General features: G+C 36.4%; 3 protein-coding genes across 3 annotated transcripts in view; 1 reads left to right on the top strand and 2 right to left on the bottom strand.

Annotated features, from left to right (window-relative positions):
* LOC114358028 (uncharacterized) overlaps positions 1 to 4,923 on the top strand; it is a 6,035-nt gene extending 1,112 nt beyond the window's left edge. The window contains exons 2-6 of the mRNA XM_028311888.1: positions 380 to 542; positions 1,536 to 1,698; positions 2,175 to 2,289; positions 3,774 to 3,987; positions 4,728 to 4,923. Coding sequence (XP_028167689.1) covers positions 380 to 542; positions 1,536 to 1,698; positions 2,175 to 2,289; positions 3,774 to 3,987; positions 4,728 to 4,876 — 804 coding nt within the window. The 3' untranslated portion in view covers positions 4,877 to 4,923. The remainder of the gene's footprint in view (positions 1 to 379; positions 543 to 1,535; positions 1,699 to 2,174; positions 2,290 to 3,773; positions 3,988 to 4,727) is intronic.
* A 38,934-nt stretch (positions 4,924 to 43,857) lies between these two features.
* Positions 43,858 to 51,760, bottom strand: LOC114358029 (uncharacterized). The gene is made up of 7 exons (XM_028311889.1): positions 51,673 to 51,760; positions 48,112 to 48,284; positions 47,194 to 47,347; positions 46,647 to 46,767; positions 46,212 to 46,334; positions 44,895 to 45,108; positions 43,858 to 44,021 (listed from the first exon to the last, which is right to left on the bottom strand). The coding sequence occupies exons 2-7, from the start codon at positions 48,275 to 48,277 to the stop codon at positions 43,867 to 43,869; spliced, it is 933 nt and encodes a 310-aa protein (XP_028167690.1). The 5' UTR covers positions 48,278 to 48,284; positions 51,673 to 51,760; the 3' UTR covers positions 43,858 to 43,866.
* Positions 51,761 to 54,833: 3,073 nt separating this feature from the next.
* Positions 54,834 to 67,103, bottom strand: LOC114358030 (retinol-binding protein pinta-like). The gene is made up of 7 exons (XM_028311890.1): positions 67,045 to 67,103; positions 61,958 to 62,136; positions 59,041 to 59,194; positions 57,192 to 57,312; positions 56,395 to 56,529; positions 55,712 to 55,925; positions 54,834 to 55,221 (listed from the first exon to the last, which is right to left on the bottom strand). The coding sequence occupies exons 2-7, from the start codon at positions 62,124 to 62,126 to the stop codon at positions 55,067 to 55,069; spliced, it is 948 nt and encodes a 315-aa protein (XP_028167691.1). The 5' UTR covers positions 62,127 to 62,136; positions 67,045 to 67,103; the 3' UTR covers positions 54,834 to 55,066.
* Between the last annotated feature and the right edge of the window lie 4,986 nt (positions 67,104 to 72,089).

Genomic DNA, 72,089 nt, shown 5'->3' with positions numbered 1-72,089 from the left:
AACGTTTTTCGTAAAATTGAATAATCATTTTTATTGAGAAAAAAATTGAATCGGCTTTCGTTATGCATGTAAGCTGAGAGGCAAGAGAATCGAGTTGAAATAATCGTATAGCTTCAAGTAAAATCGATGTTCCTCTTATTGAAACTATCGAATGGCGTATACCGATAGTCGATAGTATGACTATAATGATCTCGCAAGTGAGCCGTCATTTTCCGCAATTTTTGACCGACTTCATCTATGTTAACTCCGGCTACCCCGTATGGATACCGAAAAGAATGACTTTTTGCCTACTTTGATTTTCTTATTGACTTTTCACCGATTTTACCTATTTTTCAAAACATTCCTTGCTTTGATTTTCAACTTTAATTCCCTCTTACAGATGCATAGCTCAGACAGCCAGCATCCCTTTTTTCCATACACCGAAGAAGAAAAGCAAGAAATAAGGAAGGAGCTTGGTCTGAAAGAGACAGGCATACAAGAAGACATCGACGCCATTTTGGAGTGGTTCAGAAAACAACCACATCTGGTTGATGCTGGAATTAGTAAGTGGATTTTTTTAAGTCAGTATTTTAATACGTGTCGCCTATGTGACTTTGTGATGCATTTGCAAGTTGTATGCAACTGGTATACAAGTGTACCCGTTACTGGCATGTGTATCACTATAAATACCTTTTAATTGCCACAGAACAACTCATCACAAAAAAGCATGAGTAAATACGTCACACTTTATATTACGTCACTTGATAAAGATAAAATGCGTCCCTAATCACGTTTAGGGCAAACTTTTACTGTTAGAAACATAGGCTGAGTTGCACCACCTAACTTTATCGGTAACTATAACGATGCATTCACGATGCGATAAAAGCACCGGTTGCTTTTTGTATGGAGATTGACAGATTTTTGACGTTTGTTAAAGTTAAAAAGTTTAAAAAGGCCAGTTTTTTGATCCATAGTAAAACTAACGAATTGTTTTGAATGTCTGAGCATTGTTCTGGCTCTCGCACTAGCTTAGCACCTGATTACATACCACCTTCTTGTTAAACATTTAAGTGAAAGCACAATTACCTGCAGGCGTCAGAGAGCATCTTGTCTGACAAATGTATGCCTTTACATACACGGGTCGACAGGCATTAAGCTTGCTATCATAGCTTTGGGACAAAACGTGTTTACGTTAATTGAAGGCAATGTTAACTGGAACACGTATTTGAAGCAATTAGAAATCCTAAGTTTCAATGAGTAAGACCTTACAAAACTTGTATATGTATCTGACAGATAAGTACAAGTATAGCTTAAACGGGACTTTATTAGCAACTTAAGACACAGACCTCAAGATTCAATAATTGGCTGGTAGTTTCCTGCCTGCATCCAGCGCCTTCCTGTTACCTTTATAAGGTCGTCGGTCCACCTTATGGGTGGACGTTCCCACGCTGCTTTCAATCAGCAAACATACATTTTATGATAAAGCTTAAATCAGAACTCAAGCATCGCTTCATAACTAATGATACGGAACATATTTCATTGTTTTTTTTCCACAGATCGAGCTGTAATTGAAAGAACATTGATCACAGCTAAAGGGTCTCTAGATAAGACCAAACAGAGACTAGATGCTTTATACAAATACAGAGGATTGGCTCCAGAACTGATTCAAAACAGAGAAAAAGATCTGTCGGATCAACATGGAGAACTGTGGTCTTTTTAGTAAGTTTTTTGTATGAGTTACATTTTTGTTTTAGTAAAAGCAACTTTATTTGTGTTATCAAAGAATCAAGTAACATTTTCGTCATTTTCTTCATTTCATGCCAAAAGTTGAGCTTTAGATCTCCGCAAGATACAAGCATTTGAGTGCATGAACTTAGTTTTTTAAAGGGTGCCCTTTTGCTCAACAGTGGCATCCGCAGAATATCTGTGGTCTCGACACGCTCTCTGCCGTCATGGCTTAAACCGAGCAGATGCTATTTTGGTACTTGTACCCTGTTGTTTAGTTTAGTTGTTATTTTATTTCGTACTTGGATTGAATATATACTTTTTATTCTTATCCTTTAATTTTTGCTTAGTTTGGAAGTAGATGTCCAAGTTGTAAAAGATTAAATTCTTACTTTACCCATTCCAAAATAAAATAGGTCATTGGTAATATCCTAAAACCCACATCAAGTGTTATTTTATCTGAATTCCAGTCGCCAAGCTGCCATGCCAAAGCTGTATAAAGGTCAAAGGGTATCCATATTAAAGATTGTAGATCCAGACCCGAATAATTTCTTCATTGACATCCTGTTTAGAAATACTTTTATGGTAAGTGATGACAGATGACTAAGCAGGCAATATAATATTATGTAGGTATGTGCCGTTAAAACGAAGTCTGCAAGAGTAGCAACAATAGGCTGGGTTGCACCATCTTACTTTAACTTTCAAACTCCATACAAAAACACCGGTCATGGTTATAGTTACGGTTAAAGTAAGGTGCAACTCAGCCTAAGGATCAAACTGACGTTTTCCATCTGAACATTCCTATGTTCTTCCTATGTCCTATCTTTCATAAACAAAAATCATTTGTGATTTAGATGTAGGTACGTGGGTAGCTAAACTAGCCATCAAATCTATCATCTATGCAAAGTTATTACTAGTTTATGTGTCCCATCTGGGAATCAAAGCCAATTTATCTGGATTTATACATAATAGTCAAACTCTTTAACAGCTATGCCAGGCGTACCCCCAGTATTTGTAGCTCAAATTCTGTTGAATCATCAAAGAGCTTTGTAATCAAACTGCACTCGTTAATAACTAGTGTCCGACCGAATATGGATTTTCAGCCGAAAACGGAAACGAAAACGAAGCTTCGGCTGCAGTCTCATTTTCGGCCGAAAACGAAAACGAAAACGAAAATGACCTTCAACTCTCAAATTTCAATCTGTAATTATGTAAAAACTTTGAAAACCGTTAATGTTTTGACCAAAAACATAATGACGTTTGACAGTTGATTTTGATAAGGATTGAGTAAAGAAAACCGGCATTAAAACACAAAAAAAATAATTATGNTATTGGACACGTATATTTTTATTTGTCAATCTAACAAATAATTACATAGTTATGGTGCGTTGAAGTTGCGCACGACGTCACAACGTGCGGCATTTTTAAGCAAGCGTTGACGTCACGGGCCTCTTCTTATGAACTTTGGGGCGCTTTATCTCTTTAAATTTTCATTAGTTTGAAAAAGTGAAAAATACGTGTAGAGTATTTTTTGATAAGTTAACTGACGGACTAATTAAAACTCTTGCTTTTTGACCCAGGCAACATCCCCATTAGCGCCCGTATTCACAAACATTACTATGAGGTCTCACAGTGCGCGTGGACCCACAGGGTGACACACGATGACACGAACTAAACACAGAGCTTTATTCAATTACATCTGCGTACGATTTGCTGCTTCACTTAAGCAAGCATCATTTGTGAATACGGGCGTGTCGGGCGTAAGAAACTTAATTTATTGTTGCAGAGCTCATAGTTACGGATCTATGTATGTTAATATTTTCTTCTTCTTTTGATCTATAATTTAATTTTATAGGCTTTTTTTTGTAAACTCTTTCTGAAAAAGTGAAATATTTACAATACTTAATTCACACAGTTTAAATGTAACTAGTAGGTATAGACGTTAATGATCCCTATCTTAATACAGCTCCTATTATTAAATGTATTTTTTTCGTGAAGATACCATGACCATTGTTAAAGACACAATAAAGTTATTTATTATATTATTAATTAGGTACCTTGTATTCTAGGAAGGTCTTGGTCTCCGTGTATCAGCAATCCACGTTCTCAACTGCCCAAGATACGGCCAAACGGTACTAAACGTCATGAAACAGTTCTTCAAGCCAAAGATCCTGGATCGCACCATATTCCACGGTAGCTTAGATGAGTTGTATGAGTATATTCCAAAGAGGCATCTACCAAAGGATTATGGAGGGGAAGAACCGTCTTTGGATGAATTAAAAGGTTTGAAAATGAATTTTCATCATAATAAATTGTCATTCGTTTTTTAGTCGCCAGAACCTTGCTGCCCCATCGGCCCTCAGTTCTGCGTACGATGTGCCCTGCCCATTGTCACTTCAGCTTGCTAATCCGTCGGGCTATGTTAGCGACTTTGGTTCGTTTACGGATCTCCTCATTTCTGATTCGATCGTATTTAAATCGATTTAGGTATATAATATTATTGAGATGGAAATGTCTTCCGAAATTAGTTCCTATGGAAATAAACAGTCACACACCGGATCTAATAGCCAAAATTAACATAAAAAACTTATAAATACTCGACACAAGTGAATGACCTTTTAGTAATAAATAAATAATAAACAAATTAGCTATGCACGAGTTAATAATGTTTTTTATAGAATTAAAAACAAATTTTACTTCTATTTTAAAAGGCCACGATGTGACCTCAAAGTATGCAAATTGTGGTTTCGCGAGATTTTAAAAAACTTAATTGTATGCTAAGTTTTATTCGTTTTAGTGCAGTAATCATGCAATTTGGTTGTTTTTTTGTCAAGCTCATTAAGTTTCTTGAGATTACCATAAGTTGATTTATTGATTGACCAAAATTATAATGTTGAATTCATTGATCAATATATGCATTTATATGGCAAGATATCGAGTTAAAATAAAGCTTTTTGTCGTTACGCTTTAAATTCTCATAAAATACAACTATTTTATTTTAAGTTTGTGTATTTTTGTTCCAGAAAAATACGAAAAAGAGTGCAGATCGGAGAAGGCGAAGAAATTCTTGATAGATAGTAGCAAGATGGTTTCTAATGAATCGAAAAGGTCCGGCACGTACATTTATGACGAATGTTTGACTGGCTCATTCAAGAAATTAGATTTTGATTAATATTTATGTCTTTATGACACACGCCCGTATTCACAAACGATGCTTGCTTAAGTGAAGTAGCAAATCGAACGCACAGTGTTGAATAGAGCTCTGTGATTGGTTTGTGTGTCACCCTGTGCGTCCACGCGCACTGTGAGACCTCATAGAAATGTTTGTGAATACGGGCGTCAATCTGATATGCTTCAGTTTGTATCAAGTTGTGAGCTTTGTGTCAATAGGAACTTAAGATTGGTTTAAGTGTATTTATTTGAAAAGTTTCAAAACAAACAGTGATTAGTATCGTAAGTTAGACTCTCGCATATTGCTGTATTCTTTTATTAAAAACATTTGTAAGAAGTGATTACTAATTTTAAAAACTGTCCACCTATTTTATAAATTAGGTTTTTAAAGAAGTAAATGTCAACTTTTAGGCTGGGTTGCACCATCTTACTTTAACTTTGTCAAACATAAAAAATCTCTCCATACAAAAAGCATCGGTTATCGTAATAGTTACCGTCAAAGTAAGGTGGTGCAACCCAGCCTTAGAGATCAACTCATCTCACTCATCCCACCAAGTCGAGCAAAAAAGCGGCACGGCCGTACCATCCTTTTCTCGAAGCAATTCAGGCCATTTTCGACCGCCTGTAACTTCGTTGTGGATAAAACTAGAAGGCTGAATTTTCATTAGCTATGCAGGCATTGTAAAGACACGGTATATTTCAAATTTCATTCAATTTGAACCAGTAGTTTAAGAATTATAACGGGTCAAAGTTTCTTAATTTTGTCACTCACTGACTGACTGACTGACTGACTCACCGATCAACAAAATTCTAAGGCACTTCTAGCAGACCTAGAAGCTTCAAATGGCAATGCCAGATTTTGTATGGAAGGTGGCGTCTTTGTTTTTTCGCGCGGCCATCGACCAAACTTTGTTTTTTGATTACAAAATAGTGTAATAAACCAAACTTACTATGGCATGTATACCTCTAAACTCAGTCTGAACTGAGTTACGAGCATTAGAAGTTTAATGTTTTTCATACTAGATTTGCTTTTTGCGCGCAAGTTTTGTAAGAAATTGCAACAAAATATTGCGCTATTTTTTTATTGCGCTGATTCTGCTGCATACTGATGTCTGGAGCCTTTAATGGATGGTATTGTTTGTTTACACATACAATGTCATTATTTTGTTGCAATTTCTTACAAAACTTGCGCGCAAACAGCAAATCTAGTATGAAAATCATCAAACTTCTGATGCTCGTAACTCAGTTCAGACTGAGTTTAGAGGTATACATATCATAGTAAGTTTGGTTTATTACACTATTTTGTAATCAAAAAACAAGGTTTGGTCGATGGCCGCGCGAAAAAAAAAAGACGCCAATTTCCGGCATTGTCTTTTGGAATATAAGTAGTGTTTGGTGTATGAATCAAGGTAAAACTAAAATATTTGGGGGCACGGTAGTGCAACCGCCAAGTCGAGTAAAATGTTTCAATTTCGGTCCAGTTTTCTAGATACATAACTGCTGTCTACAAAATACAAAAAGAAATGAGATCCCATCAAAAACAATACTTGTCAAAAAAACCAAGTCTCGCAATTCAGTTGTTCTACGGTAAAAAGTTGTGAGATCCATGTGATACCAAGTCCAGGCCAGGAAATCTTTAACGTTTTACATAAATATATTGACTTGGCCATCGCATGAAAACACGTGTAAATTAAATTATTTAGTGCGACGGCCAAGTCAATAATTTATGTAAAACGTTAAAGATTTCCTGGCCTAGACTTGGTATTACATGGATCTCACAACTTTTTACCGTAGAACAACTGAGTTGCGAGACTTGGTTTTTTTGACAAGTATTGTTTTTGATGGGATTTAACATTTTATGAACACGTTTGATGTAATAGAGTTCATAACTCGTTCTGTGTTAACGTATTCTGATTGTATAAAACATTTAAAATTCAGTAACATATTGCTTCTCAGCAAATTAAGAAGAAAATGTATTCGAAGGCAGTGAAAGAAAACAGACTAAGTAAGGTTTTGCAATAAATAATGTTTATTTTTCGCCTCGACGTTGATGTAGAGACACTCGGTGAGACGAAGTGCCCTTGTAGTCACGGAACATTGGGGACATTTTCAAGAAAATGATATTCAGAACCGAGAAATTGGAGATAAAGGTGAAATACGAATTAATCCGGCATTAATTTAATCTTTTGGAATAATTTAACGTTATTTTAGGAAATCTTAATTAAAGACTTGTCAGAGTTTGCCACGAGGCATTAACTTCTACAGCTTTAGTTTGTGATTGAAAACTTTTTATTTAAGTTTCGGGTTTGATGCGCGAACACAAAATTAAATAATATTGTTTGTACATAAGCCTGGATTTTTCCTAAAAACAATATTCATGTAGGTAATATTATTCGCGTTGTCTCGTCCCCAAAGTAGGTAAAAGGTCCCCAAAGTTTTCAAGCTATATTTAGCTAAGAATTAGGTAGTATTGATACCCATAACCTCTTTTAACTTTTTATTTAACAAGCTTTTACTAAAGAAAAATAGATTTGGAAACAGTTTCTATTTAGTTGGTGGTAATAATATTACATTTTAGTAGCTTTGAAGTCAATAAATTGTCTTAAAGTCAAAGAGCTAGGTTGTATTGATACCAATAACATCTTTTTCTTTAACAAGTTTTTGCTAAAGAAAGATAGATTAGGAATTAGTTTCTATTTAGTTGGTTGTAATATTACATTTTAGTAGCTTTGAAGTCAATAAATTTTGTCAGTGAATTAAGTTCCTATTGCCTCACAAAATCTTTGGTAAAATCGCGTTTTTGACAGATCAGACAAAAATATGTGGATCACCGCCCGTATTCACAATGATGCTTACTTAAATGAAGCAACAAATGGAACGCACAATGTTGAATAGGGCTCTGTGATTGGTTCGTGTGTCACCCTGTGCTTCCACGTGCACTGTGAGACCTCATAGTATGTAATGTTTGTAAATACAGGCGTTACTTATTAGGTGGCGCGAATACCAAATTCACATCGCAGATCAATCTATCCAGCCAACTGGTCATCCTATTATAGACTGGTACTATGCATGAGATCACGTTACATATTGTCACAATTAACATGGTTATTGAAGCTTATATTCCTAGATTAGATAATCTAGGTGCAGATTGGATAATATACTATCTACTATGTTGTTTCCATGCCTGCATGATGAAAAGTTAATTGAAGACGAAAGTTATTAAGGGTAAATCACAAAGGAACTGGCATCGTACCTTCAAATTACTTTCAATTGCTAGAACAGTTTGAGTTAGGCCACTAGCATAGAATTATAGTCAAAACTGCATTGAGTTAGGGTAAGCTCTACCAAGATGGCCGACTCGTTATTAGGTATTAACTAAAGGTAAAGATCAGCGAAAAATAAAGGAAAGTATGTAGTATGTAAGTTCTTACTGAACTTTCGCATTGAGTATTTGATTCATAATAAACGATGCCGCTTTGACTTTATGTATTCGTAGGCATCTAAGCTGAGGCATACATTTTTTCTCCAGGGACCTTTTTCTTTGGTAATCAAAAAGGCGTCATCTCAAAGTATTTTTATGAAAAATTATTACCCGTGGGTTCTGCCTAAGTTGTAGTCTTTTTTTTTTAAATTAACACATATCCTGACCTACAAATATGATTTGATTACAAAAAATATCAAAATAAAATCAACTAGACAACATTAAAACGACTTCATCGTAAATCAAACAATATTTACGCCATAATAAAATCATATTTCAATACAATACACACGCAACAATAATTCTAGCACTGTACACTTGATTGAATGCATAGACTTGATCAATCAATGGGCACAATTATGTATAGACTGGGCACAATAGGAGCAGATTAGACCTTTTGTTCGGTAATGCTCTATGCTCGATTTACAGCTCTATGGGACTCGGGTAGGCAGAGAAATTAAGTTTAGCATCGATCATAATAGTGGTTGGTTATTTGAACTATTACTTGATGGGGTTATCTCAGAAACACAGTCCGTCATTTAGGGGTCAAATTGATATATTCAGTTAGGCCGCTTTCCGGACTATTATCACCTCTCGTTCCCACCACTGCTACTCTTGTGTAGCCAGGATTTACAGTTTGACTGCCATAAAAACCCAACCAGTGAAGGTCAAGTTTGACCCGGGGAAAGCTAAACTGTCATTGGACCCGCAACGAAATTAATCAGAAGAACATAGGAGTTCGAAATTAAGGTTCGACTTCCCTTTATTGCAAAGCGGACGACAGGTGACAAAGGTTTGATCTATACTTCTACACTAATTATAAATGCGAAAGTAACTCTGTCTGTCTGTTTGTCTGTATATCTGTCTGTCTTGCTTTCACGCCTAAACCACTCAACCGATTTTGATGAAATTTGGCATAGAGATAGCTTGAGTCCCGGGAAAGGACATAGGATAGTTTTTATCTCGGTTTTGAAATAGGGACGCGCGCGATAAAGTTTTTCTGTGACAGACAAAATTCCACGCGGGCGAAGCCGCGAGCGGAAAGCTACTAAGAAAAGATATGTACCACGGACAATAAATATAGACAGTTAGGCCGCTTGTAGACGTCCGTTTTTTTGACCGGACAACGGCCCGATTTTTTCACCGGATTTAGCGGTGGCGTATGGTTTATAATAAATAAATAAATAAATAAAAAATGTATTAAATGTAATAAACGTGTGCACATGCATCGGACATAGGTCCGGCGAGAAAATTGACAGCAAACAAAGGATATCCGTTTCTTGACGGCGGTCCGTTGTCCTGTAAAAAAATCAATGTCTACAAACGGCCTTACAATTTTATCTCCTTAAAATATTATCCTGTTACTAGTTAGCTAAAGAGAAAAAAAAATGGATTTTTCATTCCTTCATTTCATATTGTCAAATTGATTGACTATGATCAAAGAATACCTAACACATCATGTTATAGAAACATCCAACCTTATCTAATGGAAAACTTGACTATAGTAAGTAACAACAACGATGTTGTGTGTGTACTGTTATAATACAAGAGCTGTACAAGCTCTTTTGTTCCTGCATGCTTTTCATCAAATAAGACGCTCGTCAGTACATCTACCTATTATACACTGAGGTTTCTATGGTGTTGTGATAGGTGTTATTTTCCAACAAAATGTTTATAGTCTGATGTGCTGTCGACTGTACACTGTACAGTCAGCGTCAAATAGTTAGGTGTTTCGAACTATTTGACGCTGACTGTACGATACTGTATGACGTATTCCACTTTGAGCATCCGTTCAAATATCACCTGCACAAATAGCACCTAGTCTATTCCACTTAGAGCAACTATCGATAATTTGGGCAGGTGTTATAAGTGGAATTGAATTTATTTTTACAACATATTCCTTAGAGCACCTAGTACACAGCAGCCTAGTGCTGGCTGCTAATTTTGTTGGACAGGATGTTGAATAGAACAGGTGCTATTCGTGCAGGTGCTATTTTGGCGGGTGGTCAAAGTGGAATACCTACTGTACATGGTCTGGTAGTTAATTGAATTTTATTGCAAATGCGAGTATTCATGATTACACTAATTGCAAAGATGCAAATATTTTTAACAGGAGGAAGGTTGCTAAAGTTATTAGCAAATACACTTTGCTCTTTACTTTATGGAATCTATGGATTATTCAGCATTTCAAAACCTATTACTTAAAGCGAAAGGAGACAGTTACGTTGAAAAATCGTCTTTATTTCAACCTACATAAGATGCAAGTGTTTAGCTTGCCTGCCGTCTGTACCTACAATTTCAATCTGCTTTCGTGGCTTCGAATAAAATAAATATACATAATATCTGAGAGTAAAGGTATCCTTCGCTGTAGAGCGCTTCCAAACGGATGCTTTTAATGCCATTCTGAATATCGCATGCTAGGAATTTTCCATACTGCACGAAACTTTTCGAATATCGGACGGTTTTAAAGCAGTCCTTCGTGGACGTAGCTAAAGGATATTGGAGAGATCGGACCTATGGAGAGATGACGTGATTTTTAGCTGGCGGCCATGTTTTTTTGGTATACTAGTGTTGTAGCTGGGTTAAATAAGTAATAATAATAATTCGGCCTCATCATCATTTACCATCAAGTGAGATACTGGGCAAGAGCTTCCTCGTTGTGGATAAAAAAAATTATAGACATTCCAATCTCAAAAAGTCAATAGACTCTAGTTCCTTAGGACACTTTGATTTATTATGGTGTGTTTTGGTATTAAAACAGACGTGATTATCGCCCAAAGATAACTATCATTATAATGTTATGCTTGTTATTGATTTATGAAGATATAAGCTAGAACCTTCAGTAGCATGAGCCTTTATTGCAAGTCTAAATCCTAACATAAAATTTAGGGTCAACAAATCCCCAATTATGCCGTTAAAAAAACAATAAACCATTTCGTTCCGACATTAAAATTATGAGAATCCTTTGAAACAAAATGGCGGGCATTTCGATCCGCTAATCGAGATTTAAAACATCAGAAAAGCTAATGGTTTTCCGATATTTTAAATTGCCTACATATTAATCCAATGGTTTGTTAACTCCATCACAAAATTGTCACAAATAGATGTTAAGAAATAAAGTGTTTACTTACTTTATATTGAAGTTACGTTAATGGTATGAAGTAATGACAATTTTTTTTGTAGATTATCTTTGTGACTGTTAAAAGTAACACGATGCTAAAATTCTACGAAAATAAGTCTAATTTATTAAAAATATTCACATAGAACATCCTCCTTTTTTGAAATTGGTTAAAAACAAACATCCATAAGAGCGTCCAGAGTTACACTGTTATTTCATAATGTATCATGGGGTTTCTGATGTACAAAAAGAAGTATACCTAAGTAAGTAACGAGAAAGAAAAAAGCTATTTATGTAACTTGTAACCTGAAAACATATCCTGACAGATTAGCAAGCTGAAGTGGCAATGGAAAGGGCACATAGTACGCAGGACTGACGGCCAATGGGGCAGCAAGGTTCTGGAGTGGAGCCGCGTACCGGAAAACGCAGCGTAAATGTCCACCCACGAGGTGGACCGGCGAAAACGTAAAAGTAGCAGGAAGGCGCTGGACGCAGGCCCCTACCAACCGGGCAGCATGGAAAGCATTGTTCAGCAGTGGATGTCCTATGGCTGAGATGATGATCATGAAACTGAAAACATAGTCTATATTCTTCAAAGTTTTGTCTTTGTGGCTTTACACCATTGTGCGCTAGTCCTTACCCTGCTTCGTCTTCTCAACCATTTGCAAACAATACCAAAATCGTATTACTTCACGTCGGAATACTCAAATAATAGAAGCTATTGTACGAAGAAACTCTCTCAAAATGGAAACGTTCATTTTGACTTCTCACAAGTAGTTTTTAAGTTATTCTGCACCTTGAATTTTGAATCCAGTTTCGTGCCTTGAAATAATAATTGTTAGGGAAATCTTGGAGATCATTGTTGGTGGGCATTTGCTCCTTTGTTTATACAAAATGCAATAAAATAATTGCGAGTGAAATCACTAAAAGTCATTGTTCACTTTTAATAGATTGCAAAATTATAACGAACTTTCTGAAGAGTTTACTTTACAGCTAACTTATGAAATTAAAAGAAAACAAAGATTTACGGATAGAGTTATATTACTAAAAAGTTCCTACAAAGAACTAAAAAAATCACAATAATCCTCATGATCCTTTAAAAATGGACTTACCTACTTAAAACATACACCTTGAACTTTGAAAAAATGGATGACTGAAAATGTTTGTAAAGATGTCCTCCATCATTCCACTTTGATAAAGACAAACAATAAGTATAAAAATGTCTGGCAGATAACGGCTCTAACTTTATTTGACAGCTAATCTTAAACCTGAAGTCGACCTTATAAAATCTTCTAAAATATGTACATGCCACTGTCTTTCTCTTTTATTCATACTTTGTGCGCCCTGAAACTTGAATGTATAAAAAAATATTTGTCGTTCTGACGCGAAAGGCATTTTAAAAACAGCTGCTTTGTATGTTTATTGTCGCACATTTTATGCTGTTATTCGGTCTTGTTGCCGAAATGCAAAATGTATTTTTAATGTATTGTCTAAAGCCTTATACTATTAAACTCAGAAATAGTGCGTTGGTTAAAATTTTTGGTCAAGTTTTAAATTAACACACCCATAAAATCAAAAGAGAATAAAAAAGACGGTCAGTTTGTTGAAAAATACAGTTTTAAAAGATTTTGTAATATTGCAAAATGTATTTAATCGCATGACAGTACTTTCGCGCTGAAAAATTTTTTTACCGAAATAATAATTACGGAAAAATAGGCTAGCTGTATGTTTCGGTTACAAAATTGGTACCTATAATTTACAATTTGTTATACTGGTCAGTGTCGTCCACATAAATTGTGGACACAGAAAATAGGTCTTGGGCAGCGATAAATTGGTGTTGAATAAGGAAAACCTCACTTGAAAATTGTTATTCAGCTGCCTGGGGTCTCTGAGGTATGGACAGCGCCAATAGAGACTGGCAAGTTTTGTAACACATAACGTTGAATAATATTGTGAACTGTCTATGTATTTTTTTAAAATAAAATAAATATCTAATGATAATAGGTAAAATTATCTCTGATTGCAAAGTGAAGTAATGATAAGGATACTGAGATGGGCAGTTCAATAGATCAGGATTGTCACTTCTTCCATAATGTAAATTTTTACGCGGCTACGGCGAAACAAAAATAAATTAGGAAGGGTTTTATTCAGAAGTCTGTATATTATGTATGTGTGTATTTATGTTTGTATTTTCGTCCTATGTTCCATCTCCATAACATAGTGCCTAAACGGCTTATTTTGATGGAAAAGATGTCAATCTATTCGTTACTAGCTTCTGGCTTCGCCCGCGTGGAATTTTGTCTGTCACAGAAAAACTTTATCACGCGCGTCCCTGTTTCAAAAACCGGGATAAAAACTCTTATCCTATGTCCTTTCCCGGGACTCAAACTATCTCTATGCCAAATTTCATCAAGATCGGTTCAGTGGTTTAGGCGTGAGAGCGAGACAGACAGACAGACAGAGTTACTTTCGCATTTATATTAGTAAGTATCCAGATAACGTAGGCTACTTGTATTTTAATATGGATTTTTTTCCGTAATCGAATTACAGTCTAAAACTTTTCATCATTATGCATTAACAAAATTGGCAGTTTCTATTGGCGCAAGCTATAGGCCTAAAGAGCGCCTGGAATATTTATTCGACTGTATCAACCCTTTGTCATTAGGCCTACTCCTTTAACTCTGAAAACGGGGGCCGTTTATTTGGCCGGCATTGTAAACTGTGAAGGGAGTTACTTGTTTAGGTATTTCTCGTCTATTTAAGTAACTTTTCTTTATTTCTATGCTGATAAAAGCTATTTTTGAATAGGTACAATAAAATATTTAGACTCGTCTGATCGTTTAAATTATAATTTTGTTGGTCTAACATCGAATAAAGTCGACTGGGAAAAATGCTATTTCAACTGATGCTTTTGATGCTTTGATGATTTTGGCTCCTTTTGTCGAAGTCGGGTAAAAAGTGAAACGATTTTAATGCACATTTCTGCAATTACTTCACCACTTTACAAATGTGGTGAAAATAAAGCAGAGATGTATATTGAAATCGGTTCCGGTATCATGATTTCACGAGCGAAGTGTTAGCTATACTCGTACCTATATCGTTTAGTTTACATAATATTTGGCGCGAATACAGACATATCTCTCAATCAGGCAAATGACCCGTGAACTGATTTAGTTGACGCGAGTATCTGCGCTAGTTTGGCATCTGTCAGAGCTTTGGTTATTGTAGTCTATACATTGTCAAATAACATTGTTTTAACGCATTCATTATACGCTTTTGTGCTTGTGTCGATTAATAAGTTTGACGAGTTTACCAATGTCTATACATCAGTGGACAGAGCAGTCGCTCGGCGAGCGAATGATCGTGGGTTCGATTTCCAAATGAGGCAGTTGACTTTTTCAAGTTTTAAATGAGTTTGGGATATCTTTCTTTTAAACACCGACGTTGCTCATGCATAATCATAATACGGACTGCATTCACTTTGAGTAGATCGCAGATCGCAAATCGCAGAACGCATCCTATAACCTATTATGAACACGTACAAGTTTACCTTTATATGCATTAAACGGCATATCATTAAAATTATCGTTTTAGTAAAACAGTAGTTTTAAAATTAACTATACTTCCGTCATGACCGGTTCCTGGCGTCACGTCTGGATATCAGAATTATATCCAGCGGTGCTAACGTGGGAAAATTGCAGGTTGCCGGCATAATGCACGTAGATCAGCCAGCCTATTTTGTTATGGCTAGTAACGGTGACTGGGAGATTTTTTTGGAGGCGTAGCTGAAGATTTTGAATAACTTCTTTCATCTCCTGTAATCACTAAACAACTGTATCATTATTATTCCATGTTTCTTAAACGTACAACCAAGTGTCTGTAAAGAAGAAGATGGCCTTTTCCAAACAGCTAATTTAGAAATCATTCAAAACTTAAAAATCATCATCATCGAGGCCCATGTTTAGTAGTGTAGTAGCTGTGGCTCAAATGATGGTCATAAAAAATTTCAAACGTAACCGAAATTTTTGACATTAGATCCAATAGTTATTTTGTTACAATATTTTAAGATTATTATCTTAGCTAAGCAGAATAACTAAATGATAATTTAAACTTATAAATCGTAAATACCCATTTTTTTTGCGAAATCATTATTTTTACAGACCTCAAAAGTTAACAAAGACCTGTTTGCTTTTGTTGGGCCACAACACCGTCTCCACGGTGAAATTGGAAGGCAAACGCAATTTGCCCGGCGAGACGACGTTTTTCAAACATAAAAATGTTATGAGATTTAAAAGTTTGACGCGAACGGCGTTAACTGAGTGCTGTAGTTAGGATATAACTGGGAAGTTACTCATTTAGCACCTATGGATGAACTGGATGAAAGATTTTATAACTGTCGTTTTTTATTAAACCAAAGGACGCCGCTGCTGGACAAAGGCGTCCAAAGATTGCCACAATGACCAGTCCTGCGCTCTTCATTGGATCGTCGATTCACCGAGTACCTGCGAGGCCTGCGTACATTACGTTTTCCGTACAGAAGTTTCCATTCGGGAACTTTTTTGCCACAATGGTCATAAATTCTACGGGCTAACTATTGAACGGTTTTTTTTAAACTCTATGATAAATACAGGCTGTGCCATAAACTCTGAACACACGTGTTACGCGCACCGCGTAAAATTTATTTAATTTATCTTTTTTAAACAGTTCAAAAGATACCGTGATGAGAGTGTTCTATCAATACGGGTAAATAAAAGTATGAAGTACCTACTAAGCAAATTCATCGAAATCCATAATTACCTTTAGTTTCCATGAATCAATGCTAATTTACCTATAAAAGCAAACCAAATTAAATGTTAAAAGGTCAAGCAGGTAATTCCATAGGGATCCGCGTAAATTATAATAATAATTTCTCATTACATTTATGTTTTTAGCTATAAAAATAATTGCAGAATATTTAACTATACTTTTGATGTCAAATGTTGTCTGGTATCATACCATTTGTTCCTAAACCGTATATTAGGTTAATTTTCTGGATAAAATCTACTTCCAAGTAAGTATTTTCACTTGATTGCTCAGTTAAACACCAGTTTATTCAAACTTTCGTCATTATACTTTTCAGTCTGTCTGGCTTTCAGAGCTAACTTGAATATTCAACACATTGTTTCCAGAACATTCTGCTGTACACCTTACATTTTGAATGGTAAGGTTCAAATTCGAGTAAGTAAAATATTTGACCGTTGAACTAAAGCGAACTAATTTATCAAAATGCTTCACTCTGTTTGCTGGTTGTTTAAACTTAAAGTTGGTCATTATAAAAGTTAAATCTGGAAGCTTGAATTAAAGTGATTGTCAAAAAGGGGTTATTAAAGGTCTCTATACACAAAGAGTCTCAGAAATTTAATTACCTATACTTAAATTAATAATGGTGCTATGTTAAATGTAACAATGTAGTCCCAAATCACAATCTAAGTAAGTCCTAGGCGCAGACCACCGATTTTTCGTTGGCCGATAGTTTAGTCGGGCAGTTAATCAGTACCTATGGACATGTATGGAAGTGCGCACATTACACCAATTTTGTATCAGCCGATTCTTCATACAAATTAGAATCGGGTTCAACGATAAGCTAACTAAAAGTCGGTGGTCTGCGCTTAAACTAAAGCTTGTTTCTAATTTATTTGGACTAAATAAAAGTAAAGACCAAAATACATTTCAGTCTGAATATTTTTTCAACAATGGCTTGACTACTTACTTACAGCAACTGATTTTACGCAGTTCTTTTAAGTCCTTCTAAAATATTCTTATTAGTTCCATCGCCTGTACTTAGCATAGCCAGAACCTATTCAAATAAAGCAAAGAAAATACAGAGACAAACCTTACCCGGTGCAGTCGTGACGGCGAGGCGGATGGAGATGGTTGCCGTAAGTAATTGAATCTACCTTTATTTCTACAGCCACTGCAACATAGTGGGAATGGAACAGACAGGACAGTCTATATTTTATTACTCCACTACATACCTATTACCATTCGAAAAAGAAAAAGGAAGATACGATCCAATTGCCTTTATCGTCTCTTACAGTCTGACTATAGAACTGTGAAACCATTTACTGGTGTAACCTCACTTACGACGGAAGAACAAGAAAATTCGTTTCTTTCTTTCTTTAAAACAAATTCTACCACGAGTGACTTAGTACTGCTTCGAACCAGCCTATTCTTTTTTTTCTTCAAATGAAATGCATTACGCATATCTGCTGCAATGTGGGCTATACCAGTAGGGTATGTGGTTAGGTTGAAAGAATATTTTCTTTATTTAGTAGTACTCGTGCAAAACTTCACATTGGCCACTTATGATGAGACGATGAAGGTTGAGAGAGATTGTACTCCAACACCTAAGCAGTTCTCTCCAATGTCAAGTGAAAGGTCCTAGGGATGATGCCTCAAGAGTACGCCTCTTTGTGATTGGATTTTTTTGCGTCGGGAAATGCTTTGCCGATGACCGATGGGGGCAGTTTATCTGGGACTCTCCCCACTAAAACCCGACGGTGTCCTCCGGGGACATTGAAATGAAGCCGCGAGTTATTGTCCTAATATTGGACATTCGTCCGCGGCTCCGTCTCAGGCTACGGCTCGCTCCTGGCAAGCCCCTCCGGCTTCAAGAGGATCGGAGGTTCCTCTGGTCGTCCGCTAACGGCGCACTGGACACTGCGTCTGTGATTGGATCTATGCCCACTCCTGTCCTAGTTTTATATGTTCAAAATGACCTGGCTTATTTATTCCAGCTATTATTGCGTTTCTTGGGAGTGTCGCGATGTGCTCAGAGTTATGAAATTTAATAAAAAGCAGTACTTACGTGCAATCTCACCGCAACTTTGTGTTGGTTGCGGTTCCGACACCGAGGGGAATCGAACTTTCAACTCCAATACACGATATTGGATGATATTTAAGTTGTGTTGGGAAACTGCGTCTAATGAAACTAGACGGGTTATAAGATTTAGGCTTGCTACTTTAGAGAAACATTTATGTTAAGGAAGATTTATAATTATATAAGACAAAAGGAGAGTCCCTAGGTTCACTATTCCCATAACACACTCAGCACTCATGAAACGGCATTTTTCACACATGGCCCCTAGACTGTACAACAAAATACTTGCAACAAGTAAAGACATCACACAACTTGTTTCTGTAACGTTTAAAAAACTTATTATAAAATGGATGGAACAATATACGTACGACACTTTAGAAAAGTTAATCCAGACAATTACTAGTTTCTCTTAGCACACTTATTCAGTTACACACAAAATCACACTCACACTATCACACACACATTTTTGTTTTGTTTTTCTATTTAAATTATTTTTTAAATTAAAAGATAAAATTTAATCTAAACACTAAATTTTAGTCTTATGTTTTTTTGAGGAGGAGCCTGACTCTCGTTACACAGGTTAACCTTATACGAGAGCGGCACATATCTTGTAATTGTAAAGTGTTTATTTAATAAAAGTATTTTCATTTTCATTTTCAATTGTGCTTTTTCGTTATGATGCTTCAGAACGAAATCGGTTTCATACTTAAAGGCCTTTTAGCCATCTCCGAGTAAAGTTCCAATTAATTACTTCCTGATTACCACTTAGCAAGTAAAATAAGAAATATTTTAGCGTTATTTATATCGAATTTAATTAAATTCGATAAAAATACCCTACTTGACACTTCACTCGGAGATGGTGAACGATGCCCTAAGTATGGTCAAGTTTAAACTAAAGTATTGTATCGTATTATCGGCTTCATGTATCTTCCGTTCAGTGTGCCTACCATGAGTTTATGTTAGGTGAGCTCGCTAGCGAATACGTCAAAAAAATCTATGAAGATTTTATTTCTTGAAAGTAGCCGCTAGGGGCGCTGCACAATATGTCATACATTTAAATGTCATTTTTTTACGCAGTCGCTAGCGAGCACACCTAACGTAAACTCATGGTAGGCACACTGATGCGCCACGACATTGCACGTCAGACAAATATAAATCCACCTTTACGTAGGATGATGATGTCACACACGTGACTCTCTCTTCGAAAAAATTACACAGGTTAAAAGAAATAAAAGTGTAGGTGCCTTCTCTGTGCATTCTTTTGTTTCTTTGATCGCAAATAAACAAAATCGTCCGTGAAAAACAGCCCAACCTCTAAATCTTTCCCCGAAAACTCCATACAATTTGTCATACAACTTTATCAACCAAACAAAGGGATAAACAAACTGCAACCAATTTATATCCTGGTTTTATTCGGATAGTCAAAGGACAATAAAGACGATCAATTACTCCAGAGACAATGGAACCCTTTGAGGAGGGGCAGAGCTAACGGTCACGCCTAGCCGATACAAAGGTCAGCCTTGCGGGTGCCATAGAGATGCGACTAAAGTTTGACTAAGGCCCCGGTTTCCATCATTATTCAGAAAGTCTTTAGGGAGGTATAGGGAGATTTCCTTATAATAGTATGACGAGCCGTACTCCATATCTAATGAGTCTTGGACCTGCTCTCTAAAATCTTTTCGAAGCATATCTTGTAGCCTTACACTTGGCTGCGTTTACATCAGAGGGCTTAGTGTGAGTTTACATCAAATGTCGTCACTAGCGAGCGCCTATGAAGATTTTAGTTCTTGAAAGTATCCGCTAGGTCGCTGTTCAATCTGTCATTTTTACGCAGTCACTAGTAAAGACACACTACGCCCTCAAAGACGTGCTTCGAAACGAGTGGAGTGAGATGGTGTAGCGAAGCAGTGAAATGACAGATGTATTCTCCAGGGCAGGCCTTTAGCATTGAGTGACTATTGAAGACCCCCTTGTCATTTGAAACAAAAAAGTAGTTTGTTAAGTGTGACAGTAAAAAAATATTCAACAGTAGATTCTGGCCGAAAAAGTCTAATAACAATGGTATTAGGTATTTCTAAATGAAAGAAATATGGCACAATTATAATATTTCGATTGCATATTGCATAAAATATTGTAACGCCACAGACTTGCGATTTACTTCCAAAGTTATTCAAACTTCTGAAAAGTAAGTATTTACCTAAGTAAACAGGTAGGTAAATTAGTACTCACATAAAATTGATAATACGAGTATTAACCACTGCAGTCCATTTTCATTTCCAAGACACTTGCCGGTTTATCTTACCATGTAGATTATTCAACTTAGTATGCAGTTCGTATACCTTTTCCCAAAAATGCACTCCGTTCCACCAAGATCTCCAAATGCGAGTTTTGCTAAGATAAAATTCCAAATGCATGCTAGCAAGCCCCGCATTCCATGATGAGCTATCGGGAATCCATCCAGAAATGGAATCATGCAAAGCTGGAAATCGTGCATTGGCTATTTTGGAAGAAACTTTTAGTGTTGTCTCTGGAGTGTTCCCGTTTTGTGTGGTTTTGTTTGGAAAATATAGGAAACAAACAGGATTGTCTTTTGCATTTTTATATAGATTATTTATACAGATGGTAAGATTATTTTGATATTATAGTCAAGCGATTCTGAAACGTCAAGTGGCAAAAATCGGAAATAGTAATACCCAGTACTGATACTTAGCGTGGGCAGGCCTTCCACTAGGTGAACCGACGTTCTGGTGAAGGTCGCGAGCGGCGCAGGACCGGTCTTTGTGGAAATCCTTGAGGCAGGCCTTTGTCCAACGTCTTTCGGCTGAAACGAACGAACGAACTGATACTTAGTAGCGTTTTCCTTTAAATGAAAAATAGGAACTAATAACACAGTAGTGATAATAATGTCCTCTTGTCAATGTCAAACCTGCTAGGACTATCGTTTTAACTAAGAAAAAATCGTAATATTTACCCAAGATTAATAATTTTCACTTTTTTTAATACATAAGCGACGCAATTTGCCAATCACTTATACAGTCAAAAGAAAAAATATATTCAATGCCTTCTAATAGTTGTCCATTACTTAAAAGCCCAAGGCAAAACCCAATAAGTTTGGTTTATCTTTTTAGCTCGTCCAATTACTTAGGCTGGTAATCAATTAGATACCAATATTGACATTGGCCGATGGTCCACTCACTCTTGCTTAACATTTTTCTTTTTTGCTTTCATCAGTATGTGGTTTAGTGTATAAATTGTTGAGACGTTGCTAGCATTAAAACCACGAAGGCGCGCCCCACCAATTTTTGGACGGGGGAAGCGCGGGGTGCGGGGAGTTTTATCCGAGCAATCCGAGCGTCATTATTGTAGTGTGCGTGTGCACTCGTGGATAATTTAGCGTGTACCGATAACACTCAAACATTAGCGGAAGAATGGTGGGGCGCGTCTTCGTGGATGAAACGATCACATTTGGCCACTTGGCTAAGTATTTTTTTAGGTAGGTATATTATATTTAAATTAGTATGGATATAATAATATTTGGTACGATAAAGGTTAAATAGCTTTGATAAACGATTTCTAAGCTTCCCTTAAAGTGAGCTTTTATACTTAACAAACTAAAACTACCAAGAAACTTACTTAGTGGTGGATTAGGAGGAGGTAGGTATATGAGTGTATTATACTTATCGTCATGGTGGTTCAAAGTAGGGCAATATAAAGGTCATATTTTGAACAAAGTTAAATTCTTTATTTACAAAATAAATAAAAAAATTTAACGATGACCAATGCCAAAGTTAAATTCTTTATTTACAAAATAGTTGATATCTTCGGACAATCTAGTCCCAAAGTAAGCAACTAATATGCTGCTTGTGTTATAAGTGCTAGCTAACTTATTATTTTCTAAAATTAAATAATGGCAGAATAGAAAAAAAAATGTATTGCGATCAAGATAATATTCTGCTCCTTATGTTTGGATCATAGAATATTTTATTTTTTAGGTGAAAAATAATCTTTTTTTTATATGAGGGCCACATCCTGCCACATCTCATCACGTGTTCGTTTTTTTATTCTGTAACGTGGCTTTTATAACTGTCACTTACATGTAGATGTGTCGCTCTATTCCATGCTCTACTACAGAAAATTCCAGGGACACTACGTGGAATATTCTCGAATTGAGCAAGGATGTGACAACTCTAGACATGGGATAATGTCAGGCTCCCAGCTTGCTCCTGTTCAATATTTCTGACGTACCTTCATAGCTCTTGGAACCGGCTGATGAAAATTGAAAGAAATAAAGCACGCTAGAGTTCAAAAGAAGAGGCCCGTGATGTCAAGGTGTGGTTAAAAGTGTAGCACTTTGTGACGACATGCGGAACTTCAACGCACCATTACTTCGTCTTACTTGTTTGATTGACAAATAAAAATATACGTGTCCAATATTTTCTGATAATGTAATTGAAGGACTACAAGTTTTTTTAGGAACCTATTGAATAAGTACAGCAATGTTTCCATTTCTACTCGACTTTCAGGTCACAAGGTTAGATGGAAACGTCGACACAATACGGAATTCTTAATATCCATCGCCGAAAAACAAAGCCCCTCCAAAACAGAGGTTCAAAGAAACTAAGCAATACGCTTACTACGAGTATTTCATATCATACATGATTAAGGTAGGTAAGTACAGTATGTTCACCAATATAGTGTTACCAAAGTGAAATGCAGTTGGTATTATGGTAAACGTGTAGTAAAATGAGATCACACAAAATTGGTAATTGTGAAAACCGTATTGCAATCAACAATCTAACAAGGAGGATAAGTATTAAGATAAGTATAAACCGGTCGAGTTAACTGCGCACCAGGCAGCCGTGACGTCTCATCGAAGCTCTGGTACGGACGGGGCGAATGCGGGGAGGTGTGCGGCTGAGGCCTCAGCCTCGAACTTAGCGGGCAGCGGGGCGGCGGCGGCGGCGGCGCGGGAGCGGCAGGATCTTATGCGTAAAATCAAATAGACCGGTTCTCGAAAACAGCGGCGCGGCAGCGGCGAGGGAGCGGGCAACGAGCGGGCAGCGCACTCCTTCTTTAGCCCATAATAAATCGAGCGTTAGGAATAAATTTGAATCGAAATAAAATTGTCGCCGTTGTTCAGACATTTCGTTTGCGAATAAAAACAAATATCTCGATAACACAAGCCCGAACACAACACTTCGCCGCTAAAGCGCGAGCTGCCCGCTTGTTTCGAGAACGGGTCTGCGTTGCCCGCCCCGCTCCAGCGCCGCCGCCGCTCCCGCCCCGCTGCCCGCTAAGTTCGAGGCTGAGGCCTGAGTGCGAGGGAGAGTTGCATTCTAGCGAGGTGCGCAGTTAGCTCGGGTTGTATAAAGTGACTGATTAAAAGAGTGCATGGACTGCGTAGACCCCAATTACGTCTTGTAAAAGGTATTTTCTGCTATAAATACAGATGTGTCAGTTTCTTCCGTCATCCGTTCTCCATCTGTTGTCTTGAATAATTAATAAATAGTAATAGTTACATAGACCTCACAAAGGTAGCAGGAAGGCGCTGGAAGCAGGCCGCTGCCAAACTGGCGATGTGGAAATCATTAAGAGAGGCCTATGTTCAGCAATGGACGTCCTGTGGCTGAAATGATGATGATGATCTAGACACGCGGCAGCGTGTCAAGCCAAGTTCAAGCAAAGGAATAATAGTTAATGTAGAGCGGTTCTATTGTGCTTACCTTCATTGTGGCAATACAGGATTACCCTTTCATACCGAACCACTTAAAAGTCAACAAGATCGCTAATCCCCCTCGTTCTGGTCAAAGCACGAACTTTCCCGAGAATGTGGGTAGGATTATCCAGCCTGGCGCGGGTACATATGGGCCCATATTTTTGATGTAACCGCCGTATTACTCGTAATGGAATATTGTTGCTGTGTTTTTAGCAATAACTTGCTTAACAATTTGAGCTGGGAGTCGATTATGACTAGGTACTGTATTTACTTTGTGGGCAGTACATTTATTTAATGGTAGTTAGTAGTAACTTTAAACTTAAGTAAATTGCCAGTGAAAGTTGACGAGAGTGGACAGATGAGTAAATAAAATTTGAATAAAGGCCCTGGATGCCACCTGCTTGAAACATCTAGAAACCATTTGAGGAGGCTTATTTTCAGCTGTGGACAGTGCCCAGTAGCTGAAAAATACTGATGATTAATACTAACTAATTTATTGATAATGAAAAACATATTTTTTCTAAATTTTAATTCATAAAAACACTAATAACACTATTTTAGAATAGCGCAACGATTCGAAAATGTATCTTAAAACAAACAAATTGAAATAACACGACCTACATTTCAAAATGTTCGACAATTTTATCCAATGTTTACCTAATCACACTCGTCTATCTTTTTGTAATCAAGCAATTGTTTGTTCATTAAAACGCAGCGGTTCACAGCGAAATATTGGTTTGTGTGTATCAAAAATATGAAGCATTTATTATTTTGTTTACTGTTTGTGTTTATTGGCGAAAAAATATGACGCTTACAAACTCAGTTAGTGTACAGTCGACAGTACATTTGTTGGAAAATAGCATCTATTACAATAGCATAAGATGTCATAGTTTTCAGCTTGATAATAATATGCCAAAGTCACTAACATAGCCCGCAGAATCGCTAAAATCAGTGTCAGTGGGCGGGGCACATAGCTCGTAGAGCTGATGTCTGCTGGGGCAGGAAAATTCTTGAGTGGCGACCACGAGCCGGAAGACGTAGCGTGGGCAGGCCTCCCACTAGGTGGACCGACGATCCGGTGAAGGTCGCGGGAGGTGCCTGGATGCGAGCGGCGCAGGATCGGTCTTCGTAGAAATCCTTGTGGGAAGCCTTTGTCCAGCAGTGGACGTCTTTCGGCTGAAACGTTGAGACGTTCTTACAATTTTGTGATCTTCACGAAAAGTTTGAGGAAATGCTTGAGAAAATAGTCATAATTCAGTTGTAGGTATTTTACAATTATTAAAATAAACAGATATTTTTATTTTTTACAACAAACGCAAACTTAACTCTAAACAAAAAAAAACTTATTACTTAGTTACAATATAATAAACTAACACTTACTGATATTCTTAATTAATCGTGGATTACTTACATTTACTAATTGTTTGATCTTATTTGCAATATAAAGTTTACCGTAAGGTACATATTAATTATTGCAGTATTCTTTTTTAAGCTTATCCAGCTTGAACAATTTATTGCTTCAGTGTTGTCAACATTAAAACATAATAACATTGCGTAGGCCTCCGCAGTAAACTCATAAACGGCTTGTTTTGTAATTTAACTTTATAATAATAAAACACTCCACGCACCCCGGATCCTCGCAAATTGAGATTTATACGTCAAACTATCTTTGCACGGGAAGTTTGCCCTGGATTATTAAGAACAAAAATACCTGTTTGTATTATTATTATAAAGAGCTGTGGTTTTCTGAATAAAGAAAAATAAAAATAAAAATAAATAAAATAAATTATATTCAAGGGAAGAACACCAGTAAACACGATTTAATTACTTTAAACACAGGGCTTTTATTTAAATAAGTCTATAATATGGATGTTTCCTGCTTCCTGGGTAAAAAAGCAAGATCTTGTATTAGTCTGTCGGTTAACTTATCAAAAATTACTTACGGACACGTATTTGTCACTTTTTCAAACTACTGAAAATTTAAAGAGATAAAGCAATAGCTAAAGCACGCCAAAGTTAAACGAAGAGGCCCATGACGTCATGTAGCAGTTAGCACATAATGATAGTGCTATCAAACAACTAACAAAATAAACCGCCAGATAGTTTAGTTGTGGTTAAAATTAAACCAACTACTATAATAACAAAGTATAGTCTAAAATATTACTCCATTCTACTTCTCTATAACTATTAAATGAGACTTATACTTAGTTGCTCTGACTAAATTGTTCTAAATTATGGCATTTCAATTTTAAAGAAACGAAGAGTATTGGGGACTCTATACAGTTTTATATCTACCTAAAGATACATAACAATAGAGATAGGAGATACTAAAGTAAAAGTATATAAACCCTTGTATACCTAGTATATTAGCGTCAAATAGTTCGTAACACCAAAAGTGGCCAAAACGATGACAACACAACCTTGTTTCAATTGTAACAAAGACGTGTAGCGAATTTTTGGATTCTATTTGATGCTGACTGTAAATTGAAATTTTTCAAGCAAGGTCTTCGCAAACCAAAATCAAACTCATCTCTTCAATATGCAGCGATTGTTTTCAACTCAGAGCAATGACCTCTAAAATATGCCAGAACTTGTTAATCCCTTAAGTAGTATTTTAGAGTACCCAGCACGAACATACTCACTCCAAATTGTCTTCATATTCAAAGAAAACTTATATACAAGACCTTAAGTTATGCAAAACTTGTGTTCAGTTTCCAGAGTGAATATAAAACGGATTTCCTTGACGTATTTTGTTGTTACCAAACCACTTTCACTGTAAGAACCACATTGAAACAGTTATTTGAAAACAAACTTGACTTAAGGTCCTATGTCCCCTAGAGTGGCAGAGGGTGTCCACAACAGTCCTCCATCGCGTTTGATCTTTTCCGATTTTCTTCGCCTCGTCTGCTACAGTGTCCCGCCAAGTTTACTTGGGGCGACCACGACGTTTACGTTTTCCTTGAACTTCTATGTGAAACTACTAGAGAGGACTTAGCCTAGGCGCAGATCACCGACTTTTAGTTGGCCGATAGTTGGGCCCTCATCAAGATCTCACTTAATATCAGGTGCGATTGCCTGCCTTGTTCTACATAAAAATTGTATTGCAGAAATTTATTAATATTCCTGACAATCCCTCGTGGTAAGTTTAAGTTACGAGTGGATTCGCCTCAATAGTCCAGCGGTGAAGAACGTAGGTGCTCACTAAGACGGGATATTGCAAAATTCAACCCCTAAGGGGGTAAAACGGGATCCACGCGTACGGAGCTGGCGTCCGCTAGTTACTAATATACCCTTCCATCTTTCTAAGTTATGCTTGTCTTACTACAAACAGTCCTAACCTATCAAAAGTTGAAGCTCAACCAAACCAAAAACTATTTGTAAATTCACAACCTCAACCTAGGTAGGTACATAATCTTCATGTCCCTGCCAAATTGTTCCAACAATGTTGCTATACCGCAGTACTTGTTTATTGTGTTGGATACTTTAATTAAGACGGAAGGTGAGTTTGCTTAGGACAAAGGGCCAAGTATTTTGTAAAGTATTATAGGTTATTTAAGAGGCTCCTTTAAATTTAACGAAGGCCAAGTACCAGTAAGCACGACAGGGAAATTTACTTTGATTATTTTAAACGTTTAACAAGTTTGGAGGGGAGGAAATTAGGCTGAGGAATCGCGATAATTTATTTGCGTACAATACATTTTAATAGGTTCTACAGATGTTGGTATAGCGGGAATATTCCCCCTGCAACTCTTCTGTATTTACAGCTTGACCGCTATTTTCTGTATGGTCAGGATCAACAAAAAGAGTAGTAGTGAGGGTAGAGCAGTCAGTAATAATATAATACAGCTAGGATTTATAATTCAGCAAAGGTCAACGAAGGTGGACCGACGATCTGGTGAAGGTCGCGGTTAGAACCTGGATGCGGGCAGTGCAGGACTAGTTGTTATTGAAATCCTTGGGAGAGGCCTTCGTCCAGCTGTGGACGTCATTTGGCTGAACCAAACGAAACCTTATAAGCAAAGGTTTCGCCTTTTCATAGTGCTGAATTTAGACATTCTAAAAATATTTGTCCTGCAGCCTAAAATGAGTCTTCAAACAATAACAACAGCCCTTCAAATTGTAGAAACATTAAAATCATTAAGGCAATAATCCCTTTATTGTAATTCAGCCAATGATCAATGCCTATTAACATAATCGCTGACCCGTGTCAAACCTATTTGATCTTCGCTGGCATTTGTACAACCTGCGATCTTCTTTACAAAGGAATCGACTATTGTTCAGTGTAGTGATGTTCTAGATACAAAAGCCACGATCAAGTATCGATATCTTAACATCCAAATCAGTTACGACGAATAAACAGTAATATAAATGAGGAGGCTCTAGTAAATTAAAAGCTCTATGTTTTAAAAATTAAGTAGAAGTTTGTGAAAACATTCGTAGTTTTCAAATAATAATTAAAAATCCATTTTTCTTCAGTCAGGACTAAACCATTAGTTCTTTATTACTCAAATAAGTGTCTAAAACACATCACGTTCATTATTATTTATGAATTTGCAGCGAAATTCATTGTTCTGGGCGGCTAATAACTCTATTGCGTTAGAAAAGCAACTCTTTTAAAGTTGATTAAAAATATTTATTTCGGCGGAGTTTTGGGCTGACACTGTGTAGGTTTGTTGTCGACACGAAAAGAAGAGGAAGAAGAATATTTAAAGACTTTATGTAGTTATTTTACGATTAAGTACAGTCATGTCAGAATGAAGAGTTAATTAATATTTCAATTAGGTACTTGAAATTAATAAAAATACCATTAATAAAAAAATATTAAAACTTTAAAAGAAATAAATTCAGCAATTAGGGTTCTAACTTATTTTAAAGCACCGACATTTTCATGAAATTATCAGATTTTTTTGATATAGAAATGTAATACGTCAACTCTTTTTTTTCTTTACATTTATGTTTTCAAACAATTATTTATAAATAATACACTATTTACACAGCTATTGGTAGGTATACTCGTATCAGATTTGTTCATATTTTTGGCAGATAGTAAAATATGTTAGTTGTTGTCATATCGGTAAATAAACATTACCGGCTTGTTTTAGAATGATAATATGTTGTCGATAATTATTCGATATCGAGATATTGGCATCACTAGCTTTTAACAAAACTAGTAACAAAGGCGAGGAATCGCTACAAAAGCTGGTTAAAGTCTGCTAAATATAACCGTGTTTTACTTTAAAGGTAAGGCATGTTGAGTTATGTTAACTAAAGAATATCTTTCCAGTTTGTTAAGAGGTCTTGGGAATACATTTAGTTGAGTTATTTATTGTTGCGTTTATAATTTGTGGTATTCTAGGTTTTAACGTGAAATTTATATTTATGTAGGTACAAACTAATTCTGAGAATTATGAAGGCAAAATGTTAATATATTTTCATTTCTTCAGCTGTTACAAGTAGGTATTACCACACCGGACTAGATAATGTCAAAAAAGATTAAGTCATAATAGGCTAGTTTTAGGTTTTAGTCCGTCTATTGATATTGGACAACCGTATCAAAAAATATTGGAAACGAATTTTATTATATGTCAATCAAAGAATAGTAATTACGAAGTTATCATGCGTTGAAATTCCGATTATCATCACAAAGTGCTACACTTTTAAGCACTCCTTGATGTCACGGGCCTGGTTTTCTGAACTTTGACGTGCTTTATCTCTTAAATTTTTGTTATTTTAAAAAGGACTATAATCTATCAATTCAAATTGAGACATAGATTAAGACCTTTGATTCGTTTGATTTAAGCATTTGGACGTCACAAAATCTTTGATTAAAAATAAATACCTATAGTTTGAAGCCTATGTTCATGAAATAAGCGAGTTTTGCTGATGATTTTCATTCCTCAAATTAGTACCTTCATCTAAGGAAGTACTCGATTGTCTGTATAACAACGATATATTAAATTTCACTTTGAGCACCCACCCAAATATCACCTGCAAGAATAGCACCTGACCTATTCTACTTAAAGCAGCTATCGATAATTTGGGCAGGTGTTCTAAGTGGAATAGGCCAGGTGCTATTCGTGCAGGTGCTATTTGAACGGGTGCTCAAAGTGACATCCGTCCGTATAACAGAAGACATATCTGATCAAAAAAGCAATCTTACTTTTTTAATAAACAAAACGTGTATGCGAGTTGTAGGTAATAAAATTTTGTGACATTTATTTTTCGGTCAAACTGTGATCGCAACATATTAAGATACAGAAGGTTTACTTGTTCTATATGAGAAATACAGGGTGGCCAAAACAGTGAGGTCTAAAAGAAAAATTTAGATTCCTTACATCAAGGTGTACCTAAATCACCCCCATGTATGTAATACGATTGTGCTTAGTTTAGGAGATAGAGTTAATTTTGTGATATTTTAAAATTTTATGACCTAGTAGGCTTTAAACATTTTTATCTTTTTTTTGGGTTGACTTTTTTCAGATTTCTTTTTTTAGACAGATTTNTGTGATGAAGGGCAAAAGCTTCCTCGTTGAGAATAAAAACATGTTCTGACCAGTTACTGCTCTAAATTTGTTCTACGTAATGTAAACTTAGAATATTCCCAATATTAATTCACTCTAAGAAAGTCAAAAACATGTAACGGAATCTCCGACTTACCACTTTAGTGGACCGATTACAGGAAATAGTGGCCCATTAAGTACATGTTTTTTAGTATTATTATGAAAGTACAGGAAACGGCGCCGTTTTTAAAATGGTTTTGGACCTATGGAAGTTCTTTTTTTTACTTAAACTTTTAAGTTGAAAATTTGATAGTGTTCTGATAAAAGCATAATTTTAATGTTTCTAGCGAAACTTTTGTATCTTGAATCAAAAATAGGAAGGTGATTATTTTTTTCAAACATCTGCAATTAATAACAAATCTGTCGGAAAAAAGAAATCTGAGAAAAGTCACCCCAAAAAAAAGATAAAAATGTTTAAAGCCTACTAGGTCACAAAATTTTAAAATATCACAAAATTAACTCTATCTCCTAAACTAAGCACAATCGTATAATATACATGGGGGTGATTTAGGTACACCTTGATGTAAGGAATCTAAATTTTTCTTTTAGACCTCACTGTTTTGGCCACCCTGTATATCTACTATTCAGTTTCAGTACACGATTCTGACATCTTAAAAACAATTTTGTAACAACCTTTCTTCATACTTCCTTGCACCTTACCACGCTGATTTTCAGACACGCCCAATGAGGTATTTATTATTCTTTAAAAGCTCACGTGTTACAACTGTTAAATGTAAAAACTATAGCCCTCCATTGTCTTGACGAGAAAGAAAGAAATGAGAATAACTACCCAGTTAACCTAAATATTTTACTGTTAGTTGCAGCATTGCAGGTAATACTAAAATGTACGAAATGATTCTACTGTACTCAATTTTGTTATATCTCCGAGTCTAATGAATGCCAGCTTTGTAATTTAACTTTGTAATAAAACGCTTTGGACGTCACCCCCTAAGTTCTGAAAGTTGGTGTCGTCGTTTGACCCCTGAAATGTACCACTTCAGACACTAAAGGGCATTTATTTAACGCCCTTTTTATTTTAGGCACTTTGGGTGATATTTTTGAAGGATCATGACTGTCGTTGAAAGCTAGATTTAGATCAAAGGATAATACTTTAGTACAGGCGACAGACAGCGGTTTAGGTGGTCTTATCGCTACGATTTGAACTCTTCCAGACAACCTAGGGATATTTGTTATTTTGTGTAGGATGAATTAGGTAGGTAGGTACTGCTGGCGTAACAAACTTTGACCCTAAGTACAAAAAATTACAAAAAGTGGGAAAAGGACCATTCCTTTTTGTCACAAAATTGGAACTGGCTAAATGAAATGATATAATATGAGTATTATGACTCGCTTTTAAGTATTTATTTATGCTTTTGATAAAAGACTTTGAAGGGTCCTAAAAGATAAATCTTAATCTTTAACTTCTAATGAAAAACAAAGGCTGGTAGCTAACCACTAAAGGCCGAAATATAGAGGCAAATTATTCAGCATAAACCAACCAAAGTAACCCGTGGCACGCTCGAATGAAAAATCTAATATCACTCAAGTACGGTGCGTCTCAACAATTGGTTCTCATGAATTTTAACAAGGCATTTTCTTTGTCGTGCCTAAAGTGAGTCCGCCACTTAATATCACCTGAAACCGGGGGAATAGTGGAAAATAAATATACAGTAACCGTGGTTTATCTTTTACTTGAGATTTTCTAATTTATACGCCAGCTTAGATTGGAGAATATTTGCGACTTAGGCTCGATTCGACCAAACTTTTGACGGAGAATAACTCCTGGTATAACCGACACATTGACAGTATGGGAAATAATTGTGTCTGATAAAGGTAGCAGGAAGGCGCTGGATGCAGGCCGCTGCCAACCGTGCGATGTGGAGGTCATTGGGGGAGGCCTATGTTCAACAGTGGACGTCCTGTGGCTGAAATGATGATGATGATATGTCAAAACTGACGATTTATTCTGAGATTAACATTCACTCTTGTTTGGTCGAATCCACCCTTATGCTCATAGCAGACTTATTAACTCGGAAAGGGATCAACACCGTATCGCCTTTCGCGAGCTGTCATCGCCTTTTGCACGCTGTCAATAGGCTAGTTGCCTAAAAAAATTTTTTTAGTCCGTAATGTTTAATATCAAAAAATATTGGACACATATATTTTTATTTGTCAATCTAACAAATAATTACATAGTTATGGTGCGTTGAAGTTGCGCACGACGTCACAACGTGCGGCATTTTTAAGCAAGCGTTGACGTCACGGGCCTCTTCTTATGAACTTTGGGGCGCTTTATCTCTTTAAATTTTCATTAGTTTGAAAAAGTGAAAAATACGTGTAGTGTATTTTTTGATAAGTTAACTGACGGACTAATTAAAACTCTTGCTTTTTGACCCAGGCAACATCCCCATTGCGAGACGAGGTGTTTGAATAAGTGTGCGTTGCAGTATGAATTCAAGTTCCATACAAATAATATTGACCGCCTTGAGATGATACGGTTACGATCCCTTTCCGGGTTGATAATTGTGCGACGTCCTTTAAACATACCTAGATTTTCGAATAAAAACCCAACCAGTGAAGGTCAAGTTTCTCCCGGGGAAATAACTGTCAGCACTGAATATGTAAACGTTGACGGATCTGTGGCTTCACTGATCTTCTTCTTGTCGTGTCGACAACAAACCTACACAGTTTCAACCCAAAACCCCGCCACAAGAGTGGCGTTGTCAGTAGCCTTCATTGAATTGTCTGCGTGCAGTTGCTTTGGCACGCAGAGCACGACATCAAGTGTTTCGTCTGTCATATGACTGATAATATGTGTGAATTAACCATTACGATTAGTAGGTAATTGAAATGTATGAATCCTTTCAGCTCAAATCGTGGTCAATTTGACCAACCATATCATTAAAACTGAAAACACATTTAAAAGGTTATTGTTATAGACCACAACCGATGGCGCTGCAGAAATGTTTGTATTGTTTTGATAAAAGCCAAATTAATTAATACTAAATTAAACAATATGGATGACCGGCGCATTAAAACCAATTAGAAGTGCTCATTAATAATAGTAATTGAGTCTGTTATTGAGAGAGAATGTGTGTTTATTTGTTATTTCTATAGATTGACGTTGATAAATGAAATAATATAAATTCAGTTTGATTATGGGTCAAATAAATATCCGTAGATGACTTGACTTACTTGACTTAAGGTCCTATGTCCCCTAGATGGGGCAGAGGGCGTCCACAACAGTCCTCCATCGTATTCGGTCTTGAGCTTCGCGCTTGATCTCGCTCCAGGTCTTGCCAATTTTCTTCGCCTCGTCTGCTACAGTGCGCCGCCAAGTTTGCTTGGGGCGACCACGTTTGCGTTTTCCTTGGAGGTTCCAATCCAGAGCCTGCTTAGGGATGTGATCGGGGTCCCTTCGGAGAGTGTGGCCAATCCATAGATCCATAGGAGAAGGGGTTTCCTATTCTAATGAATTAAAAACTTTGTTCACAGCAATGCCGCGCTTCGCAACATTTGCATCAAATCGTTCGTCCTGTGACATGTGATTTGAAATAAAACAAAACATCCATACTAATTAAATTAATTATTGAGACCTTTTCAAGCTTATACGACTAAACCGATAAAGATTGTGTAGTGTAATAGTTATGATTGAGGGCACAACTGAGCGCATTTTGATCTTTACGTATTTTATCGATATTATAAATCCAGGCGAGCGAAGCCGCGGAAAAAAGCTAGTAGTTAGACAATATTTAGTCTGGATTTTCACAAAACTATTCCTTCAATGATTAATAATACCCGCCACTATTTGGTTTCTTCATTATTCAAACGTCATGCTACGAGTCATATTTAATTTTACTACGTCATTATACCAAACTCACCTCTATTTATATTTACTTACAAAACAGAATCCTAAAGCAGTATTGCAAGTTTGCAGCAGTTGTTCTTATTAGCTGTAGGTAGACGTTGACATAAAGGAATGACCCAGTGCATTAGCAAAACGGATGCCTTCGTCTGTGTACTGGGGCGCCAGATGAGGCCTAGGCTAGGGATGGGGCGGTATCGAGGTCGATTACTCGATGAGTCGATGTTTACATTTAAATCATCGATATCTTATCCAGCTTCTCGTATAAGGCTTCATGTTTTAGAATGCAGACTACTCGATGAGTATCCACCTTTTATAGATTATTCCGCTGAAACATCCACATTTATAAACCAAATTTAAAAACGACATCTAGCCAACCTTTCAAATAAGGATACATTGTCATTAGAGTGTGAATTCCTTCCATCTATATATAGATCTCTCATAAGTATTGTATTGTTTGCTGAATTCGTTAAGTATTAAGTTTACGACGGATGTCGAAATTCCATAAACAGCCCCTTAGTATTTTTTATAACGGTGTGTTCATAAAGTTCGAGTAGTCTAACTTTTATTTATTTATTTTTGGTGAGTTTATCGTAGAATAAGTATGATTACAGCAGTGCTCTGGCGTGACATGATATGACACGCCAGAGCACTGTGTAACACTACGACCAGTGATTTTAGGATGAGTTGCACCACTTAATTTTGACCGTAACCATAACGATAACTGGCGTTTTTTGTAAGGAGTTTGACAGATTTTTGACGTTTGTCAAAGTTAAAGTACGATGGTGCACCCAGCCTTAATATTCTATCGACACCACACCCCGTCCCTAGCGAGAGTCGTGCCAGGGGATTATTATCCCAGAGATTATCATCCGCTACGTCGTCGCGCCAAAATACTGAAAAGAGTTGCAAATCTGCAATGCTAAAGCTTCGAGCGATTGAGTCGACCTCCTTTGCTGCATTACGAGAATGAGATCGTGACGTCACGTATTTAAGTTTATTCATAACAATAAAGTGTGGCGAAGGAATATAGACGTACCTATTGCCTAAAAAAGTATTTAAATAAATAAACTTATGCCCGTTTTCACCATCAATCCCTAATTTTTAAGTGACCCCTATGAAAACAAAATGCTTGTATGTTAGTAACATAATGTTACCATAGGGGTCACTTAAAAATGAGAAATGGATTGATGGTGAAAATGGGCATTAATATATAGGTAATTGATCCAAGCATCAAGATTACTGGATGCAGGCCGTCACTAACCGGCCATTGCATTGTGGAAATCATTGGGGGAGGCCTCTATTCAGCAGTGGACGCATGGCTAAAAGGGATGATGATGATGATAATCAAAATTACGAATTCTAGTCTATACACTTGGGTTCTTTCAAAATTGGGTGATTTGACTTTTTTAAACTGAATCAAATAATGTGGCTTGAGGTCAACACCCTTCTATCTCACCTGAAACTTTAAATTACGGAGTCCGAATGAGAAATTATATAAAGTAAATCTTCTGCCACGTATGAGATTGTCACGTAAAATATTAAATTTTCACAATCCTTCAACGTTGTTCACGTAAATACTGCTTGATTAAGTAATTCAAGAATCAAAATTACACACACAACAAAAGTGGAGGTGGGTGTATTCTATACACGTTTACACTTTCTGTATCTGACTACAATATTGACTAAACTGGGAATAGTGGCCAAAAAAAGTATTACCGTGACAGTTTCGATCATAGAAGAAGAACATAGGGTATTCACTGAGACTGCAATTCGCCGTGTTGTCAGGGTCTAGCTTTTTCCAAAGCAAAGCCGTATCTTCCTTTTTAGTTATCTAAATATATTATTATAACTCAAAGGTGGGTGACTGACTGACTGACATAGTGATCTATCAACGCACAGCCCAAACCACTGGACGGATCGGGCTGAAATTTGGCATGCAGGTAGATGTAATGATGTAGGCATCCGCTAAGAAAGGATTTTACGAAACTCCACCCCTTAGGGGGTAAAACGGGATCCACGCGTACGAAGTCGCGGGCGGCCGCTAGTAATGATATAAGACTCATAATAAAGAAATAGACAACGAATAAAGAAATAGTTTACTGAAGTGAAACTTATGCAAACGACAGGTAGCAACAAACCGCCTCGAATATAACGCGATCCCTGCGACAACTTACAACTGGGCTGGTACTTGATTTGTTAATAAAATTAAATTAGTGCCCGCCCCCGGCAAAGGTTCAAATCGAAGACGTTGGACGCTGGAAGAGACGGCGAATTAAAATGACGTTACACAATTATTCAATCAATACCTGATGAATAGCTATTAATAGACTTTAGTTAGAGAAATATAAAGTACCTACAATATAAATAAAGGAAGAGCTTGGATGCGGGCAGCGCAGGACAGGTCGTTATGGAAATATTTGGAGGAGACCTTTGTCCAGCAGTGGACGTCATTTGGCTGAAATAATCGAACATTACATATGTTTTAATGCGTTTCGCGCATACCCACTGCTGGTCCATGGGGTCAGCCAGTGGGTTATGCAGGACTCTACCTTACTCAAATGGGGCTACCCACTAAAACCCAACGATGTCCACCGGAGCCCAATGAAACGGAGCCGCGAGATGTCCTTAACAGAGCATTCGTTCGCGGCTCTATGAGTTATATCATGCTCATTTGGGTGCGAGCCTCTCCGCCTGCGAAGAGTCCCCGATTCTGCTTCTGATTAAGGTGTGCAATACGCTACATGTTTAAACTAGACAAAAACTTTAGTTTCTATTTTTGTTTGGAGGAATTTCCAAGCTAGCATCGCCTCTATAGATCGTTTCATCCACGAAGGCGCGCCCCACCATTCTTCAACTTATGTTTGAGTGTTATCGGTATCCATGAGTCATTATTGTACACTATGACGTTCGGATTGCTCGGACCAAACTTCCCGCGCCCCGTGCTTCTCTCGACCAAAAATTGGTGGGGCGCGTCTTAGTGGATGAAACGATCTTGATACTTTCTGTACAAGCTTTTATGTTCGACTACATATAGTCAATCTTTACCGCATCCAGCAATTCACTAAACCCATAACAATGGAATGCAGAATTAATTAATGGCGTCTCAGCCACATCTCACAATGAGATCCTCTTCAATCTTGGCTGTGTAAGGTCTCCACCTTCATTTAGAAGCAGAATTTCGCTTAAGTGACTTTTATTGCTGGTGACAAAGATTGTAACAAGTAAACAAAATGTCCGCTGCTTGAGACGCGTCTAAAATATAAGGTGTTTTCATAAGGCTTTTCGTTTAATAAAGGGTGTTTTCATTACTGTTAAACTTTTACGTGAAGTAAAGCTGAGATGCACAACCGAACTTAAACCGTAACTATAACGACCACCGCAGCTTTTTGTATGGAGTTTGATGTTTTTGACGTTTGTTAAAGTTAAAGTAAGATGATGCAACCCAGCCTAAGTTAAATGTTAAATATGGTTAACTAAACTTTACTAGGATGATCTTAGCGTTGAGGTCTACGTAAAGGCGTGTAAGTAGGTATGTAGGATGTAGCCGCAATTGAATCACTTAAAATTAAGTTAACATTTAGCTACCTACATAAGTACTTTTAGCCACAATAATCCAGAAGCCGGGATCGAACTTGCGTCCTTTTGACGCAGCTATGCTAACTTTAAGTCTATTGCCGCCTCAGCTCTGTTACTTTATGATTAACATTATCATCATTTAGCCACAGGACGTCCACTAGTGAACATAGTCTATGATTTCCACATCGCCCACTTTTCCGCATCAGTTGGAACAAAAAAATATTTCTACGGCACCACGTTCTAAAGTAGTTATAAGACTCAAAACCACAACAAAATAAGGTAACAATAAAATACGCAAAAGGTATTTCATGTCACAAAAACATCCCCCTCTAAACTGCCATACGTAGCTATTTACATAGCTAAAGAACATTATGACTTGAAAAGAGCACTTACAACGAACCGCCAAAAACCGGCGAAAACTGGCGAGAACCGGCGCAAAAATGATTTAATGCGTGTTCTAACTTCCCAATTATAAAAAAAAACTTTTATAATTCTTCAGCACAAAGTTTCTTGTATTGTTTACCCTCAAAGAAAGAGCACAATGGGACTCCCCGGAGGTTTTATTATGAACGTGATGAAAAATTCCCTTTGAAAACGTATGAATCGGATTTGCAAAGAACTATAGGTGTTAAATGAGAACTTTAAAGTACGGATGACGGCAATCAAGCTAAATACTAGCATCTATGCAGTTGTAATAAGTACGATTTTGGAACTGCATTATTTGATTGGGCGTAGTGTTAGGTACTTCTGCGCGTTAAATTGCTACGAGTGGATGTCATTCAGGTTTTTTTTTTTTAACTGGTATTTTGCTACCAGAATCAATGTTTTTTTTTTTTTATTGGAATAGACTTTATAAAAGTACCAGAAGGAAGGAGCAGGATGCAGGCCGCTACCAACCGGCCAATCTGGAAATCATTGGAGGAGGCATGTAGGGCTCAGTTTCCACCAAAGCGGAGCGGAGCGAAGAAGAGCTGAGAAGTGTCGGGCGGATGAATTTTTCTATAGAGTTTGACAGCGGTGCCGGCGCTGCTGTCAAATTCTATAGAAACATTTCTGTTCTGTTCGGAGCGGAGAAGAGATGTGGAAATAATTAAATCTCATCTAAACACGCGGCAGAGTGTCAAGCCAAGTTCAAGCAAAGGAACTGGCTATCCAGCGCCGAGTGTAATATTACAAGAACCACCTGATGCCACTTTTGACCCTACTCTAACTCAAAACCTCTTTAACGTAAACACAAAATACTATGTGTGTGTATTACCATAAGGACACCTAGAAGCCAAATTTCATGAAGGCCAAGTCAAATCTAAGCCACTTTAAGATTTCACATTTTTAAATAACAGCAATTCTTATAGGTATCCAATAAAGCAAAGAAAAAGAGTTTAATACTGTTCCAATAAATAGATATTTGGATTTTGCATAGAAATTTATTTTTGTTTTTTTTAGATCTCCATTCGTTTTGCGTCGAAGCCCACAGCCAAGCATTATTTTTGTATTGAACTTGGCTCTCTTTTTTACATTTATTTTTTGGTGGGATTGGTTATTCAAAACACTTTGGTCTTTGCTCCACTACGCTTTGATGGAAACCGGGCCTTAGGCAGTGGACGCACTGAGGCTGAAATGATGATGATGAAGACATTAGTAAGTGTACATGTAGTTTTGAGTAGAGATCGATTTTCCAATGCTCAAAACGTAACGTCATAACCCGGCTGATTGCGCGCACATCACAGTAGAGGTCTGATTTGACAAAGCAAACAACAATCAGCCCGCTTGCAACGTTCATTGCTTGCATTGCCGACATTATGTGTGCCACTTCATCATCATGGATGGTTCCAGCTTGTACAGTCAGCGTCAAATAGTTCATGACAATTATAAATAACTTGAAAAATCGATCTGCCTAAGGTGGGAATCGAACCCAAGACCTTTCACTTGCCGGGCGACTGCTCTTCCATCTGAGCTACTTAGACACTGGATGAACCCGTCGAAATTTTCAAGTGTAAATACGCTGTCACGGCTAGCGTTGGTTTCACCCAAAGTGGCCAAGAAGTTCGCAGCACGTCTTTGTTACATAAAAAGAAAAAAAAAGAAAAAAAGCTTTAGCCTGAAATGCAGTTGTACTAAAACGAAAAAAAAAGGTTGTGTTGTCTACATTTTGGCCACTTTGGGTGTCACCATACATTTGACGCTGACTGTAGTAGAGGTCAAAATACTTATAACAATGATTCTTTTTACAAAAAATAGGCGGCCGTAATCACTTGCCATCAGTGGGCTGAGTGCGAGTTAAAAAATGTATGAAAATTTTAGTTTTTGAACGTATCCCGCTAGGGGCGCTGTACAATCCGTCATACATTAAATGCCATGCCACTTTTTGACGCGCTCACTAGAGCGCGTTTGTTAAAAACTCACACTCAGTCCTCAGGTGATCCGTTAACTCTTTTGCCTGCTGTCCCATAAAAAAAATTCAAAACCTTTAGAATGTTGCGAAATCATTATTTCCAAAGTAACATTAAATTACTCGGTTTGGTAGGTGGTAAAGCTAAGTCCGCCACTACCATCTTATCTAAGTCGAGTTGCAGGCAGTTGGAGACACATACCTAGGCGTAACAAATTGCGTGAAAAGAAAGAAAGAAAGATACAATTATTACAATGGACATCACATTACAAATTATAGACATAACAGTGGCACATATTAATGGAACACAAAAACAAGAGTAAACTGAGCAGTGCCACCTACTCACTAACAGGATGTCCACTGCAACGGGACCCCACTCAGTATATGCCATGGCCCACGGTGATGAAGGCCACGGCGCTGGTTTTCAGTGTGCCCCATGCCGAATGTGAGCCACGGACCATTCAACGGACAAGTGAAAAGGTCAAATTAATACTTACCTGATCTATAATTTAAATTGCAAAACTAAAGATCTAATTTTCTTAGCACTCAAATTGCACCCAATAATCAAGTTGAGATTGGACCTCGATGCTAAAAAATCGACGCCACCGCAATTCCAGACAAATGATTTGTTACCTAATATTAATTACCCAAGTCACTGATAAATAGTATCCAAAATCTGAAATAAAGCATCGATTGAAACAAATCACAAATTCAGCTGAATTAACGCGCACTTAATTGCATTATCACTCAGTTAACGCGGACAATTAACAATCTCGAGGGTCTTTGTCTAGAGCGCTATAAATAATGTCGTAAAGTTTTATAAGAAACAAAGAACTTCACAGGGAATCGAGAAAAAAGTTTTTATCTTGTAAATTGTGATATTGCTCCTATTGTTTCGTTTTTGTTGAGAAAAAGAAAAGAAACTCGCTGGCGTGATAACGGCTCTAAATGGTTATCTAATTACGACTTGATAAGGAGATTGAAGCGCCTAGTAACCATATAATCGGTTTCGTGGGAACTTAGGATTTCATACACATTCTTCTTCTTATTAGTTACGTTCTTGGCAGAGCGGTTCTGGTCACGTTGAGGCGTTCACGTCGGTTGTAGAGGCGGTTACTGCTTTCCGCACGATCTCCCGCCATCTCTCTCTGTTGGCACATTAACTCTGTCGGTAATTGGGTTGCATAATTAGACTGAAGAATTAACCTGAGACGGAGCTGTGGAAGAATGTCCAAGTTCGGACAATAATTCACAACTCCGTTTCATTGGGCTCCGGTGGACATTGGTGGTTTTAGTGGGTAGGCCCTGGTGGAGAGTCCCACATAGCTGATCGTCCCCATCGGCAAAGGAAAAGTGTTTATATTTAAGTTCTCCACAATAAGTAAACAATATTAAAATTCGTTCGAACTCACCGGACAGGTCTGCCAATAATGGAATAATCTGAACAAGAGTCATCCATTTTGAGAGGATATCATGAGATTACCAAGGGTTTCTTAAAAGTTAATAATATTATTTCATTTTAGCTCACTGCAGTGGAGTGATGCTCGCTCATTGCTCATTTTTATGGGTATTTGTATGGTTAAGTTAGACCTTTGTATGGGTTCTGGTAATTATTAAGATTTACATAATATTAAGCACTATATTTATTGATTTTTTCTTGCTTAGTCTCAATCTTTAAGTTTTCTCCATTTATTTATTTACTACGCTTCTAATGCATACGTTACATCTTATATTACTTATGTGCTTGTGGTAGCGTGTAGGTGTTCCGTTTACGACAATGCTATTCACTCTAGAAAATCCCAAAATTCATAGCCTTGTCACACATTTTACATTGTCCAAAAAGTATGAAAATTTTACATAGTTGCATTATCAGTGTTGTAGCGAGTGCTATGTTTACACGTAGTAAATCGACCGAGTTCTTCCGCTATAAAACAGTATGGAAAAATAAAAATAATATCGTCCAGAAAATGTAGTAGGGCTGTATGAAATCCGTTGACAGGTGCCTTGTAGGCCGAGATTCAATTTGCGCATAATATTCAATCGCGTCAACTAGCCCCTACATATTGGTGATAGACCACTTTTCCCTTATAGACCCCGCATAAAAGATTACCCAGGTTTTACTACCCAGAATTCTTTTCAGGGCGAGAATGAATGAACTTACAAGGCAGATATCCTTGACTGCATCTCATTTAACACCAGATTGCGAAATACCTGTCAAATACCGGCCTTGTTATGCATAAAAACAAAGTCTGGGGTACTTACATTGAATAGCAAGCCAAAGAAAAATTCTGTATTTCGGATCTATTGTAGTTTAACATACACTGGTTGGATTTTTTCTGGCCTAATACAAGAGCTGCAGAAAAGGGAACGAGAAATTAATGGTAATCTCTCTGTTTGTCTTTAAGTGTATTCAAAGGTAAAAGGAAACATCAGAGAACTTAGTTATATAACGGGACTTTTCCGGAAATTGACATTTTAATTTTCGTGAGTGACTCCAATAACTACACAAATAACGGGTTAAAATAAATTCAGCGTGATAGAGCGATACTTGAAGTTAGTTTTTCAGGAGATCTTATAACAAACAAAAGTAATTTTATTTGTTCTACTTATTTCATAAATTGTATTTAGCTGTCGCGGCGTCTATAAGTAGTCTTAGTCTATGCCCTGATATTGAACTATCAGACGCATTCGCCGCTTACATTACTTTTTTATTCGCGGACCGATTGGTTGTTTATTGGCAAGCCTTTCATTCGATTTGCGCGAATATTTAGTATTTGTTCGGGAATTAAAAAAGCTTGATCAGTCTGGATTTGCAAGTGAATCGCAAATTGGATTTTTATTAAATTGATCGTGCTGTTTCTGTTGAATGTAGTCAGCAAAGTTTAGTTTTTATAAAGTCTCAAATTGAAGAGTGGCGCAGCTTAAATTAATGCCATCTTTGACTGATGTTATTCACGATGATTGTTAGGTACATCTTATGGGTGTTTTAGTCTGAGTTGCACACTTAACTTTGACCGTAACTATAACGATAACCGGTGTTTTTTGTATGGAGTTTGACAGATTTTTGACGTTTGTCAAAGTTAAAGTAAGATGGTGTAACCCAGCTTTAAATGTCGGATTTCATCACGGACGTGGGATTGAAAAAACCTATGTTATGTAGGCTTTTTTCAGGAAATTTTAGGGTGTTTAGGAATGTGTGTAGGAAATAATTTGAATTTGATAAGAAACTCTTAATTTATTTCACTATGGTTTATTACAAAACTATTGACACAAAATCACCCCGAATACTATTTAAAAATATTTGGTCAAAGTTTCCTTCGAGTAAGTTACATGAAATGAATAAATAAATATAAAATAAATACATACATTTTAATAATTAGTACATAACAAAAGACGTCTTGTGGTTATCATAATAAAGTACACTTTAGTCTACGTTCAATTTTCTGAAAGAACCCGGCATTCCCAAATATTCTTCATTGTGATTGGTAGAACTCCTTTTTGACTCGTCACTGACTAGTTTATCTTGCATTTCATTCCATTCTTGAAATTCTGGCGTTTTTATAAGTTCTTTCCATTTTTCTGTAAAATACCAGTGTAAATCAGCAAGTGTATTAAAATTAAATAGTAAGTAGGTACCTATACCATTTCAGATTAAAGCTAGAAATACACATTGGATATTAAAACCAAATTCAAGGTCTTTTTATGGCAAAAGTTCCAGCTACCATTTCCGTTTTTTCTCCCGCTCTCATCAAATGGTGATTCTTTGTGATAGAACGAGACGACATGACTGGAAATGGGCATCATAATCATCATTTAAACCACAAGGCATCGACTGCTGAACATAGGCCTCCTCCAATGATTTCCAGATAGATCGATAGATGTAACGGCCTGCATCCAGCGCCTTCCTGCTACCTTTATGAAGTCGTCTGTATAATGAACATCTCTAAATATACAGGGTGGAATTTTGTAATGCCACCTGGAGGGAAAGTACCCATAATACTGTAGATAGAAAATGTTACTCAAAGAAAACATTCCTTTATATTTGAAAATTCACGAAGACAATTTTATGCAGCTTACTATTTTATTTATTTTACCAATGGTCCGTGACCCTCACTCGGCATGGGGCACACTGAAAACCAGCGCCGTGGCCTTCGTCACCGGCTTAGTGGGGTCCTGTTGCAGTGGGCATCTTGTTGGTGAAAGGGTGGCACTGCTCAGTTTACTCTTGTTTTTTTTTCTTCTTCCATTATTATGTGCCATTTGTGTGATGTCCATTGTAATAAATGTATCTTTCTTTCTTTCTTTCAAATTCCCAGAATGTCAAACTACCACAATGTCAAGTTCCCAGAAAGTCAAGTTCCCACTCCTCCCACACAGGCGGGATGGCCAGGTGGGATAGGTAGAATAGGGGAATTCGGCTGGTCAGCTATTGAATAAAATCGTTTTACTCACCAGCCAACGTAGCTAGCGGCGGTTCATCTCCACCAAAGTCTACAGGAAGGATCTCCTTAGGAATGTATTTATGAAGGTCTTCGTAGGACTTATGTACGTGTATTCTGCTCGACACCTTCTCCCTTGTAACTGACTTGAACAAATTGACAAGCGTGTCAACATACTGAGGTCCGTTAACCACGTGTACACCCTTCACTTTGAAGTTGTAGATTTCCTGTAATAATAATTATAAGTATTAAAAGTCTTTACTTTAAACCTTATTTTTATTTTGAGAAGATATTTCTACTTTTTTTTATCCACAACGAGGAAGCTCATGGCCTGTATCTCACCTGATGGTAAGTGATGATCAGGCCGAAGATGGAAGCGAGCTTCATACGGAATCCTCAACCACGGAGGAACTGGCTATCTTACCTCTAACTGCCGGAACACAACAATGCTGTTAACATTGTTGTTATGGCGACATACTTAAGTAAGATGGTGGTAGGCGGACTTAGAACTAGCCCTACCATCAACCAAACCGAACAGAAAAATCACTGGGAAACACTGGGAATCGAACCCGGGACCTCTGCGTCTGAAGCAGGTGGTCTTACCACTAAACCACAGAGGCGGTTAAACTTAGAGCTTATTCCCACGGCGACATCCCGTTTGTTACAGGAACTGTTTTTACAGGATCCTTTTTAGTAGCAGACTTATCAACTCGGAAAGGGATCAACTCCGTATTGCCTTTCGCGAGCTGTCATCGCCTTGCACGCGCTGTCAATTGCGAGGTGAGGCGTTTAAGATATGGTGCGGATAAGGCCCGGTGAAACGCAACTGCAACGAAACTGCAACTGCTAGTTACTTTTGAGTTGCATCTAAGTTTCTGCCATAGCGTTCGTTGAGAGACCACACATGACGCGACCAGTTTGAAACTTTCAGTTTCATTCATCAGAATCATCAGAAAGTTGCAGTTTCGTTGCAGTTGCGTTTCACCGTCTTTTCTGGGCCTAAGTGCTTTGCTGTATGGAGTTTCATACTGACCACTACGAGTTGATACGGTTACGATCCCTTTCCGGGTTGATAAGTGCGACGTCCTTTAACGTTCACACGAACATCCCGTTTATAGGACACTGTTAAAAACCGATCCCTTCGAATTTCTATACAACGTGTGTTCATACAACAGTCCAGGTTTAGGGGATCATGCATTACTGGATCCAGAAAAACAGGATTGCCGTGGGAACAAGCTCTTAAAGAAAAGTTGTGTTGGCTATTAAAACCAACCTTGAACAACTTGATTAACAATCAATTCTTTACCATCATAAAATGTTTGATACTTACACCCAGCGAATCGAAATTTTTTATTACGACAGGATTCATTTTACTTATAATAGAAACATTACTCAAATCGACAATGAATCTCTCTCCTATATTATAGTCGTGATTCCCTCTGTATTCTCCAATCTGAAAGTGCATAATAGGTTTAATTAATTAATGAACTGAAAAGTACAAAACCCTACAAAGATAGCTTGAAATGGGTAGGGGTTACCTCCGCCATATCGAATACCATTTGATCGAAAATCGAATCATCGAACACTATTTATCGAATATCAAAATCATACGTTAAAAATATCGGACGATTGTGATTACCAAGAAATCTTTGCGATGCGTGTGTTTTCCTTTCAAATACTCGTACTAATACCGGTATAAAAAGAATCTTATCTATAATTTGAGACTCGGACGGATTTTTAATAAAATGATATTAATGCTTCTCACCATATTTCCGTATCTGCAATAATCTATCAGATTCAAATTGTCAATGTTGTCTGTCAAAATCTTGGTAATTACTACTCGAGATCTTTCTTCGGGATTAAGTTTTGGCAGATGAACTACAGATCTGAAAAAAATAGTCATGAGTGAGTTACATTTTTACTATGGACCTCATAAACAGGCTCGAGGTCAACCAAAGGGCGATGGAGCGTGCTAATATGCACGGAGTTTCCCTGCGTGATAGAATCAGAAATGAGGAGATCCGCAGGAGAACCAAAGTGTCTGACATAGCCCGCAGAATCGGTAAAATCAAGTGGTAGTGGGCAGGGCACATAGCGTGGTAGAGCTGATGGCCGCTGGGGCAGAAAAGTCCTCGAGTGGCGACCACGGACTGGAAGACGTAGTGTGGGCAGGCCTTCCACTAGGGAGACCGACGATCTGGTGAAGGTCGTGATATGTACGACGTGATCCTTGAGAGCTATAGTGTACCACGGGCGAAGCCAGGGCAGGCTCTACCAGCCCGCCTTTAACATAAAAATATCACAGTACTCACACTCCTTTAAGAAAATTGTCGAATTCTCCAAGTTTCCTATGTAAACACATATCAGGTAACATGGCTCTGACTGTAAATAGCCTGTCGATTTTCTTCTTGGCCACTTCTATTGATCCTTTTGCTAACAGTATCATTCTCTCAATAAAGTCCCGAGCTGAAAACGTTTAAAAAAATCCTTTAGTCCGTCAATTATTATCAAAAATACTTGACACGTATATTTTTATTTGTCAATCTTCCAATTACGAAGTTATTGTGCCTTAAAGTTCCGCGTGACGTCACAAAGTGCTACTTTCAACTACGGCTTGACGTCACGGGCCTCTTCTTTAAAACTTTGGCGCGCTCTATCTATTTCAATTTCCATTAGTTTGAAAAAGTTAAAAATAGGTGTCAAGTATATTTTGATAGGTTAACTGCCTAATAATAATCTTGCTTTTTTATGTCGGCCGTTGGGGCAGAAAAGTTTTCGAGTAGCGGCCATGGGCTGGAAGACGGGGACTGATCGTTGTGGAAATCCTTGGCTTTTGTTTGCCAGCGAGTTACTACTGTGTAAATAATAAAATTCTCAATGATTTTTTGTAACTAATATTCCAATTATACTATTCCATGAAATACAAGAACTAACCACTATTGATATGTGACACTATAAAAACATGAATTATGTATGTCCTTCACGTTAATGTTACTTGTAAATGTATATGTTACTTTATAAAACATCTATGAATATTAAAATATAACATATAGACGTCGTACAATGTTGTAATTCTGATATTTTTACAATGATTACAAATGATTTTAATCCTTGTTTTTTAAGATTCAGCAACTTTTAACGTCAAAAAAGGAGAAGGATCTCTGTTTGTTTTTTCTTTATTTTTCATGTTTTTTCGTATTCGTGTGAAAATTCTACAAAAAGTAACTTACTTATGTATTTACTGCTCTCAGCAAGATGAGCCTGCTTCTCCATCCATTCTTTTATGGCGTCTATGCCCTCGTTTAGTCTCTCGGCATCTTGGTCATACATTGCTCTAGCTGCTTTAACATCTTCTTGAGTGAAGTGTAGCAGCGGATGTTGTGGTACGATCTCCATTCTTGATCTAAAACATAATGTTATTGTTATTAGGCTTCGAAAAAAAAACAAAAGAAGACACATTTAGCCTAGGCGCAGAAAACCGATTTTTAGTCGGCCGATAGTTGGGCCCGATTTTAATTTATATTAAAATCAAATCGGTGTAATGTGCGCACTTCCATACATGCCCATACTAATCAACTGCCCGACTAAACTATCGGCCGATGAAAAATCGATACTCTACATTGTTAGTCAGAAAATGACAGTTGACGCACCGAAGCGAAATTATTTTAAAGTTAAATAATATTTAGTTCAGTGAAGGCGTTGTTTCACTTTTCGTTAACACTAATCTCTTTTTTTTATGTTGCAATAAGAATGCACCACTTGTGAGACGCTATGCCATTATCTTCCTTTTTGTTTTCTTCTTACAATGATTACAGATGATTAATTTATACCGTGAACTCTTTCAGTTCAATCATGGTTCAATCAATTTAACATTATTGAGTCACCAAAGCAGTAGCACCATCTTCGATATTACCGACTCAAATGGATGATATGACATACTAACCAGACGGGTTGAGGAGATCTGACAATGGACGATAATTCCGATTATTTTGTAATCCAGATAAAAAGGAGATAATAAAAGCACTTCCTAGAGAATTTCCTTTCATACTCTTTTTATAAACCATACTCACGAGCCAATTAGTGGTAAAAACAATTAAAGTTGTTACCTTGCAAATCGATTAAATTTTCTTAGACCTGACATTGCATCATTAAATATATTATATTATTAAGTCTTACAAATTGCATCTTATCCACCTGAACAATAAATTCACTTAATTGTTGATCGATCTCGTGATAACGACTTGCACTTAGGTGGGTACTTCTCATTTACACTCAAATTTGATGGTCACACAATAATAGTTCATAAACGGTATAACTTAGAACAATAACTTTGAAATCAGATGATAAAATATCTATTTAGCTACATACAAAATAAATTTTATCGTAATAGAAGCAAAAATAATACGAAAAAATCACATGAAACGATAAAAAACGGGGTCATTTTTCGCGTTCTCATCGTGTCACACCTTCGGTTGCAATGAAACATTTGGTTACTGCATTCACAATTTTCATTCAATTTGTGTGTAGCATATACTAAAATCATCGTAATTAAATATACTTTCCACACAATAGTCAAAAAAATATCTTCTTATAATTATTTTGAATTGAGAAAGCGAAATACGTTGGTCACACGATTTTAGGTACCTAAAATTTTGAGTAATAATACAAGATTGCCGTTAAACCGAACACCAGCAACCAATCACAGCGTTCTATTCGGTTAACGTCAGTCGCGCTTCGACCATTGGGGAGGTGAGATAGGTCGATCGTCGCTCCGCGAAAAAAATACGTAACTTTTTGTGATTATCCATAGACATACCGTCGCTTGCTTGAACAATATTTTCTACCTCTAAAATTTAAACAATTTAATTGAAACTTTGCCATTGAAAACTTAACATGTTAGACTTATTTGTGTAGTATTCGACTTGAACCGTTAAATTCAAATTTAAGGATAATTCATAAAAAACTAAAATTTTCGTCACCTTCGTGGCATCACCTTCGTGGTGTTTTATACACGAAGGTGATTTTAGGCCACGAAAGTGATTTCTTGCTTTGGTTTATTTTAAAATATAGTGACTGGTGTTTATGTTTTTACAATATTTTAATAACTAATAAATTATACGTGGTAAGTAGAGATCAGTACATCAATAAATAAATAAGGGCCTCGTATTTTTGTTATCTGTCTGTATGACTGTATGTATGTCTGTATATGTGACTGTGTATCTGTTTGTAAGATAAATTTAATCTGAAGTTTGAGTTAAAAGTTGTACAACAAAAATACGAGGCCCTCTGGCCTTAATAAAAAAAAAATGTTGAGGGACTGATAATCAGTTAGAGTTCTTTTTATTGAGGTAATGATAATCCGTTTTTTGCTTCTTTAGCATTTCAGAATGCCACCAGTGTCACCCTTAAAACCAATTGCGTAGAATCTTGTAACTTAGTAGGCGATGTAATCGGTAAAATTTTATCTTGTATTTAAGTAGGTACCTATTTATATTATGTTATTGCTATTTATCTATGAAAATAAGACAAAATATATGTTTTGTAAACACTTAAGAGTCATTTACAGTAATAAAGTTTGAAAAAAATATTGCTGTGAAGTACAGAATCACTTTCGTGGCATCAAAAAATTCAAAACGTTAAAGCTCCCAAACGAGACTCACTATTTGACTGATTTACTGAGAATACAATCTTCACATCAAGCGCTACAATTTTTGTTTACAAAAAGTTGAAATAAGTTAGAAATAAAATTCGCCACGAAGGTGACGATGAGAACCGTGGCGATGAGAAATACCCAGGTATTTTTATTTATCTATAATATTAAGAAGCTGACAAGTTTGTTTGTTTATTTGCATTCGCTAATTTCAAGAACTACTGGTCCGTTGTGAAAAAATATTTGTGTTGAATAACCCATTTACCGATAAAGTTATGGTACTCCGAACATTCGTACCAATTTTCAGCTGTATGCGAATTATTGCAGGGTTGATGTCTAATTTGACTGAACTATTATTAACATCACCCTACAGCCAATAAAGGGCGGAGCAGTAAAGAAAAATGTTGCAAAAATGGGAAAGATTATTCAAACTATTGTCACATGTATGAAGTCGCGGGCACAGCTAGTTATTTTTATAATTACACAGTTTGATCTGTTATTATCATAAAAAGTTTCTATGAGAGTCAAAAGTAACAAGTAGTTCTTTAAGACACTGATAATAGAGTCCGAAAGACTTCTATTACTACACTCTGTTTTCGTTTTCTTTGATAACGAAATTCTTCATTTTCAAAATACAAAGAATTCAGACGATCTTTTACCTATTATACAGGGTGGAAACGATAAGTGATCTCACTCAATTGTTTCTAAACTATACAAGATTATTATCGAAAAACTGGTTACTAATCCTGTAAGTCACTGCTTCTTAAGCAGAAATTGAAAATGACGAATTTTAATTTCAGTGAGGGGTCTTAACTTGCTTACTTTGGGGCTAAAGGCGCTGTCTGATATTTTCCAAAGATATTATGTAAAAAATAAAAATAAAACAAAAAAAAGTTAGTACACTCTTTTCATTGTCATTTATTTTTGTTTTATGTAAGTAGGTTACGAAATTTTCAGGAGATTTAATATTATTTATTTCCTATTTTAATTTATTTTAAAGGAATGATTTTCAGTTAAAACCTTCATTATTGCTTTATTCACTTAATCACCTTTTAAAATATTTTCACTTATTTCATAAATTTGATCTTTATTTTGAATTAATTAACGAAAAAAATATTAAAATTTCAATGCAACAACTTACCTTCTAGTAAGTAGGAACAAAACACAAGTGACAACCTTTCAACCGACAGAAATAATGTTAACACTCCCGGAAAATGTATATAATTAACTGTTACTTTATGTCAAAGAGTATGAGCACAGAGCTGCCGCACAATTTATAAACGCAGTAAGTAACACGTGAACAGTTTCGAGAAAAACGCGATCAAAGTTGAAATTTTATTTTGGGGTGTCTACAATTAGTTACGCAAATATTTGTAAAAAAAAATATATGGGCTTATAGAGCTAAACTCAAAGTTTATTTTGATATGAGGTTTTTGTATTTTAATTAATATTTTGTATTTAAAATTGTTAAAAAACTGTTTATGTTATGGATTAACTAAGTTTNTAGCTCTTGGGTCTTCGGCTAGATTTGTCATTTGGACAGGTTTTCAACTTCTTCCAATAACGTAAGAGTCAGCCACTGCGTTCATAACATGTTAACACCTAGGCAGCACTCTGACAATCCTTAGTATGTACGCAGTATAATTGTAATTACTGCATTAATATTAAGTACAAGTCATCTGTTTTTCCTATGAAAACATAATATCAGTGTGTGTTTAAGTGGAATTACTGCACATATACTATGTGCAAGGTGAACTTAACAATTGTAGAAACATAATAAGAATGATGTAATTGGCACATACTGCACTATTACTGTGTAGCAAATTAAGTAAGCGCGAGTATTCACGTAATATTAAGTTATTATGTGCTCTTACTGCTAACATAGTATGTGAAGAAACCTACAATCTGCTCTTTACTGCGTTTATGATAACATGTATCTTCCGTTCTAAGATAGATAGAAAAAAACGGGTCTTTGATTCTTATAGATCGCGATGTCAGGATTCAGAATATTCAAAACAATCATAAATGCAGTAAGTGGTTAATCTTTTTATAGATTCTTTAATACCTAAATATGCAAATGCAATATGAGGTAGGTACCTCGAATATAATTTTTGCATACTGGTTGGTACAATCAATGGGCGTAGTTTACGTAACGGTTCGTTTTTTTATCAAAATAAATCAAAATAAGAAAATATTTGACGAAAGTTTAATAGAATATCAGAAAAATTTAAAATAACGAAGCGTCTAATTGAAATGGTTATCAATTAACTCATATTTTGAACATCGTCTAGGTGAATAATGTAGTAATAAATTAATAATAAAAATTATCAAAGTTCCTTTTTTTCCAGAATAGCATACAAAATCTTCGTTAATGTGAAAAAAAGGTTTCTTAATTTTTATCCTTCTTGACGTAAGTCAACTTCTTGAACTTGTAAAAAAAAGTTCAAGAGAAAAATATCCTATCATTCACTAATTACAAGCACTCATTAGGTAGAAACAGAAAATGGCTTCTGCAAAATGAATCATCTACCTTGCATTATCTTTGAAAGTTTAAACTTCATTGTCCAATGTAATAGTGCATGATTGTGATGAAACGATTAGTGATACTTTTAGCTAGGTTGCACCATCTTACATTAACTTTGAGAAACGTCAGAAATCTGTCAAACTCCATACAAAAATTACCGGTTATCGTCAGTTACCGTCAGAGTTAGGTGGTGCAACTCAGCTTTAAGCTATTAGATACTTTGTAACATTTCAGATACCTACATAGATATGTATTTTATTTTTATGAGTTTGATTTTATCTCCAGCGCTCAACAGGGTCCACAATGATCTACCTTTTCTTCTACATTTTGTACTGCCCTACAAAGCAACTAAATATTTTCAATAGGCTAGTTAAGTCCACCATTCAATAGACAAAAGTAAAGTAGACGAAAAAAGTGACGTCATAGCTAGTATTGAACTGACTGAGTTAACCGTTAGATCTATAGGTTTTTAACGGTTCTAAAACAGCATGAAATCTTAAATCAATCTTGGACCGAAATTCAAGTTTACCGTTTTTATTTTTATATTTAGGCGTAACTCTATATTATGTTAAAAATGGCTGTAGGTACTTGAGATGTATTTAAAATAAACAAAAAACCCAACTGTGTAAAAATGAATTAAAAAGATAAAAACATACATTTTTGTAAGCTACTTAAAAAGCCCTAAATGTTGATACCCCACTCGATAGGTTTCGAGAAAAGAATTTTTTTTTGAAGACATTATGGCCCCCAAAATCCGTCATTTAGATTTTTTTCAATTTTAATATAGCCGCTGTCACTCTCACGATTAAGACGAATCTAACGACATCTCTCATGCTAAAATCGGTCAAGCCGTTTAGGCTATAGGCCGTGCCAAAGAAATATACATACATACATACACTCGCAAAACATAACCCTCCTTCTGGCGCAGTCGGGTAAAAAAGCGGCTTTTGCCCCATATTTTTGCAGACAGATGAAAACATATAAAAATACGTGTCTTGTATTCGTTCGGGTCGTGGCCATGTACTCGTGGATGGAGTGAACCTCAACCCCATGACTCTTTAGTCGAGAGTCAATTTGTGTTGATTTTTCAAGAAGAGACATTATTTTGCTATTAGTTTTTCTTATAGGCTAACTTTATATTATTTATTATCTTTGATAATATCGCTTGAGTTTCTATTAACTGAGATCCAACTATGATCTGGCACTGTATGCAGTGTAATATAGGCTCGTAGTCGTAGTGTAGTATAGAGAGTAGACAGACCCTTTATCAAAATAGGGACTTAATGTCCAAATTGTCCAACCAGGTAAATATTACGAGTTACGAAATATTGTCATGATTATCTATTATGTATCGTTAATTTTTTTCTGTTTATTTAAAGTAATGTAAACTACCTACGCGAGTTGTGTTTCTGTAATTTTGAAGGATAAAATCTTCTAGGCGCTCCGAGTAACATGATCGTACGCCAAAATATATTATTTTAATGATATTAAAGATTTGGGAAACGAATTTTATTACGAGTAAATATTATTATTTCTTCTGCTTTTATTTTATGGGTCTGTAATGAGATTATAATCCATGATTAAGATTTAATTAACCTTCTTAGTATGCTGTTGTCGAAAAAAATAACATCGACTAGAGGGATCATGATAAATAGGAATAAAATTTAACAAAAAGGCAGGGTTCAAGCTTAGTTTGTATTTAAATAAAAAAACTTACAGAATATGCTTTTGTAACAAATAAATCCTAATCTCAGTTAAATTCTTCTTTATTTTTGAGCTTTATTCTTTGCCCTACAACTAAAATATTTATTTACAATTTTCCTACCACCACAAATTAATGTCATGACTCAATACAATCCGGTCGAGTTAACTGCTCACATCGCACCAGGCACCCGTGACGTCACATCGACGATCTGATACGGGACAGGACGAACGCGGGGAGCTGTGCGGGAGAGTCGCATTCCAGCGAGGCACGCAGTTACCTCGATCGTATTGTCATTTATTTTTACATTTAATCTACATTTAGTTTTCTAAATGAACCCGGCATCCCTAGGTACTCTTCGTTGAAAGCAGCCGACTGCCTTTTTGACTCGTCTGACACCAGCTTGTCTGATTGGGAGATTATTCTCGTAGCTTCTTCTGACCTTAGGACTTCTTTCCATTGTTCTGAAAAAGATAGTAATGATGATTATAAACTTTTTTGTTCGATAACACCAAATCTGAGAACAATAAGACGCTATGACGCTACATAGGTAATTGATTATTCTAGGTACATGAATGCAGAGAGCTTAGTTTAGGTTTTATTGTGGTTGTGTAGGTACTATGCACTACATAATTATTATTTTAATGACGCATTTCATTGTTTTCAGTTTTTAGATGATGCAAAAAATTGTAAAACACGGCGGAATTGCAAGCCATTTATTGAAAAAAAAAAAAAAAAAAATTTTTTTCTTTATCTAATAGTTATTCGGTTTTTCGGCTCAGAGACGAATGCAATAATCTGATGATGACTTTCACAAGCTTTTTATAAGTGTATGGAAAGTCGCAGGAAGACCTGGATGCGGACAACACAGGACCGGTCTTTGTGGAAATCCTTGGGGTCTTTTTCCAGCAGTGGACTTCATTTGGCTGAAAAAAACGAACGATGGAAACTTACCACTTAATTTTTCACAAGAAGTCTCATCACCACCATACTCCTTAGGCAGTATTTCTTTAGGAATATGCTTGTGGAGGTCTTCGTATGTGTTGTGGACATGCAGCCTTCCAGCTACCTTGGGTTTCAGTGCTTGCTTCAGCAGCGATACTAGCTTATCCACGTAAGATGGAGCGTTTAGGAGATGGATGCCTTTTATTTTGGTTCCGTAGCCTTCCTGTGAAAAGAAGTTTTGTTAGGTTAAGACCTGGACAAATTCTGTATGCAATTGTATTGCATTGACCCCACTCACTAGGCAGCCAGACGAACAATTATTATGCCCGTGTATGATAGCCCACGCACTACGCAGTGTTCATAATACTGGATTGGGTGCCACAGCTTGGTTGCCTAGTACGTGGTAGTTGATATCTACTAATACACATACCAATCATAACCTATACAGGGTGGCAAAAATGTATATAGCAACGCTTGATTTCTCGAAAACAGTTTGAGATGAGGACACGTGAATAATGGGAAACTGTGCATAATTTACTGAATTATAAGCACTATGGAGCACTTCATGAAACAACATCGTACTTTTTGTGTATTTTTTATTGAACCGTATTCGAGAGATCAAGCGTTGCTATTTGCAAAAAAAATATTACTCACCCTGTATAAGTCAACGATATAGATATCTAAATACTTACAGAGCACAATATTTCCGCTTTCCTTACAACTATGGGATTGATCTTGGTAAGTACCGTCATTTGGTTCAAATTCGTCAGATCTATGATGTACCTCTCAGACAAACTGTAGTCGTAGTGAAGCCTGTATTCTCCAATCTGGAAAACGATAAAAAATAACAGTATAGAGTGACGTTTACAAATGTATGTCCGGTAAGACAAACACTGCCTTGCTCTCGGAGTAAGGGCTTGTTTCGGTGACATCCCGTTTATATGACATGTTTTATTCGTTCACACGAACATCCCGTTTGCAGTGTCCTGCCAAAAAACGATCCGTTCGAATTTCAAACACACATTATGTGTTACATACTAACGGGACTATTCCCACCTCTCTTTCCCACCACTGCAACTCCTGTGTAGCCAGGATCTATAGCTTGACCACCAATAAAAACCCAACCAGTGAAGGTCAAGTTGTCCCGGGGGAAAGTTGAACTGTCATTGGGGTCCAACGAAATTAATCAGAAGAACATAGGAGTGTTTAATCCTGCAAAAACTATTAGTCCCGTTACCCCCTCGTGGGAAACTAAAGCTTGTGTTACGAGTGGATCTCAACAACGGCGGGATTCGAACCCGCGTTCCTCGGATCACGATCACCTTCACGATGATGATTCTGATGATGATAGTTCAGTCGGGTGGAAATCGAGGGCATCCACCAAGGATTTTCAATTACGTTATAATAGCTGATTTCATCGATAGTCACGTGCATCCACCACGGTAGCAATACACATGGGGGTTTAACCCGCGGACCCTTAAAAACTTACCATAAAACTAAATCTGAAGTAAGAAAGTAAAGAGAAGTCATCGAGCTTGTCGGTGAGGAACTGCGTCACCATGACCCGGCTCTGATCCGAAGGGCACAGTTTTGGGAGGGGCACATAGTTTCTGAAACAAATTGCTACATATTGAAATAAATCTAAGAAGACTCCAACAAAGGAAGGCATAAGTACATGTCAGTCCAAAGAATTTGTTACTTACGCCCATATTTACAAACCTTACTATGAGGTCTCACTGTGCGCACTGGGTGACACACGAACCAATCACAGAGCTCTATTAAACGCTGTGCATTCGTCTTTTCGGCTTCTCTTATGCAAGCATCGTTTATGAATACGGGCGTTAGTAACTTATTAATAATCTAAGCTGTGCTTTAAGTGCCTTTTTCCTGTAATGCGGAGTTCGGGACGCCTGCGTGTAAAATTACGCTGCTAGTTGCACGCAGGACAAAGATTTCGTATTGAGTTCGCAAACGGGTGACGTCATATCTAATCCTTTTTGTCCTAACAAATCTACGGGAGAATCGCGTTTTGATAATTCATAAACAGTTATGTCAATTAACTAGTTTGCCTATTGATACACCACAACTGAACATTTGTTTAAAAAATGTTAAAGCTTTGAGCTCATTGACCGACGAAATAATTTACTTTTTTTTTCTTTTATTATTTATTATTTAAATTGCCCGTGATGAACGTTCTAACAGATACAATAAACTGTAAGGTATAAGGGTTATAATACTGAATTTATAAGGGTTCGATTATTTCCAAAACTTGCACGGAACCCAAAAGAGGAATTTAGTAGGTATTATGACAATCGGAACCCTCAGAAGAATCCAGTATCATGACAATGTTGCAAGTCGTTTAAAATAACAAGAACAATAGTTTTGACATATTTACGCTCCACAATATGGCGTCAGTTAGTCATTATTCTAATGACTCAAACCGGTTAGGTTATCTTGGTGTCCGATCTAGGTCTAAAGTAGTTCTAGTTAAATCAACCTGACGTCACAAATTATAGGTTACCGATGTACAGTAGGCAGCACATTAGACGATATACATAGTACATTACATTACAATGCAAAACAGCTCTTACTGCATCTACTTAAGATGCCATAGTGTAACCAAGCGATACATATTCCTAGTTCTTACTTGATCAAGTAGGTTCTAATAGTAGTAAGTAATAAGTCTTTTGGGGAGTTTGCATTGCAAGGGAGGCCTATGTTCAGCAGTGGACGTCCAATGGCTGAGATGATGATGATGATGATGAATAAGTCTTTTAGTAAATACGATTGATATTTTGCTTTGGAATAAGTACAGAGCAGACTCTACCATTTTTCTTAGAAGCTTAGAACTTTATCAGCCAATCGTCATTCAAGAGCTTTCTCGTTGTAGATAAAAAAAGATCCAATCCAAGATGCAAAATAATAAATTTCTTAAAAAAATATTAGGGAACGGTTCTTCACAATACTCTTTGGAATTTGCTAAAAAGTTGTTATTAATATTAAAAGAGAGTGCTCAATGTAGCTGACTAATGGTGGTTTAGTTGCTAAGCGAGACATAAAATTACTCAGTACTTACACAATACTTACTTAATAAATAGTTACTAAATCTTACTAATATTATAAATGCGAAAGTTTGGATGACTGGATGTTTGTTACTCTTTCACGCAAAAACTACAGAACGGATTTTGTTGAAACTTTACAGTATTATTGTTTATAACCCAGAATAACATATACCTACCTAGGCTATAATTTATGACAATATTGACAAAATAAATTTCACGCGGGTGAAGCCGCGGGCAAAAGATAGTAAAAAATATAAAATGGCTTGTTATACTTACACACAATTCCACAATTTCTCGAATTCTTTCACGGTCTTATTCAAACACATTTCTGGCATCAAACCTCTGGAAGTGAAGAGCTTGTCCAGTTTCGTTTTCGTTCCTTCTATGGAGCCTCTAGCTAAGATGAACACCCGCTCCAAGAAACTTCGATCTGTGAAAGAAAATACGATCATTTTAATAATTATTTTATAATAATAATTTTATAGCCACGATAGCCGAAGGTGAAGGGGTCGGAGTGGCCGACTCGAGATCCGAGGAACGCGGATTCGAATCCCACCGCCGTTCGACTATTGTGGTGAGCCCACTCGTAACACAAGCTTATTTAGCTTAACACGAGGGGCTAATGGGACTATTAGTAATTTGGGCAATACAAATTGCTAATAAACTTTATAAAAAAAATAAAAATATGATCATTTGGTTAATTTAGTCCGACGGATTAGCTGAAAGACAGGGAAAATAGTACGCAGAATTGACGGAAAATGGAGCTCTGGAGTGGAGACCACGTACCGGATAATGCAGCGTGGGACGTCCACCCACAAGGTCCGACGGCCGACGACCTCATAAAGGTGCCGCTAACAACCGGGCGGTGTGGGAATCATTGGGGGAGGCCATGTTCTGTTAGAATCATATAGCTTTCGTATCGGGAAAATTATTATAAAATACAACCGACGGAAATTCAAGCATGACAGTTGCACTGCAAAACCTGCTCCTATTTTGATGGTCAACACGTTACGCTTCATGTGCAGTTGTGTACACTTCCCTTCATGTTAGCATGTTATCAGTTCAATATTGTGTCCTACAAACGGTTTGCTTAGGTTTAACCTTATGGACTTGGGTTTTGAATTCAATTCCAGCAAGAGACAACATTTATGATACTATCTTCAGTTATGATCGATCATGTTACTTATGTAAATTCATCTACATTATCCAATACTTATCCATAGTTTGAAATATTTTAAGCCATTGGGTACTGAAGTGACCTAAATCAAACCTAAACGAATGCAATTCATTGCATTCTGGTTTAAAATTCAAATGATATAAGAAAATACTTTGACTAAGGAAAGGACAGGTCAAGTTACGCCACTCTTTGAAGTATTCGAGCAAACAAAAACTGTACAAACATAAAGTGGGAACATTTTTGTAAGTACGTGACTTGAACGACGAGTGGCAACTGGCAACCTTCAGCGTTCAAGAGAATCCTTTGGACTACAGCCGACATGTGAATTATTTGACAAGGCTGTTTTAAATGTGATGGGAATTCATGAAAATACTTCGTGGTTTTTGTACCAGCCGTCTATGGAACTTTTATGTAAAAAGGTTAACGCCTTCACATACGATGCTTGCTTAATTGAAGCGGAAAATCGAACGCACTGCGTTGAATAGAGCTCTATGATTGGTTCGTGTGTCACCTTGTGCGTCCACGCGCACTGTGAGACCTCATAGTAATGTTTGTGAATACGGCCATAAGTGTTGTGGAAATCATTCTCAACGACAATGAGCTTGTTTCCATAGCAACCCAGCTTAAGGGGATCCTGTATAACTGGATCAATAGTTCGTGCGAAAAACAGGATGCCACGGTGGGAACAGCCCTATGAAAGCCTAAATCGTTCCTTAATTTTTTTATTTCTTATAATATTGTCAGTTTTGTGTTATGTACCTACATTAAAGTGTAACTACCATTGGTTTTAATCACTACGATTCCTTAAAGGTAACATTTTTTTTTAATATTTTTACCCAAACAACAAGGCAAGCTAAATAAAAACTTTAAAAGTTGCGTAAATTGTGTTTTAGAGACTTCTGGAAGACTTGGCATAAATTATCGAATATTATTTCTATTATTTTGAAAAAGAGTTCACAAGGTTCATACCGTTTTACTTTGTCATGATGCAATAGTAATTTAGTCATGAAGCATGTTCAAAAAACAATTGCTCTACGTCGGCGCCCATACCTAAATTAATACGAATTACAGTCAGCGTCAAATAATTCGTGACACCCAAAGTGGCCAAAAAGTTGACATCACAACCTTATTTCAATTGTAACAAAGACGTATTGCGATCTTTTAGATATTTTGCTTGAGTTTCACGAGCTATTTGATGCTGACTGTACCTGACCATAAGTCTATGATGACGTGCATATAGATGGCATAACAAGCCTTGTCGAGCAGGTTACGTTACTTGACGTAGATGCAAAGCGAGATCAAGTGGCGACCTCAAAATGCGGTCAAAGATTTGTTTTACGCCTTTGTTCTACTAGTGAATCACTTGTGATTATAGTGTTGGGACTCTCCTTGAACGTAGGTTATGTTCGATTTTAATATACAATCGTACGACAGAGGACGAAAAATATCACAAACATATTTCGGATACAGACAGTCATCTGCTAGATGCAGCATAGAGACGTCATAACAAAAAAAAATGTTTTCATAGGGGTCACTTAAAAATTAGGGATTAATGGTGAAAACAGGCATGAGACTGTTGCACCATCTTGCTTTGAACGCAACGCAACTAGTATAACAATAACCGATGATTGTTATTTAGTTTGACAGACTTTTGACGTTTGTTAAAGTTAAAGTAAGATGGTGCAATCCAGCTTAGAGAACGCCTCAAAATTCAAACTACCGCTTCATACTTATGATAGGAAGTCTATGTCACTTCGGTTTTTTTTACATGTGTCTTAGTTACCTCAGAATCAGAACTCTGTCACCTATATTAGACTTCTTCGTTATTCTCAGACAAACTTATTTTTTATTGTCATGATTTACATGATCCTGGATTGAAATCAAGGAAACTTTATCAAAATCGACACCGATAATATCAATCACTATTCTACTTTTTACTGCAGTTGTTTTTCCTCCAGCCATCTTCAAGGTCTTCCAAGTTACTTTACCAAAGAATTAGGTCTTGAGGTTACTTACTGAGGAATTTGCTGGCCTCAACCAGATGGTCCTGCTTCTTCAGCCACTCCTCAATCACATCGAGGCTCTCGTTGATCCTCTTCACATCGTTCAAGTCGTAGAACCCTCTTGTGGACCTCACGTCTTCTGCAGTCACCTTTATTAGAGGATGTTTTGATATCACCTCCATGCTTGTTTATCTGGAAAAAGAAATGTCAAGTGTCACTTTCAGAACAGGCTAAGGATTTCGAAGTGTCACGGCTATCTCTCTTATTTGTCTTTAACTTTGTTTATGTTTTGAACCTATTTAGTATTTTGTAATTAGTTTTGAAAGACAGTAGAAGTGTCTATTTGTAAATAAATAACACGAACTTTAACGACTTTATGACAAATCGCCAGCACCCTATAACATTTTAGGTATAAGTGAGATAGTTAAATCGTCCGTCTCCTGCACTTTGCACTACATTACTTATTAACAAGTCGTATTAACACTAAGTCAACAATTCTGCGGAAATTGCAGTGGTTTACCTTAACAGAATAGGCACTTGTTAAAAATGGCTACCTAGGAAATATAACTTACAAGACTTACATTGTCTTGTAGTCATTTTCTTAGCGACCTTCTTTAAAACTACGGGTAATTATATTAATTAGCATTGTTTTTAGACCTTTTTGATCCTTAAAGAGACTATTTTAATTGTGGTTAGACTCAAAGAATACTTTTATTGTAATAGATTTTATGATAACGATTCTAAGAAATATAGTCTGGCATGACTTCGAACTTCGAACTCCTCCTAAGTTCTTCTGATTAATTTCATAGCGGATCCAATGACAGTTACTGTTTATGTGGTTTAGCTTTCCCCCGGGTTGAACTTGACCTTCATTGGTTGGGTTTTTATTGGCGGTCAAGCTGTAGATCCTGGCTACACATCAGTATGGAGATGTATGAGAGTGCGCACATTACACCGATTTGGTGTTGGTCGATTCTTCATACAAATTAAAATCGGGCCCAACTATCGGCCAACTAAAAATCAACGGTGTGCGCCTACTCTAAACAGTGCAAAGGCGCGGGGGCGGCGCGGCGGCGGCGTCGTGTGCAGCAGCGCTTAGTTGGCCGATAGTTGATTCGGGCTGTTAATCAGTAGGTATGGAGATGTATGAGAGTGCGCACATTACACCGATTTGGTATCGGTCGATTCTGCATACAAATTAAAATGGACCCAACTATCGGCCAACTTGAAGTCGGTGGTCTGCGTCAGTAGTAAGAGCATACTGTGTTAACGTAATTTACTTAGTAAAGAAGTACCTTGCAACTTGCAATATAACCAAACGTATTTTTATTGTTTGTTTGTTTCAACCAATAGACATAAACCTCTGGACAATAAGGCTTTCAACAACGACTGGTCCTGTGTTATCAATACTTAATTATTTATTGCATCATAATTTTACAAAGTTGGTATGGCTTTTTAGATATCCGCATCCAGGAGCACCGACGACCTCATAGAGGTGCGGGAAGGCCCTGGATGCAGGCCGCCATCAACCGGCCATTGTGGAAATCATTGGGGGAGGCCTATGTTCAGCAGTGGACGCCCTATGGCTGAAAATGACGATCATGGTGATCCAGGCGCCTCCCACGACCTCTACCGGAACGTCGGTCCACTGAGTGGCAAACCTTTATCGATATGTTTTTTAAAGCTCAACATCTAGCCCAATGTCTTTTTAGAAATTCACTAACAGGTTTTGTTTCTGTTTATAATTGTACATTTGAATATGATGTTGTGTCTGCATTATTCTAGTTATTTACTTAAGTATGTATAAGCTGCAATTAATTTGTTTCCTACATTTTCTAGGGCATATAAATTACTCATTTCCTTCCTGACTTGACTATTTAGTTATCTTAGTAGCGTATAATCAAGTAACAATATTAAAGTACGAGTAATATGTAACTAATTGTAATCTTTAGTAATGTACGGAATGTACCTTCATTCGTTAATAAAACATTACCTAAATATCCAGTGCTATTATCATACAGGTGTAAACGTGCTATGTTTACATAATATTTTTTCCTCAAAACAGTCTGTTTACATAATTCGTTTTTGAATGATTGGTAAGCTTAATATGTAAATATAAGCAAAATAATGTAATACGCTGTAGGTATGAAAATCCGTTTAGTAGGTTCTTGTGTTTATCTCTACGTAGATATTTGAATCAAAATACCTATAATAATGAATTAATCTTAGATTTTTATTAAAATTTTTCAATGTGATTAAATAAATGAACGTTAGGATTCATATTTTTTCCTTCTAAAATTTTCTATCTACAGTATTAAGAGTATTTTCCTTCCAGGTGGCATTACAAAATTCCACCCGGTATATTGTGATAATGTATGCTTTTTAACACGTATCCGCATCTGTGTAAACTGTTTTTTTGAAACTTGCCGTTAATGACGTAAGCGTGAACGTGATTTAGCTACTTATTTAGAATTTTTCGCTATAACGTTACCTAGGTACTTTGAAGTCTAACGTCCGTATTCACAATCATAACTATGAGGTCTCACAGTGCGCGTGGACGCACAGGGTGACACGTGACATATTTTGGTTTGCTTCTATGTACCTTTGTGGATTCGGCTAATATGCGTTCTTTCATATTATTTCGTAATTAGCATCAGATATCAATTAAAAACAAATAAGTAGTAGTTTTAAAATGCTAGTTTATACCTATATCATAGAAATACGATAAATATTAATTGATCTTTTTGCATAACCTTCATGCAGATTTTTATGACAACCTTGGCCTAAAATCTAATGATTTTATAGCTCTAGGTTAATAACAAAACTAGTTATAATAAACAACAATAATAATTTAAATTAGCAAATAATATTCAACAAAGTGTCCTTGACACATTGTGGTAACAAACTTGTCGTTATTTATTAGTAAACATCATCTCTATGTACAGTTAGCATCAAATAGTTAGTGACACCCAAAGTAGCCAAAAAGTTCGCAACACGTCTTTGTTACAATTGGAATAAGGTTGTGTAGCCAATTTTTTGGCTACTTTCGGTGTCACGAACTATTTGACGCTGACTGTACCTACATAGAACAGGATATAAACACTGTATATCTTATGCGGTAAAATATACAAAAACGTAAACAAGTAGCTCTGTCTGAACTAACAACTGACCTAATGATTTTTCGTATTTTTTAAAAAGAATATTAGCAAATCTTCTATATAAATAAAAATGAATTGATGTTCGTTAGTCTGATTAAAACTCGAGAACGGCTGAGCCGATTGAGTTGATTTTGGTTTTAAAATGTTTGTCGTAGTCCAGGGTAGGTCTAAACAGTGAGCAAATAAGTTTTTCTGTGACAGACAAAATTCCACGCTGGCGAAGCCGCGGGCGGAAAGCTAGTTTTAAATAAATTAACCCCGTTAACCCCTCGAGGTAAACTAAATAAATATTAAAACAATTTGACTTTCACTGGTTGGGTTTTTATTGGCGGTCAAGCTGTAGTGTAGATCCTGGCTACACAGGAGTTGCAGTGGTGGGAACGAGAGGTGGGAATAGTCCATTAGTTAATTTAGCTTACGTAAATAGATTTATGCTTGTTTTATATGAATGAGAAACTTTGACTTTGGACTATGTCTTTTCGTCTGAGCAAAAATCTTCATGAGTATGAAATAGAGGGTGATATTACTCGTAGTAAATGCAAAAACTATAATTATTTAGTATGAAATAAAGTGTTTCGCAGTACCTAGGTAATTTTGTATCGAACCGTGTTTTGATCTCTGAGACAGATTAAAAACCAGACCATCACGGAAACTGGTAAAGCATTTAAAAGACATCAAGAGCCTTTAGTACTTACAGCACATCAAACTTCACATTTTAATAGCAAAATAGCACGTATTGTAACTAAATAAGATGTCACAATAGTTTTTTTATATATGCCTTTGTCCTTAAGATACCCGAAGGGTTAAATTTTAACTCTCAAGTTAGTCCAATATTGAATCAAGGTTATGAAGATGAGTTCAAACATTGTATTAGTGTAAACTTTACCTTGGTGTCCTCAAGTATCGTCAATAGCACATCAGGCTTTACATATTTGTTGCAAAATAACTCCTAATCAAAGCACATAAGGTGCTACAGTAAACTTGATATGACATCGTAGTTATTGTCAACTAGAAACTTGTTGTATATTGATTTATTCAATAATCTCGTGTGACGTCAGTTGATGTTTGATATTGTTGATTTTTTACAAGTGCTAATAAAACGAGCTATTATTTGAATATTAATTTGTAGGAATATTACGTAGTTGTTAAACTTAACATTACATAACATAACAACTTTAAAGAATTTTGTTACTGCATTTTTATTGAGTTATTGAGAACTAACTGAAATATTTAACTTCGTAGCCTCATTAAAGTCGAATTAGGTACTTTAAAATAATTTATTTTATGGAAAAACTATCTACAGAACATGATACGTATTTGGTTTAACTTATTTAGTTTGTTAAGTTCACGAAAAAAGTTTTGAAAAGACTAACAATATTGTCGAGTGCACAATAATCAACTTATTTAAATATCATCATCAACTCAATCATCACTACTTGATGAACAGTTATTGTATAAAAACTTTATTTTAATTAGGCTTTTATATTATAAGTCAGGGAACTTTTGCCCTGAGTTCTATTTTTTTAATGTCTTAAGAAAATATTCCTTAAGTCACAAGAAAAGTCGTAAGAGTTCAAATATTATTATTAATTAATTAAATTAGACTTTAGTAACTGCGTCAATATTGTTAAAGTTAATTTTAGTTTGAATTGCAAAATAATTATATTTGTAAAAGATTTAAATATAGGATTTGTTTCAAACTATGTCTATCGTTAGGCTTTTAACAAGTGATACATAGCACTAATTAACTACCTATTTCTTTAATCTAAAATTTGATAAAATTGATCAACTCAAAATAAAATAAAGTTCACGATTAACTGATTATTTTATAACTTTCCCTTCAATATTTATTTACCACAAAAGCTCTATTCCGATCAATACAATAATTAATAAATTTATACAATTAGACTAAAACGTGTGAAATGTTATGAAAAATAATTACCTAATTCGCGTCCACACCAGAACACAGATCAACTGACCACTGACGTTTGTTGATCTAATAATGTTACTCCAAGGTTTAGTATGAACGTGTCATACGGAACTGTCATTGAATGCGAAATCGCAGATATGTAACATCTTAGAATGTGTTGGTTTGTACCTAACCCTTCGTAAGTACGCCTTACAGGAAAAATAAGACTTTATTTATTCTTCAGAATTAAATACCCCATCTTATTAAAAATTCCAAATACTTTACTATACAATCAATAAGCTCTACATGGAGTTTATTGACTACCAAAAATTCATTCAAATACTTGATTAGGTACCTGAATATTGCCAAGATTCTAATATAGCTGACAAAACCCCAAGATTAGCCGACTGAATACCCTTCAAAGATTAAAAGAAAATGAGAATGTTTTTAATTTTCTTTTTCTGGACCCACTGAGGGTTTGCAACATCATAAAATGTTTAATCATAAAGCTTATGGCGATTACATTTTTAAAAATGATTCAAAAATAACCAAAAAGGAATGGATAGCGATGTTAATTTTATTGAAGCTCGACTTGATATCTAATGTCTATTACTCGTGGATTAAGGTCGATTTTGAAACAGAAATATACTAATTTGAAAGTCAAAACAAAAATGTTTTTGTTTTTAGTGTAACCTTCACAAATTCTTTGCAGGGATATCCAAAAGATACCTCAGATTCTATTTCAATACTAATGTCAATATAATGACGATTAAAAATATTGTCTTGCATACGAGTATAAGCAGTATAGGTACATGGTAATTTTTAAACCAGTTGACGAATTTTCAGGAAGGTTTACACCATGATTTTGACCAACTTTTACCATGATCCTATGGTGAGAAAAAAGCCAGTTATTTCACACAAAAAAATGCTATTGATTGAATAAAAAACGCATGAAATAACTGAGTTTTTCTCTTCTCTTCTTTATATTTAGTTATCATTCAATTTTAATGTGGTTCTTATTAGCGGTCGCCCGCGACTTTGTACGCTTGGATCCCGTTTTACTCTTTAGGGGTTGAATTTTGAAAAATCGAGCACCTACGTACATTAAAGACTCCTAACACTAAGCACTTGTAGTTTCTGAGATTGTGTGATGAGTGAGTGAGTCAGTCAATCAGTCAGTGAGCTTTCGCTTTTTATGATTAGATCTATTTTTATTTTAGAAAAACTAGAAATAGTTTTTCAAATGCCAAAATGCTACAATTGTGGTTTTGTACTATTTTCGTTCTTTAGATTTACAAGTGTTTACATAATAAATGAGCATAAGTATGCAAGTTTTTATTGATGCATAACAAAAAAGACTATTAACTATACTGTCACCTAGAATAAGAACTAGCTTCTGCCTGCCGCTTCACTCGCATAGTCGACACAGACAGACTTTATCTGACATGTACCTACTGTCAACAGCACGTCAGTCTATACAAATTTTATTGTAAAATAACTCCTATTACGATTACATAAAATTCCAACCAATCTTATTGATAGTGGTTTAGGTTGATAATTATGCTATATGCTTACAACCTACATTTCCTCCCTTAGGAGGGATATATGTACAAATAAAAAGTTGAGCGTCCTGAACATAATTATAAAACATAAAGTTACTTTCGTATTTCCATATTTTATATTAGTAGGTATTTTAAGAAATATTTTTAGATACCTACTGATAACAAGTTTCAAGGTTATTAATGTTTTATGCAATTTTTTCTTGTTGTCTTAGTACATTAACGATCGTTTCTTAATTATTTGATTATCAACAATAACATAATTTTACACATAATATCCTTATGGATGGATCCGGTAATAACTTACGATGCAGACACGAGAATTTATATGACTTTGGACAATTTTTAGAACGTCAAAAGAAAGGTAGGTATTTACGAAAATTCACCATATTAAAGTTATCCAACACTAAAATATGACATTGACAGGAGGACTACTGTCCCAGATATGACATTGTCAAGAGGGCGCTACTATCAATGGGTTACTTTAACATTAAATTTTTGCCAGTTGACGTTTCAGAATCGTTTTGATTAACGCCCGTTTTCACCAACAATTCCTATTTTTTTAAGTGACCCATATGAAAACTAAATTCCTGTTATGTGTTTCCATAGGAGTCACTTAAAAATAAGGGATTGATGTTGAAAACGGGCATATTTATTTCACATTCTGAGGTTGATCAGCTTGTTTTATTATGCATAATTATGTTTCGCCGCCTATAAGCATAAAGAAACAACATACAAATACCTACATTTCCTTACTAACGAAAAAGCTCATCCCACAATTTCAACAACAAGTACGCCAGAACACCACTTAAGTGACCTCCAACGAGATTTCCCTCCGTGTGTGCTTTCCCTAAGAGCTTTTAATGTTGTTGGTTGCAACACTCTGACCTTTTTAAAAATCCAACACATGTGGTAGGTACAAAGCTTAAGTACGCTCTCAAAGCTGCGTCGCTCCTGCACATAGATGTTAATCTTTGTAATGTCAATTGTATGGAAAATATTTGTCCTGTGATTTTATAGTCAATGCCAGTGGTGTACCAACGATCATGTTTGTTTTAGTTCTGTTTGTAAGATTTACTATGTTTATGGATGACATTAAAAACCCGTACCTAAGGAGAAGGAGCGACAATAGCGTCAGTGTCGATGAGAACACACACGGTCGAATCGAGATCCAAGGAATGCAGGTTCGAACCCCACCGCCGCTAGACTAATATGGTAAATCCACATAATACGACAAGCATGTTTACGAGGGGTCAAGGGGGCTACTACAAATTACTAATACTCTTTTTAAAAAAGAATGCCAAGGAATGAGACTCCTTCCGCCTCTATTTCATTAGTCGCAGTAGGTAGACACAAAATGTATATTTTCAATTTGATTTAATACAATCAATAAAGCTTAGCAAATACTTAGCACTTATTTATACTCCTAACTGCGCTTCTACCTTCGGCCCGATCACCACTTTCCATCAAAAAGAAACTACAGAAAATGGCACAGTGTTTAATCCTTTAAAAGGCAGTGGGAATACTCGTATAGTTCCCACCATATTCGCATGTCTTAACGTCCAAAAACAATGTTTTTTTTTAATTATACTATGACTGATGAAGCGTTAACTCGATGTACCGTCGTTTCTACAACTCTTGAATGTAGGTACAATATGTATAAACAGATGTAAATCCTTGATTTATATGAAGTAAGTAAAACAATGTTTACCTCTTTGTCCTCAATGACTCATTGTGTTACACATCTGACAACATTCATCTTCAAATTATAAGCCGGTGCATTACATTTATTACGTCACGTAATCTGTACCTCTATCTCTCTCATAACAGAGCACAGACTGCATTGAAATAGAAGCCGCAAATACACTCAACATCAAATAAACCGCATCTTCCGCGACGCGAACTTTAAAGATTTTCTTCTGACACAATTATGGTACCCCAACAATATTGGTGTTATTTGAAAGCCCAATAAATATCCTTAAAGAAAAATACATTTTATTTCTAAATAAATGATTACCATATACCATAAATGTGACTTGAAAATAGACCTCATTTTGGGCTCACCTCTGGGATCAATTAGACCAATTGTTATGGTTATAAAACCAAATAAAGATCTCACGTGTCCTCTTTAACAGATGAATAGCGATTAATCCCAACTTAACAGTTTTATAGTCATAAAAATGGCTATAGCGTAACTACCTATTTTTTGAAGAAGTGACTCTGGATCCTTGTAAAGACACATTTTTGGGGTAAAAATCTTTCCTTTAATGAAATGAAGTTTAGAACTAGGCTTTCAAATGGTACCAATGTTAGTGGGAAGTGGGGATGCATACGTTTGATAAGTGCTTGTCGCGGGAGGTGCGATTTATTTGCTGCCGAGTGTAGATAATCTGAAATTGGCCATAAGTTAAAATTTTCATCATCATTTCAGCCATAGGACGTTCACTGCTGAACATAATTATGCCTCTCCCAATGATTTTCATGATGACTGGTTAGTAGCAGCCTGCATCCAGCGCCTTCCTGATACCTTTATGAGGTCGTCAGGCCACCTTGTGGGTGGATGAGTTAACAATAAGTAGGGAACACTCTATTTTTTTAAACATGGAAATAGTCCATCTTTCAAAAATTTTATTATCATTTTTATCGTGCTATAGCATTGCCTTGCAAATAATATCTTGCAGTAATCTATATCTGCTTATTAGTATACTAATGAAAAATATTTGTATCCCCGTATGGCATGCCCTCCATCCATCCAGCAACGGAGGACACGACACTCCTCCTTAATAATGAATACGTAACCTTTAGAGTAGGCGCACACCGTTGATTTTTAGTTGGCCGATAGTTGTGCCCGATTTTAAATTGTATGAAGAATCGGCCAAATCGAATCGGCGTAGTGTGCGCACTCCTATACATGCCCATACTGATCAACTGCCCGACTAAACTATCGGCCGACGAAAAATCAACGGTGTGCGCCTACTCTTAAACATCACAAACTACAGGGCACGTCCCACCTCTGTCACGAAACAAAGTAAATGTTAAACCCTAGGACGTCTATCCAGGTAAGTACTCTTTAAATGGCATCCATTTATCATACCTCATACTCGCTTCTCTTTCTAATCCATTTTCGCTTGACAACAGTTAATGCATCTATACAGATTTGTCCCACGCCTGTCTTTTACGAGGTTTATCTTTGAAGACATTATTTTGTACTTTGTGTCAAAGTGACGTTGTATTGTATATTTTATATTGGACAGATTAACCTCAGATTTTACTTGAAAACGAAGTCTTCAATGAAAAATATGTCGATTAGTCAGTAAGTTTTTACAAGTGCTATTTTAAGACGACTTGAACCTTTAGCTCTATATTATGGAAATAGTTTGTCCTTTTCACAAAAATTCTTCCTCTTCTTCGTCGCTACACTCTTGCCAGAGTGGTCGTGGTCGTCTCACCAGGTCCATTGGCAAGGCCCACAATCCGTCGCCATTCCTCCCGCACTGCAGCCTTTCTTGTGCACTCGTT

The sequence above is a fragment of the Ostrinia furnacalis genome, unplaced genomic scaffold, assembly GCF_004193835.3.
Source record: "Ostrinia furnacalis isolate ACB-3 unplaced genomic scaffold, ASM419383v2 OfSCF3631, whole genome shotgun sequence".
In the NCBI taxonomy this organism is placed as follows: domain Eukaryota; kingdom Metazoa; phylum Arthropoda; class Insecta; order Lepidoptera; family Crambidae; genus Ostrinia; species Ostrinia furnacalis.
This window is presented reverse-complemented; position numbering and strand designations above follow the sequence as displayed.

What these genes read in the sequence shown, in the direction of transcription:
- LOC114358029 (XM_028311889.1), bottom strand. Translation starts at nt 48,277, where the DNA reads ATGGAGATCGTACCACAACATCCGCTGCTACACTTCACTCAAGAAGAT. An exon ending in ATTGCAGATACGGAAATATG is followed by an intron (nt 46,335 to 46,646) that starts GTGAGAAGCATT and finishes ATGCACTTTCAG; the next exon opens with ATTGGAGAATACAGAGGGAA. An exon ending in GCCGCTAGCTACGTTGGCTG is followed by an intron (nt 44,022 to 44,894) that starts GTGAGTAAAACG and finishes GGTATTTTACAG; the next exon opens with AAAAATGGAAAGAACTTATA.
- LOC114358030 (XM_028311890.1), bottom strand. Translation starts at nt 62,126, where the DNA reads ATGGAGGTGATATCAAAACATCCTCTAATAAAGGTGACTGCAGAAGAC. An exon ending in TGAGGCCAGCAAATTCCTCA is followed by an intron (nt 59,195 to 61,957) that starts GTAAGTAACCTC and finishes TTTCTTTCACAG; the next exon opens with ATCGAAGTTTCTTGGAGCGG. An exon ending in AAGCGGAAATATTGTGCTCT is followed by an intron (nt 55,926 to 56,394) that starts GTAAGTATTTAG and finishes TTCTTTTCACAG; the next exon opens with GAAGGCTACGGAACCAAAAT.